The 72089-nt window shown below is 35.3% G+C and overlaps 3 protein-coding genes across 6 annotated transcripts in view; 1 reads left to right on the plus strand and 2 right to left on the minus strand.

Moving 5' to 3' along the window:
• Window positions 1-15120: 15120 nt before the first annotated feature.
• LOC141616774 (uncharacterized) lies at window positions 15121-42672 on the plus strand. Of its 4 annotated transcripts, none has more exons than XM_074433908.1 (26): window positions 15121-15458; window positions 15711-15823; window positions 16248-16374; window positions 16496-16594; window positions 16677-16745; window positions 17304-17438; window positions 17531-17599; window positions 18487-18542; window positions 26861-27020; window positions 27825-27989; window positions 29740-29824; window positions 29911-30144; window positions 30640-30734; window positions 30818-30860; window positions 32828-32985; window positions 33687-33797; window positions 35456-35524; window positions 35638-35781; window positions 36085-36159; window positions 36238-36414; window positions 36710-36795; window positions 38335-38389; window positions 39544-39669; window positions 39789-39902; window positions 40906-41022; window positions 42229-42672. In XM_074433908.1, exons 1-26 carry the CDS (start codon window positions 15342-15344, stop codon window positions 42292-42294), a joined length of 2865 nt encoding a protein of 954 aa, XP_074290009.1. In that variant the 5' UTR covers window positions 15121-15341; the 3' UTR covers window positions 42295-42672. The 4 variants fall into 4 exon arrangements, with proteins under 4 accessions (XP_074290009.1, XP_074290012.1, XP_074290011.1 ...); XM_074433911.1 differs by having other exon boundaries at window positions 15126-15458; window positions 17324-17438; XM_074433910.1 differs by having other exon boundaries at window positions 15161-15458; window positions 16253-16374; window positions 17324-17438.
• Window positions 42673-45759: 3087 nt separating this feature from the next.
• Window positions 45760-51858, minus strand: LOC141620115 (uncharacterized). The gene is made up of 3 exons (XM_074437068.1): window positions 50599-51858; window positions 50278-50460; window positions 45760-46515 (listed from the first exon to the last, which is right to left on the minus strand). The coding sequence occupies exons 1-3, from the start codon at window positions 51856-51858 to the stop codon at window positions 45760-45762; spliced, it is 2199 nt and encodes a 732-aa protein (XP_074293169.1).
• An 18772-nt stretch (window positions 51859-70630) lies between these two features.
• Window positions 70631-72089, minus strand: part of LOC141620117 (uncharacterized) — a 1479-nt gene continuing 20 nt past the window's right edge. Inside the window, exon 1 of the mRNA XM_074437069.1 lies at window positions 70631-72089. This exon is cut by the window's right edge and continues 20 nt beyond it. Within this exon, the coding sequence (XP_074293170.1) occupies window positions 70631-72089 (1459 nt within the window).

The following is a 72089-nucleotide window of genomic DNA, read 5'->3' on the forward strand; positions in this document are numbered from 1 at the left end:
TTGTATTGGATGAGATATGGTTTCTTGCTTGGGGACATGCAAGAGTTTAGCTTGGGGGAGTTTGATAAGTCCATTTTATATACACTTTAACCCCATATTTTAGCTCTATTTTACATGCTAATTTGCACTAATCTTAGTGTTATTGAGCTAATATTGCATTCTAGTTGTATTTTCATGGTTTGTCATATTTTGTAGGTATTTGAGCTTTTAGGAGCATAATTCTACATATTTTGCAAATACTAGAAGCAAGGCTAAATAGAAGAGCATGATGGACCAACTAAGAGATGTTGCATGGATTTTTATGGTAAAAGTTATGGATTAAAATGAAGAAATGAGCCCAAGTATAAAATCAAGTGTTAAAGCCCAAGTAGAGAAGATGAGAGAATGCCTTGGATGCTCATCTTAGGATGCTCTTTGGATGCTAATTGTGCAATTAACCGGGTGTTTAAGAAGGAGTTAATGGCCAACATGGGATTCTCTAGGCAATTATTCAAGCAATTAAGAGAAAATATTTGGGATTGACCCCTTGTATTGACTCTAAGTTTCACCCCTCATTTCCTATACAAAGGGTGTAGACTTCAACACTTCCTACACACCTTTACACACCATTCCATATACATTTTTTACATAATTTTCTCTCTAAGTCTTAGGTTAGTTTAGTCTTTAGTTTAGTTTAGTTTAGTTTAGATTAGAATTACTTTTAGTTTTATGTTACAAACATTTTACCTTAAGCATTTCAATATAATTTCCATTCAAGTTTATTTACAATTTACATTTCAAGTATTGTTCTTCCAAGTTCCATTCCCATTTCCATTGCAAGGTAATCCTATTCATATTTTTATTATGTTCGTCATTTCATTTGTCATTAGTTTAGTTTGCATTTACATTATGTTAGAGTAGTTTCATTTGTCTAAGGAGCAAGGGGGGTCATGCATGTTTAAGTAATATGTAAATGTCAAAATGAGGATAAGTTAATATTGTCTAATTGTTTCTATCATATGTTTGCGCCACAATGTTTAATCTTTGGTTATTGGCCGTAATCGTAGATTAAGTTTGTTAATTCATTCTATAAGTCGAGAGGCACGGAATCGGATTAGACTAAGCATGTGTAGTAGGACGGCCTAGTCATAAACGAGAGTTTCTCTAGGACCCAGTCTATGGTTGACACTAATATCGTAAAGTGGGTGTCTTTAAGCCTAAAAATTTATCATAAAATCAACTTCCTAACTTGACATGAGCATTTACATAATTAGCATGTGTGACCTGACCTCCCTAGACATTTTCTTTATTATTTTTTTTATCATTACATCAAACCAAACCAATCAATCAACCGTTAACCTACCGAGATAAAAGTTCAATCCATAACAACTAATTAACAACTCCCGTCTCTCTGTGGTTCGACCCCTACGTACTACATTCATTTGTTTTGCTAGGGTATAAATATTATCTTTGCATAGGTGTGCGATAGCCTATCAGAGTACTTTATGAGTATTGGGCGTTGAACTTCGAGACGCAGTTCTCTTTTAGGTGGAGTGAATATAACAATTGGGAATCTAAATAAAGAAAACGAGCGTAGTATGTATATAAGTAGCGTATGAGTAAACATATGAGTATAAGAGAGGGTATACAATAAAGGAAAGTGTGAGCTTGGTGAGAGAGATGAGAATCATATTGGCATAATGGGAGTAACGATGACGCTAAGAACCTCGAGAGAGTACTTGAGAATCGGTGATGAGATTTCAGAGAGTACTTGGAAAGGAGAGAGAGTGAGGTGAACTTCGGGGACGAAGTTCATTTTAAGGGGGGAAGACTGTAATACCCCGTAGTTTCTAAGGCTGACACTGTTGGAATATATGTCCTCCGACAATAATGCGATCACAATTGTCGATCATATTGATCACATGTTTAAATCTCATTTTAAGAATACGTAAGGGATGATTCATTTTATAGTCAACTGATCAACATTAATCGGTAACGATTGGCTTGCTAGAGTTTGACGTTACTGTCGTGGGACGGTGGTGGTCAGTTGATCCCTTAAGGTCACACCTAAAGGATGATGCCCTTATCTATAAAGTTGTTTAATTGTATGACGATGCAAGTTGATCAATTCCTTAAAATTGAACAATTCGATTTGTGAGAGAGAATAATTATCTTATTGTAATGGGATTAAATAAGATTTATTTTAATAATAAAATGCTTTGTTACTAAAATTGTTTATTGTTTGAGAAACAATAGAGATAAGAATGAATGGTCAATTATAATTACAAGATGTTGTGAATTATAATTGCATGACCCATTTTATTTATGTGATCAAGTATCACTAGTCAATTTACTGGATGTAATTTAATTAATTCATGAAATGATATTTATGTGATAAATATGCATTAAATTAATTAATAACGTGTATCATACTACATGTGACATATTGTGTGACAATTGACAAATTGACAAAATAAAATGGTGGTCCATATTATGAGTAAACCGAAATGGAGGAAGAGTTAGTGGGTTGTGGTTATTTTATTTTATGTGATAAAATAAAACAATGATGCCTATACTTAATAGCCTTACACACCTACTCACTTGAGAAGAACAAAAGTAAAAAGAAAAAGACCATGCATTGGTCTTAAGACCTCCCTCCAGTTTTGTGGAATATAGGAGAGAATTTTATTCTCTTCAATTAAACATATATTCACACACATGCAAAAAGTCTCTCTCTCTCTCTCTCTCTCTCTCTCTCTCTCTCTCACATGTTCATCTTTTTCCTTCATCAAAACATGAGATTTTTGATTGAAATTGTTCATAGAGATTACTAAAATTATTAATGTAATATATGAGTGTTAGTAATCATTTTTAAGGTAAACTACTAAACTAATATCTAGCTAATATTATTTAGTGGGGATAAGGGATAATCTTGGGTGCAATCAAGAGGAGAATCTCTACTTTGGGATTTTGGAGGATCATCCTTACATTCATTATAACTCAAGAACTAACAAGTAGGAGATCTTGTTGGTGCCCAATATGACCGAAAATTTGTTGGTGAGAAAACGATTTTCTCATCTTTTGTTATTAAGTTTGCATGCATAAGATTTAATTAATTTTATGACTAAATTAATTTTGAAACATATATGAATATGTTGTATAATGAGATATAGATTTCCAACAAGCGGTATCATGAGCCTTGGTTGTTTGCATGCAAATCGGTTATAGTTTTTCCGAGTTATACGATTAACATATAAAACTTGTAAATTTGTGTTATTATGATATATCACAAAATAAATTATGGATGTTAAAGTTTCTGATCCTAACATGTATTTAGGATATTTTGGTTAATTTATGGATTTTTATTATTCATCTTATATAATAATGGCATTAAAAATATGATTTTATGATTAAAATGTCATTTTCGGACTAAAATTAGCTAAACTTCGAATTTTCCAGTGGTTTTTGGATATGTTTTCACATATATTATTTTTAGATGACCTGTAAATTTTCATAATTTTTGGAGTTTTTATGCTCGAAATATGGATTTTTCATGATAAAAATTGAATTTAAATGAAAAATAGGTTAATATGAGATAAATTTCGAATCTGGTCATATAAATTTAGTATGTTGTCACATGCAATTTTACAAGATGTGTGTAAAATAATAGGCTATAATGAAGTCTTCATGCATGATTTATGAATTTTTGATGAAAAATAGCATAAATAGTGACTTAATTAGTGAATAATTGCTAAAACATACTTCATGACTAAGAAAAAACGTCACATGTTGCATTTTATTATCTTTTTCAGATCTAAAATTGAAAAGTTGATAAATATAATTTTTCTCATGTTTTTATGATTATATTTGATAAATCCGATAAACCGCAACATTATTTTTCCCGATAAATTTCGAAATTTTAACCTAAGTTTTTGAACATTATGAGTGTCATGGCATTTTTACAGAATGTTCATGAATTTAAAATTTCAAATTTTGAATTTATTTGAATTTTTTGTGATTTATTTGAAGTTTATAGCATTTTATTGTAATTTTGAGTCCACTAATGAACAATTTTAAGAAATATAAGTTAATTATAGTCAAATAGTTAGTGAAGACTAATTTTGAGTCCTAATTTGGTTAGGGTAATTAACTTGTGCATAAATATGATTTTATGTAATTTATTGTGATTTTAAAAGGTTGAATCACGCAAATCCGTAAAAACCGTTTAATATACGATATTGGCTCCTTATAGGCGATTTAGAATAAAATTGGGCATGTTCATACATATTATAATGCTGCATTTTATTTATGATTGTCATAATTTTATTTTATGTAATTTTTGAATTATGTAATTTTACTTAGTATGGCCTTAGTTTTTAATTGGTATTACCCGAAATGTATGGGAATATCGATTCGGTTGTAATTTATTGTGATCTCGTATCACCGTTTTGTAATTTAATAGATTTATTTTATTTTAATTACAAATGTATAATAGGAAATTATGTAATTTGTTATGTAATTTATTTATTCCGGAGTTCCTTGAAGACGGTGTCACTGAAGAAGGCGATACATAAAGACGGTGTTACCTCGAGATGCGTGCTATAACCGAAGTTCAAGGGACCAATGGAGTTGGTTTCCGAATATGTAATAGTTAATTAGATTTTCTATTTTATGAAGGCCATACTAGGATTTATTTTATGCTTTGCATTTTATTTATATGTCGTATGCATCGCTAAATCGCCATAACTAAAACATGCATTGTCATTTTAATCGAGTTTATCGACCGTGTCAATTGAAATTATCGTAGTTCACCGCTTTAGTTCACTTAAAACGTGATAGATAATAAATTGACATGACCTCTCGCTAAAAATAAACAATTGAGACATAGCCTTACCAAAAAGTAGAAACCATGAAAACCTATTTCGCGAGGGAGTGCACTCGGCCATCCCGGGGTACAAACCTTGTTACGTAGGGGAAGTGGGTGATAAATGTCTATCCACCGAATTCGTGTTGATGAGGGTTTCATCGGCTATCCCGTGCCCAAGTTGATGTGAATTTGGATCATGGACACATTTATTTGAAATTTGGATTGAGCTCAACGGAAGTATTCGTGACCATAGTCGCATGTGTTCCGGGCTATAGATAAATATTAGAGTAATTTTATCGACTGAGAATTCTAAAATTAGAATCGATTAAAGAGTTAGTCCACCGAGTTATATTGATAAGGGTTTCATCGGCTATCCCGTGCCCAAGTTAATATGAATTTGGATCTCGGAATCATTTATCATAGTTGGGTAGAGGTCACTATGTAAATGTTTTACTTGTTATTTACAAGTATTATTATAACGATGAATGTTTTGTTTTCACTATTCCGTTATCATATTGTTCTATTTGTTTACCACAATTCATATACGATATCATTTCGATTTTAATTCAAATCTTCATTAAAACATCGTAACTAAAGACAAATATGAATTTTCTTCTAAAACCTCATATGAACCATTGTTAAGGATCTCTTGTGAAGAGTATAGATAAAAGTTATTCATTATCAAACAGGTTTTTTATTCTTGACTAACACATCTACTTACAATGGATTGTTTTTCATATACTTAATTAAATTAAGTGCCTGAAGCGATAAATTGTTTTGGTAATTAGATTTGTCAGAATTCGTAATTGACCAAAATAACGCAACCACTTCAATGAAAGTTTTAAGACTAAAATGATTGAATTGAAGAGTAGTCTTCATAAGATTCAACTTTGCTTCTCTAAGTAAAGATTCTTTGAAATGAGTGGGAGCATTCTCTTAAACCGTTAAGAAAAGGACGAGGTTCAAGAAGTAAAGATTATAATGGAATTGATACAAGGTAATGTTAAAAGTAAAGTTATTGAGAATAGCGATACTAAACCTATCAATCCCGACCGATAAAGTTTCCATTGTCTTAAATGTTGGACACTAGAAAGGAAACTACCCCAAATTATTGAAGAATCAACAAGTTAGTTGTGGGACATCTAATGGGATCTTCTTCTTTAAATGTTTATTTGATTAACATAAATTTTGCTAGTACTACTTCGTCAATATTAGAAACCAGTGGAGGTTTTCATCATTGTATTCGATACATAAGATGATTATAATATGACGACTATCATCAAATAATATCGAGAGATAGAGTCATTGTGTAATCAATCTAGTTTTGGGTTTATAGTTGTACTTAATTATGACTATTAAGTCCATAAACTCTAAATAAGAATATAAACTTGTTAAGATACAAAAGAGGTTTCACTTTTGTGACCCTATACACCATGATTTGATGGCTAGCCCATTATCAAGGTAATTATATTCTAAACCAAACTAGAATGATATATTATGAAGATGATGCAAGACTCAAATTGGTAACCCAAGATTAAACCTTAGATTCTGGAATGATGAACGCAAAGAGTTATCGAATACTCTTGAAACCATTAGACCTTATGGTATATGCGTATCTTGTATTCAAAGCAAGATGTCTCGTGCCTTTTTTGGTTGAAAGAGAGATCGAGGTTATAAATCATTGATCCAGAATAGGTTGATCATTTTCTTTTACCAACGATTTAAGTTGACGCTAATGTGTTCGCTTAATAAGGTAAATAGAGAAATCTTTGAAGAAGTTCAAAGAGTTCAAAGAATCACGATCTAGTCGTGATGGGATTATCAAAGTGAAGACTTTGATATAAGCCAAATGAAATGTGATATAGTATCACAAGTTAATCTCTCTTAACACACATTATGGAACAATGAGTGGTTGGATAAAGAATTCAAACTCCATTCGATATGGTTTGAACTTCAATCAAGTTACTTTGAGTTACTTGGTCCTTTTGGGGATTTTATCATTTTGTCTAAATTATTTTTCCACTAAATCTAAAACGAATCATATGAGATATGAAATGGTAGGGTACCATGTTTGTAAGCTTACACAAGAAACAAATGCTCATTTTTCCCTTTCAATTATCACGAGTACAACGAGTTTGTGGCTCGTGAAGCTGTCTTCCTAAAATACAAGTTTATTTCTAGAAGACAGAGTGGGAGAAAATATTCAAGAGCCACAAATTGTATTATGACAAAGAATGTTATGTCGCAAGATTCTTTGAATGTTATGTCGCAAGAAACCGGTCTTTCTTGGCTACATGAGACGTTTTGTGTAAAACGTTGTTTCTTCAAAACCTAGGAGGTTAAAGTCGTCACTTGTTGAAGATGATGAATTCATGTTACTTTTAATAAAGTAAAGAGCTTACAACTTACAATGAAATTGTTGATTCAAGTTGATTACTTCTGGAAAGTAATGAACATATGACTTACATGAGAGTGTTTAAGTCACAACTCAATACAAGACTTAGAGCCATGAAAATCCGAAATAAAGGCTTGATTAGTGACAAAGGGTTTTGCACTAATAAAGAGAGATTTCAAAGCTTGATTGGTTGCAAAGGGTTTTGCACTAGTTGAAATGCTTAAGTCTATTTGGATTTTCTTAGGAACTGTGTTTCATTATGAGATATATATAGCAAGTGAATCTAAAACCCACTTCTTCAATTAGAAGGAATGTATTCAATACATGTCTTGAGTTTTATAGATTCTTGCAATCCTAAGATAATGTGAAACTTAAGAGAGGGTCTTAAGTAGGACATCAATAAGTTGGAATCAATGTTTTGATCATGTTATAAAACTTTTCTCGATAAGTCGAGAAGTTGTGTTTATACATGGAGTTTAGTGGGAGTTACGGAAATTTTAATTAGTCTTATATGTGGATGACATATTGATCATTGAGAATGATTTAAGACTTTTGGAGTAATTTAATACATCTTTAATATCCGGATTTATGGAGATAAATCTACATGATATTAGCGTCAAATAAGAAGTCTTATATTGATAAGATTCATGACTAGTTCAATCGAATTGAACATATTTGATTGATTCCATTTGCTTCCGCTGCCGAATCAATTAAATAGGAAATGATGTATAACGCTTCATATACTTTGAGTATGATGAATTGTTTCAAATCGAATTTAAGTAATAGTTACCAAGTAAGCCATAAAGATTACCCTTAAGTGCTTGCAGAAGCATTAAGGATGTAATGCAAAGTGTTTTTGATGCAATTTTGTGTAAGGGTGTTACACAAGTGACAATTGACAATTGAGATTGTGCATGGTTTCCGACAAAACCATAATCAAAACACATTAGGATGGTTAAGATACCATTATGGCTATGTTATTTAAGAAATAGATTTTCTAGAATCGTTCTAGGCAATAAAGAATAATGAGAAATATTTACAACGGAAATTGAGTACACTTGCAATCATGAGATGTGCAAGAAGGATGAGTCCCGCACACTGTGAAAACAGTGGGAGCTATTCTAAGGCTAGAGGGCCTATGTCTTGATTGGATCTCGACACGTACTCAGAAAGTTTTGTAATGCAAATGTATACATTACAAAGGAAAACGAGTATGTAGTTAGGTTGAGTAAGGTACAAGAAGTTGATAAAACCTACTAACCAAAGCCTTCTCATAGGCTAAACACGATGAGTCATGTCATTTCAATTGAATTAAAATGAACAACTACATACAAGATCAAATTAGATTATAGAATATGAAATAGTAATCAGGCATTGACTATTCATATGTGATAATCGCATTTGTCGTTCGAGTTTTTACTTTAAAAACTCTTTTCTTATACTTTGTTACATCCAAACGGGTTGTAGAGACAATATTGAACCCCGTTAAAGTGAACCCGGATTAACATTGTATTTGCCCATAGTCACTTGTATGAGGTGACGTCTCGAAGTGACTAGAGTGTGATGCGATTGATGGCAAGTTCAAGTGCCATAGAGTCATGTGAGATGACTAGTCGATCACATAGGCGGATATTAGGAACACTTTGTCGGGCGCAAAGTGACCGCTTATAGAGTTCGGCAAATTTATATAGCCTGGTCGTGGCGAGAGCTACTATAGTATTCTAATGAGTCGATTCTTTTGACTAAAGACTGTTCGCTTAAGGTGGCACAGTTTCAGATTAACTTTGATTTGTGTTACTACGACCTTCGTAAATGGGGTCAAATGGGCATATTTTGGGTTATCATGTCTGTGGCTAGTCGAAGGGGATAAGTGCGATAGGAATTGTCCACCCCTTTGTCAGGGTTAAAACAATATCTCAGGGCCACTCGAGGATTAATGAACTAGAAATGCGTGGCCACGCTCGGAAGACATCTATGGTGGATAAATTCCGGTCAATCAGTTATTCTCCAGATCGAGGAAACCACTCTCGATATGATCACTTGCAAGTACGACCCGAAAGACACCTTGCATTGAGTGGGAGATAGTAATAGGACAAGAGAATTGGTGACGCACACTTGTCGAGGACAAGTGGGAGATTGTTGGAATATGTGTCCTCCGACAATAATGCGATCACAATTGTCGATCATATTGATCACATGTTTAAATCTCATTTTAAGAATACGTAAGGGATGATTCATTTTATAGTCAACTGATCAACATTAATCGGTAACGATTGGCTTGCTAGAGTTTGACGTTCATCGTCGTGGGACGGTGGTGGTCAGTTGATCCCTTAAGGTCACACCTAAAGGATGATGCCCTTATCTATAAAGTTGTTTAATTGTATGACGATGCAAGTTGATCAATTCCTTAAAATTGAACAATACGATTTGTGAGAGAGAATAATTATCTTATTGTAATGGGATTAAATAAGATTTATTTTAATAATAAAATGCTTTGTTACTAAAATTGTTTATTATTTGAGAAACAATAGAGATAAGAATGAATGGTCAATTATAATTACAAGATGTTGTGAATTATAATTGCATGACCCATTTTATTTATGTGATCAAGTATCACTAGTCAATTTACTGGATGTAATTTAATTAATTCATGAAATGATATTTATGTGATAAATATGCATTAAATTAATTAATAACGTGTATCATACTACATGTGACATATTGTGTGACAATTGACAAATTGACAAAATAAAATGGTGGTCCATATTATGAGTAAACCGAAATGGAGGAGGAGTTAGTGGGTTGTGGTTATTTTATTTTATGAGATAAAATAAAACAATGATGCCTATACCTAATAGCCTTACACACCTACTCACTTAAGAAGAACAAAAGTAAAAAGAAAAAGACCATGCATTGGTCTTAAGACCTCCCTCCACTGGTTTTGTGGAATATAGGAGAGAATTTTATTCTCTTCAATTAAACATATATTCACACACATGCAAAAAGTCTCTCTCTCTCTCTCTCTCTCTCTCACATGTTCATCTTTTTCCTTCATCAAAACATGAGATTTTTGATTGAAATTGTTCATAGAGATTACTAAAATTATTAATATAATATATGAGTATTAGTAATCATTTTCAAGGTAAACTACTAAACTCATATCTAGCTAATATTATTTAGTGGGGATAAGGGATAATCTTGGGTGCAATCAAGAGGAGAATCTCTACTTTGGGATTTCGGAGGATCATCCTTACATTCATTATAACTCAAGAACTAACAAGTAGGAGATCTTGTTGGTGCCCAATATGACTGAAAATTTGTTGGTGAGAAAACGATTTTCTCATCTTTTGTTATTAAGTTTGCATGCATAAGATTTAATTAATTTTATGACTAAATTAATTTTGAAACATATATGAATATGTTGTATAATGAGATATAGATTTCCAACAGACACTCAGTCTTGTAGACGAAGTACTCGGCCGAGTGGAGCTCACTCGACCGAGTGAGGGACCGAGTAACACCTGCTCAATTATGAAAGTTTTTTATGTTGGGTCACTCGACCGAGTGGCTGGTTCACTCAACCGAGTGAACCGAGCACTCGACCGAGTGCCCTGTCATTGTCCATGTTTACGCGTGTAAGCTTGTGGTGAACCTTATCTCTTTTAAACCACTCTTTTTAATATTTGCTTACTCTTATTTCACTCCTACCTTATCCTCAAACTCTCTCAAACACCCACAACTCTGTAGAAACTTCCCATGAACACTAACTAGAAGACCAAGCCTGAATTTTGGAAGGATTATTCACCAAGTTTGATTCTTTCTCATTCCTTTCTACTAGTAAGTTGATACTCATCCTTTTTCCTTCATTTTTATGTTGACCCAAAACCCACTCTCTAGAACTTCCCATGAACACTAACTAGAAGACCAAGCCTATATTTGGAAGGATTATTCACCAAGTTTGATTCTTTTTCATTCCTTTCTACTAGTAAGTTGATACTCATCCTTTTTCCTTTCATTTTCATGTTGACCCAAACCCTAGAACTTGGGGGTTTTTCATGGGTAATGTTAATTAGTGTTTTAATTAGTATTATGAGTAACTAAAGGGTAATAATAAGGGGTTTTTGTGGTACATAAAGGTATATGATGTATTGTGATAGTTATTATGTAATTTATGTAGGATAAGACGGTCTTATGAGACGGATCCTTGGTGGTTTCAAGTAGCTTTTGGTATATTAACTCGACCCGCTACCGTCGTAACACAACCCCAATAAGATGGGATGTGTACCTTTGACCCATTACTTGTCCTCACTTAAGCCTAAAAGCACAAGGCCTTGTTACTAAGTGGTGGGTGGAAACCCTTATAAACATATCACAATCCTCATATTTTCCCGATGTGGGACAACTCAATCTCATAACCTCATGGGTGTTACATTTGGAGTGTAATACACGTCCTTTTAGAGATCCGTTGACCGTTGTTGATTGACCTTAGACACCTATCTAGACCTTCGGAAACCTTACGAGCCAACCTTGTGACGTTATAACCCTTTGAGTTCTGGTAACTCGATCTAACGGAGGCTACTCGATCGAGTAGCTTAGTCACTCGATCGAGTAAGTTGCTTACTCGGTCGAGTAACGGGAGTTCAGTGGGAAAATATAAATCGTGGTATCGTGAAACCCAAATCATTTCTTTACCTCTTTTCCTAAACCTAGATACCGTCATATCCTTTCACCTTCACCATGATTCATCTTGTTGGAGCCTTTGAGAGTGGATACACCTTGGGGATGGGAAGCTTGAGTTAGGTATCGGTCTTGTCGCCTGAATGCTATGTATAGGTATGTTGTCATCATCATCATCATCATCGTCGTCTTCCTTGGTTTCATTGTGATTATGGTAGTAGTAATCGATGGTTATACTGTCGTTATAGGTAGTTATGGTGGTTGTTTGTTGTCTTATGGTCGTGTGCGGAATCACTGCGGTTTACTAGAGGTAGGTTTTCCTACTCAGTATCGTTGGTTGTTTAGTGTGTCGATTGTATTGTATAATTGGTTTTGGTATCGTTGTTGGTAGTGTGGATTGGTTGTAGCTGGTCATTGTTGTTTGTTTGTCTCTGGTTCGCGAGGTGCGCCCTCGGTTGAGTGGAGTCACTTGCGCGAGTGGCTTCACGCCCTTGATTCGCCCTCTGTGGAACCCACCATAGGAGGGGATGTGCACATTAAGGAACATGGATTATCGCTCGGATTAGATGAGTGGGGATTAGGTAGGTACGGCTGCGGTCCCCCATTGGCGGCGTGGATTACTGGTTGCGATTGGTAATCTGGCAGGACTGGACCTTCGGGCAGTCAGAGGTTTGTGTGGTGATTGGATAAAGGAATGTGTGTATGTTTGTTAAGTCTGGTTTTGTATGTCCCTTCAGTTACTGACCTTGTGTGGTGTTGTTGTGTTTTCTTCTTGTGTTGTGTCTATCGTGATCCACTATGGTGAGCAGTTGGTCTTAGCAGGTTGATATCTGGATCATAGATGGGTGCTTGGAGGGACGAGTCTACGACGAGTCATGGCAGAGATAGTATCACATAGTTGATAGATGTCACGAGTTGTACCTTTCACTTTGTTTAATAACTCGTAATTTAATATAATTGTTCTATTATCGACATTTGATTATTACTGTTCCTCGAGCAACCGTGATGGTAACGTTCTTATCTGCTAGGGAAGGTCTTGTTAAGGCTCCTTGGTAGATGGGGGTGTTACATGGAGTATGCTAAAAGGTAGGTTAATCCTACTCGGTTTCAATAAGTATAAATGGTTACATTTGTCATTATTGTATTGTCGTTGCATTATAACATGATTTTGTGGATTATGAGTGTTGGCTTCATAATGTTGTTTGGTGTTCATATATTGTGACATGGTATTGAGTAGTAGTTTTGGTCTCATATGAACATTGTAGTTGCACGATAACATGATAGTTTGCATTCGTTGTTAGACTCATAATATGTGGAAGTTGCATCTTGGCATGATAATGAGGTAAGACGGCTTGAAGCGTCGGTATGGTTATGAGTACATGTATTCGGGTCATGTTGATGAACCGTGTTAATGTGAAAAAGTCACACTTTATATTCATTGTGATGCATATTATGATATATGTGGTTGTTGGTGGAATTGTGGTGGTGATACTTGTTGTTGAGGAGACGTAAGGCGGTTGGGAGACCGTCTTACGTTTGAGTCGCCTCTTGGAGCTTCCCACTCCAAGAGGGATGTGCACATTAATGACTTGAGTACGGAGGGACTCGTGTGGTTGAGGCACGACGTCTGGCAGGGGATCCGGTTGGCTTCCGGACTCGGTACCACGGCCGTGTCCCGAGTACCTATTTGTGAGGTGTGGTGTCGTGGGCGTGTCCTTGACACCGGTGGTCGTGGGTACGTCTGAGCGTGCCCCAGCACCGGCGTGGTGATTGTATAATAGTGTCTTATTCACATCATTGACATGTTGCATACTTATATATATTTTGTCGTGTCTTATGTTAATTTTTTGAAACTGACGTGTTTGGGTTGTGTGTAAATTGTCACCCATTTTCGGGGTGGGCTGTGTCGATCATATGATATTTCCGATCATATGGGGAGCAGTTTGAGTACAGATTTTGCTTGTTGACGTGATCGGGGTTCGGGTCGCGCTTTGGACTTAAAGTCGAGCACATGGATAGTTGTTAGATGACATAAATGGTAGTCAAGTTGTATAGTTCACATTTTATTCATTTATTCATTCTATTGTTATGTAATTCACTAAACCTATCATTTATATTAAATGTTTTTTAATTGTAACTCCAATTAACTGCCTCGGGAGATGGTAACATCCTTCCATTACCCTGGCCGGGTAAGAAGGGGGGTTACAATAGTGTTGTTAATTTTATTATGGATTCTTGAATCTCTATGGTAATAGGTGGTGTTGTGGCTAGTTTGTTCGGTGGTTGGTAAATGTGAGTATTTGAGAGATTTATTGGATTAAAATAAGATGGAAAATGAGCGGGTACAAATGATAATTGTATAATGGCCATACATGTCCAAAATTGAGTAAATCATATTTATGAAAGTGCATAACCTTAAATATCATGTCTCTAATCAAATAAGCGACAATTTCCAAAGATTAAAGTACAAATGGATTCACTATAAATACTTTACTCATCACCAATCAAAATGTAATGAAAAATGCTACAAACCTTTTCTCGAGAGTAAGACTACCCAAGCATTTTTAGAGAGATAATTGAGACCCTAGCATCAAACAGGGTCTCAGCCTTACTCACATGTAGCCCTACTTACTTAGACATCGAATATGGACCCCTCAGGACGCCGTGAGTTCCTGTTTGTAAGAAACATTCTGAGGAAGGCAGCTAGCAACCCGAGACATTTTCCGAAAGGAATGCGTTGACGGAGTAACATTGACTTAATTGGTTTTGACCGAAATGCTTACTAGTATCATATAGATAATACATGTTAATAATTAAAATTAAACAAAAATAAACATAAACATTTTAAACACATGTTAATCCAACCTAAAACTTGTAGAAACCCAACCTATACAAACCCGAAATAAACTTGACTCGTATTTGCTCGAATCCAAAGTGACCGAACCTATAACCTATCCACCTGATCCATTTGACGGGTCACGCACGAGTAAAAAAACCTACATGACTTAATCCCAAAATGACTTGGGGTCGGCTGACATGAATCGTCCTTTAGAACTGTCCATGGGTGAACGCACACCTCAAAATACGAATAGAAAAGGGAAAATGAAAAACAAAAGGAAGAGCGAAAATGTAATGCAAAGAAAAAACCATCCAAAATATCTCAAACCGATTCAAATTGACCCGACCTGAACCCATCCGACCCGTAGTAGTTTAGCAAGTTTGCCCAAAGCAAAAGCTTGCTTGAGACAAGCACTAACCACCCGTGACGACCTCATCGCACCAGTCACCAGAAGGTGGCAACCCAAATCTATCTATCTCCCCTGAGTCCTGACGTGGGAGAAAAGTTAACACCATTTCTGGACGAAAATCGAATCAAAGTTTGAAGAACAAAAACAAGGCAGAGAAGGAAGGCAAGGAAAAGCTATGGATGATGAAGTGTTGCAGCGAGTTTTACAAGGTGGCAGAAACTATATCCAACAACCCTCTACTTCTTCTTCTTCCTCCTCCTCTTCAATTCTCCAGTCTCTCCCTCTTCATGTGGTATTCCCTTCTTCTTAATCCTCTACTTTCGCTGCTTAATTAGGTTTTCGATCATTACTTTTTGATTATTATTCGGTACGCAAAGAAATGACTGAGATACCTAAATAAGGAAAATGTAAAGAATTGACGGAGACGGTGGGAATAGTAGAATTAGAATTAGTAGGAAGAGTAGGAAGAGTTTGCTGTTTGATTCGCCAACTCCTGAAATTTGGGGTCTATGCTTTTCTGATTCGCCAACTCCTGAAATTTCAGTCATTTGATCATGGATGTTATTTGTTGATTAAATCAATTCAAGAGCTTCGCGAGAAGAGAAAGGGAGTTGTGACTGTCGGCATTGGTGGCCCTAGTGGCTCTGGCAAATCGAGGTATGCAGTATGCACATTTAGGTTGTTATGAGATTTTCAATATGTTATTACAGTCGACGCATCTAATATGAAAGCAACGAAAATGAAAGGCGTTTTCAAATATGTCAATTTTCGATACGTGTTGTTGAAATTTACTCCCCCTGTCCCGGTCAATTGTTGTACTTTGATTTTGGCACCAAGACCAAGGAAAGAGGAGGGGGCCAATTATAAGATGACAAGTGGATCAAATTGAGTGTGAAGGTTCAAATTGCTCATCAAATGCAATTCTAAAATAGAAAGGACAACAATGAACTGAGACACCCCAAATGGAATAGGACAACAATTGACCGGGACAGAGAGAGTATTAGGTTTAGTGTGATTTAACCATTTTAAATATGTCTTTAAACTTGTTCCTAATTAATGGATCTCCAATGGTATTTTGAAGCTTAGCAGAGAAGGTTAGCTCTGTTATTGGATGTACTGTTATATCAATGGAAAATTACCGAAATGGAGTTGAAGACTCAAATGTTTTGGATTCTATTGACTTTGAAGCACTAGTGGGAAATCTTGAGGTTTGTTTCTTGTTTATTGTTTTGCTTGAATGTTTCGGTGAAATGACTCTTCTCTGAATTTGTTTCTTGTGAAATGTAACTTATAAGCACTGCTGAACAAGGTTCCTTGTTTTTGAGATAGGACATAATGAAAGGTGAAGACACTACAGTACCAGTTTTTGATTTTCAAGAAAAACGCCGTGTTGGTTACACAATCATAAGGGGCACCACATCAGGAGTGGTTAGTAATCTATATTACTTGTACATATATGATTTGAATCTTGAAGTACATGATTGATTACACATGCGTTTTGTTTTTTTAGGTGATTGTTGATGGTACATATGCCTTGCATGCAAAATTGCGATCATTGCTTGACATTCGGGTTGCAGTGGTAATTGAATTTTCTTCTCGACCTTCTTCCATATCATGTTTTGTTTTCTAAATTTTTCTTTGGCTCATCACAGTTTATTTTATTTTTTTTATTTTTTTGGTGAAGTTGCATCGAGTATAACAGCACGTCCATTCACAAAAATTCAGAGCAACTGGCAATTTTAAAAGCAGAGCAATTGACAGTTTATACTATAGTTACAGAGCTCTCGTACATGCTCTTCACATCATTTTTTGGCCCCGCCTATATATTCACATCTTAAAAAGAGAGTGTAAAACAAAAATGCGTTCACTTGTCAAAACATAACTAGTGAGCTATGACCAATTATCAATGGAGAGTCCACGCGCTTTTGATCAAGTGGAAAGTTACTCTCCATTTTCCTCCACGGAGAGCATAGGAGAAACATGGTAAAAAAAACTCAATATCTTTGCTCTCCGCCAATGGAGAGCACCTTCATAATCTAGCTCTCTGTGTTTCCTAGCTTATCAATTTCTTAGATTCCCTCAGAAGTCAGCATTCTTGACATCTTAAAGGGCCTTTGTACACTCTGATTTTAAACAGGTTGGTGGTGTTCATTTCAGCCTTCTGTCTAAGGTTCAATATGACATTGGAGATTCGTGTTCCCTGGATAACCTTATTGATAGCATATTCCCTCTATTTAGAAAGCATATTGAGCCAGACCTTCATCACGCTCAGGTAAATCTTCTTTTTTGCATTGTATCAATTTATCGTGATCCTATTCTGATACATGTTTCTTTGCAATTTGTTGTTTGGGATGCTTATCGCAGATCAGAATAAACAACAGTTTTGTTTCATCTTTTAGGGAGGCAATCTACAAGCTGAAGTCTAAAAGTGAGGTTTGTATTTCTGTGTTCTTGAGTTTGCTGTACCATGAATATTATGATTGAAGATGTACAACTGGTAGTAACTATGAACATAGAAAAACAGTACTTCTAACAAAAAACGTTAATAAAATTCCTGTGCATATTGATGTTCAAGTTTTCTCCCTTTCTTTCTTTTAGTGTGCTGCACAATTCGTTAAAGCTGTAAGTATGCCGCCTAGGTTTTGGCATTTGACATGTGCTTGGCGTTCCAGAAAGCCTTTTTGTTCTGGTATCTGTTCTTGTTGGAACTCCCTTTATAGTAATAGTACTTGATTATTTCCTTTCTACTGCTGTGAGGAGTGTCTCCATTTTTCTTTTAGTCTTGTTTAGACTAGACTTTACACCTCTTCAACCCGCTCAATTAGTCGAAAGAAGGGAGTGGTCCGAAACACTCGTAAGCTATGTTACTCAGATTTGGTAGAAGTATACTGAGTGTTGGATTCCCTATTTGACAATTTTTTTCACTTTTCTTTGCCTAAAATGAAATGTACAAGCATATAGCTAGGCTTAAAACCAAGTGGGTTTAAAGGCTTGAGAATAGGGCAAATAATGATTTTACTCTAATGCACCAACCATGACATATTTGAATGTCACCCCTGGTCCCTGGAACATCAACTTATCTTATTCTAAGTACCTCAAGTGACTCCACTACATAAAATGTAGCTCCGCTATGTGTCCAAGGGTTATACGCTATGTCCTTCTGTCCAAGATCGGATACAGGTACGCATGGTAACATGAAGAGCCCGAGTAACATAGCTCATAGCATCGGATAGTTCTCTTGAGGTGCTGTAGTATGTCATATTGTCCTTGGTTATCTGAACTTAGTAAGATTATGATTTTAAGTTGTGACTGATCCACAGCCCCCAAATGGACCTCGGTATTACTCGCTGAGTGGAGAGGATGCGCAAAGAGACAAGTGAGTGCTTTGTGCTGATTATACATTTTTCCTCCATCTATGGTTTTGGAATCTTTAATTATACGTTTTTCATCTGTTTATGGTTTTTGGAGTCGTTTTTATTGGCTTTGACTTTCCGTCCACTTTGATCTGGATCATGAGACATTGTACTGATTGTTTATTTGTTGAAACTCGTGCTCTTCAAATGCATGTAAGCTCTGAGGATGCCTTCAGATAAGTTTCACTGCATTTGTGGGTCTTTCCTGATCATTAATAATTGACATCCATGGCCTTTTGTGAACTAGATCTTGATATGCTAATGCATATAATGGACATACTTGTCTAGACTTATGTACAGTTATAATAATTTGGGCGTACGCCGATGCAAGAAGGTAATGATTTTGGGCTCCTTGCCTCTGCTCTTGTTGTTAAAGGTGAATTATTGTTGAGCCAAAAGGAAAAGGAAGTTCAATATTTGATTATGAAGGATAAGATGCTCTCCTGCTTGTACACTGTTTTCGTCCTATGATACTTTCCCGTCTCCTCACTTTCTCTTAATATCCGTCTTTAGTTCTCTCCTGCTTCTTTCTATATCCTCTTATCCCTCAACTCATCAGTCTCTTTATCTTATGTTAGATTCCTTTGATTATATTTTTGCACACTCTCTCTCCTCTCTTTCATTGAATAGATTTCAACTTAGTATAAAAGTGTGCCTCAGGCACACCTAGGCCCAAGGTGCACTGAGGTGCAAGCCAAATCACCCCAGCAGCCTGAAACTTTTCGGTGCAACGGATTAACATCCTTATGTGATGTACGATTGCATATTGTTTTTGAGCAAGTACGACTGCATTTTTGTTCCTTCCTTCCCTAGGTCTGTGTAATTTGGATCTAATTTTGCTTGCAAATATTTTATCTCTTACCTTATCTCTTGATTTTTTGGGAGATGCTCCTTCCATCTCTAAAGATTGCATTTTTGCTTAGGAACTATTTTTAAGAAACAAGGGGTCATATGGACCTCCCAGTCTCCATTGTTCTAGGGTAATTCAAACCATTCTAACCTAACCTAGTAGAGAAATTAATCACACTAGTTTTAAACCCGTGAATTTCACGGGTTGTTTTATATTCAAATGAATAGAACAGCTAATATATGTTACCGCTAAAAAGAGAATTATAATCGCCAAAATAATTCTTATAAATATAAAATGGAACAAATTAGAATGTTTACGTGTATAATCTTAATACCATATGTCCATATGCATCTAAAATTCTAAAAGCAGACCCGTGAAATTCACTGGATTATAATTTAATTTGTTTGTATAGAACATGTTTGTATAAATTTCAAAAATTAGTATGTAATTATCATTTATATAAACAATCATTGGAGATGTAAGAGTTACGAATTAGAGTTGTTGAATATGTGTAATGTAGTAGTACTTTTTATTTAAATTAGATGGATAGTTATAACTTTATGAAAAAACTTTGTATTCAATATTATTTACAATCGCACAATTTATTTTTTTAAATATAATAATTGTCATGAATGGTATGTGTCTATGTTGGACTGCTCATTGCTTTATTATTTCCATTTAAACCTGTCAAAGCTTGACCTGACCCGTAAACCCGACCCGACCCCGTATTTAATGGTCAAGCACGTCAAGGACCCGTAAATTTTGACCCGCGACCCGAAATAAGCCGTTATTTTAGGGTCGAAACCAAACCAGACTCGTTCGATGGGTCAAAGATAGATCCATAATATTATTAAAAACTTGACGTTTTTATATTTTATTTGAAATAATAAAAAAACCTTTTTAATATTTTAAATAAAAAACAAATTTTATATAACTTTTATACTCCATCATTTAATAATAAAATAATTTTATTTTTATAATCATTTAATATAGTTACGACATGTAATTAATATAATTAGGAATATATTATTAATATTAAATGTGTAATTTTAAAAAGTAAGTTTTTCGGCTAAAAAATGGTAAAATAAAATACGTCATTAACTTTTTTTTACCTTTATTCTGACCCTAATCCAACCCGAGATCTAAGACGTATTTGACCCGACCAGTATGACCCGACCCGTTTGACAGGTCTATCGGCTATGGTGGATGTCACATAGGTGGTTTTTTAAGCCATGGATCTGGTGAGGGTGTTTTTTTGGGCCATTCTTTTGCTTAAATATTAGTTCTGTAGGATTTGCTTGGTAGTGTGTAGAAATGTATTTTGTATTGGCACGTATTTATATGTTTTTCTAGTGAATTTTTTTACCATAATATTAGAGATGATAATATAAGAATAGGAAGGAATACGAATGTAAAATTGTACATTTTTATTTTATAAATGGTAGAGATAATACATGAATAATATAAATGGAAGATTGTGGTATATGGGAGAATCTTGAATGCAATATATTGATAGTTGAAGTTCGCATAAGTAGGTTATTTAATTGAGAAAATATATAGGAGTAGTATATAACTAGTTTAGCTCCCGTGCAATGTATGCACGGTATATATAGAGTTTTATTTTTTTAGTGTATTATACTTATGAAATATAAATTAGCTAATCTTTTTTTTTTTTTTTTTACGTTTCTCATCGTTATATTTTGATTCGAAAAATCAAAGTCTAAATCGTATTAATCATGAAATGGGTATTTCAATGAAAGTTTTTCCTATTTCGGAGAGATTAATGGTGTTATTTTATAAAATTTTACTGATAATATATTTTTAGCCGTAACTTTTTATCATAGAAAATCAATGAATTTTTTCGTATGATACTTTAAACAAAAAAAAAAAATCCTTTTTATATCCTAAAAAGATTGGAGATAATTTTGTGTAGCATGTAAAATACTAAATGAGATAAATATATAAATCTGAAAGATCATGTGTATTATAGTACACCATATACTTGTAGAATATGCTAAAAATAACTAAACTTTATTTTAGGAAATATGTTTAGGCGGGAAAATTTGGAGTTTCGCCTATTCATTTAGTAAATAGGGGATTACTATTACTTTCCGTTTTTAAGATTTAATGCCTTAATCTATCTATATATATAAAAGAGAGTTTTTTCAAGCGATCTGAGAGCGTCCACATCATCAAAAATCAATTTAGGAAAGTATAATTTTTGATGTAAAAAATAAAGTGAAAAATCTTTTAATTATTATAATATGTATATTTCCTAAATTATATTCAAGTGATATTTCCAATTTTTATATCAAACTTTTACATTTCATTTGGCAAAAAAATATCGTTAAAAAAATTATGAAAATAATATAATTAGCTTTGTGTTAAAAAATGCTATCATTAGAGTATAAATTTCATATTATTTGCACATGTTAAAGATGGTGTACTTCTTAATACGTAAAATTGTATAATTTTTAGTATGTTTTGTCCCACATTGGAAAATAAGTAGGTGCGGTGAATATACTACATATAAATAGTAGAATTGTCCCACATCGAAAGATTAGTATAAGGTGATGTGATCCTATGATTATAAATAGGATGCATATTTGGAACTTATGTATCCACCAAAATTTGTTGAGTCTCATAAATATTGTTTTAAAGAGCTCGTAAGATTTTCTATCGTTATCTACGATATGATATAAAAATAAAGTGGAAATCGTTGAGAATTACTTGGGAAAGAGTTAAGAATATGAACAAGAAAATAAAAAAATAACTAAAAGTTGAACAAGAAAATCAAAAAATAAAAGGTTTTACTAATGGTAGTCTTCTGACACAATACAAAACTAAAGATTTTACTAATGGTTGTCTTACGAGAATGCGTAATAGAGCTTTAATGAGTCGTTATATGTACGATGTAGAGATCCATATTTAATGATCGAGACTAAGTGGTTTTTACCTTCAAAGAAAAATAATATGTATACAATAGTGGTTTTTTAAGAAGAGACGTGTATTTCTTGGTATGTTATATCTTTCACATTGAAAAATAATGTAGGCATTATGAACATACTACGTCTAAATAATTAAATTATGTATCTCACATTGAAATAATAGTATACGGTAGGGTGATTCTATAAATATAAATAGGAGGCATCCTTGAAACTTAGGTATTAATCCAAAATTTTTTTGATATAAAAGATATAGACTTTTTAGTATGTTATATGTCTCACATTGAAAAATAATGTATGTGTTAGTGAATATATAATATATTATGTATAAATAATAGAAAAGTCCCATATATATACATTTTCTATATTATATTAAAGTGATGTTTATTATTTTGATATAAAAACTTTATATTTCATTTGAAAAAAAAAATATCGTATGAAAATTATATAATTAGATTGTGACAAAAAAATGCTATTATTAGAGTGTATATTGTATTGTATTGTATTTTCTCATTATTAAATCGGGTTGATCTCAAAGTAGGTACAAAAAAAATGGTGTACTTAGTAGTTAGTATGTTATTTGTCCTACATTGAAAAGTAACGTAAGTGTGGTGAATATACTATGTATAAATATTAAAATTGTCCCACATCGGAAGATTACCGTAAGGCATGGTGATCTTATGATTATAAATAGAAGTCATAACCCAAAATCTTTTGATTCCCTTAAGTATTGTCAGAGATAACTCTTAAAAGAGTTTATATTCTTTATTTTCTACAATAATGATTTCTAACCTAAGTTAATGTTTGGAAAATCTTTTAGTTATTATAATATATACTATGTATTTCTTATTTTATATTCAAGTGATGTTTCTAATTTTCATATAAAAACTTTTAAATTTCATTTGACAAAATAATGTCGGTAAAGAAATTATGAAAATAATATTATTAGATTCATGGTAAGAAATGCTATCATTAGAGTATATATAGATTTTATATAATTTGCACATATTAAAGATGGTGTATTTCATAGTATGTTATATCTCCCACATTGAAAAATAATATAGGTGTGATAAATATACTACATATAAAAAATAGAATTTTCCCATATCAAAATATAGCATAAGGTGGGTGATTCTATGAGCATCCTTGGAACTTAGGCATCAATCCAAAATCTTTTGAGTCGCTTAAGTATTGTCTTGGAGAGCTCTTAAAAGTTTATATCATTATATTTTCTACCTATAGAATTTATATGTCCCATATTGAAAAATAATGTAGGTGTGGTAAATCCGTAAATATACAATGTTTAAATAATATAATTAGAATTGTGTTAAAAAATATTCTATCATTAGAGTATAGGTTCTTATCATCTGCACATATTTTAATTATGATAAAAAAATAGAAAACAAACGTCAATAGTAGCATGTGTAATCTATCAAAGTTCAAGGTTACCATGAGAAATTTCCAATATTATAATGATATAGTTAATTAAATTTGCATTTAAAAGAGAGATATCCGTACCAATAAAACAATAAAGGGGGTATTATTTTTTAATTGTTGTTTTATTGCCACGCTATCAAACTTAACGTCCATTTAACAGCCTTTACATTAGAGGGTACCATGGGCAAAAAAATGGAACCTCAAGGGTACCATGGGCAGATTTTTAAAAGTAGGGGTAACATGGAAAATCTAACAAAACTAAGGGGTACTACGGGAAATTTCCGTATCTCAATTATTTTAATTTTTTTTTTTTTGAAGAAAAACAACGTACAAATATTAATGGAGAGTACTTGATCATATTATTAAATTTAAATATAATTATTAGATATAATGAGTAGCAATTGTCTGTATTCGGTATTCGAGATCTGGTTGGATGTCGAACTAAGTGCAAAAAAGATGGTGTAATTCTGAGTATGTTATTTGTCCCACATTGAAAAATAATGCATGTTTGATAAATATATATTACGTATAAATATTAGAATTGTCCCATATCAGAAAAAAATCCAATTTTTGTGAATATATTACTTATAAATAGTAGAATTGTCCCACATCGAAAGATTAATATAAGGTAGGGTGATTATATAATTATAAATAAGAGTTAACCCACGTATATATTAATCTTTTTTTTTTTGAAAGAGATATTTTAATAATATGTAAACAAATCATTAGACATATAATGTAAACATTAAACGCTTATAACGTTTTTTTTTTTTGCATTATAAATAAGTTAATTACCCCGTTGCAACGCACGGACATTCAAACTAGTATGTTATAATATGGAGAATTTGCCATGTCACACCGTCTCAAAATATAGGCTGCCATGTGGACAATGAACTTAGAAGATTAATATATATATGATATGATATGATATGATATGATATGATGATATGATATTTTGGGAAAACAAAAATGGCATTACGACCAATCTTTTTGGGATGGAATTATTGTAATCTCTCATAGCTATGAATCTTTTGGGGGTTGAGCTACTGTTATTTCTCATGCTATTTGAGGTTTTATTTCTTTGATGAAATTTAGAATGGTTAAAAATTGGATAAGAATTTCTCCAGCAAGCTTTGTGGTTGATTCTGCTTTTGGGTGTTATGACTGGTTTTGTTATAATAACTAATAAGCGCTCTTTTCGCTTGTGACGCCAACATATATTGCTCAAGTCATCTCAGATGCTTTGGTGTTCATGAGGCGCACCTAAGGGCGGTGAACACCTTTGTAACGTAGATATTCTCTTACTCCCTCAACATCTTTTTGTTCCTCCCATTTACCTTTTGAAGGTCAACATTTTAAAACTTTGACCATTAATAAATATAAAACGTAATATTTCATAACATGATATTTGTATAGTTAGTCTTGTTATAAAAAACTCTCACAAAAAAATCGAAAAAAGTAACATTTAAACGTGTAAAACGATGGTAAAAGACTCAAAGTACCGCCTAGGAGACCGCGTATAAAGTAAATGGGAGGAACAATATGAATTGGAGGGGAGTATTATTTTGTTATTCCTTTATCATACAAATTGCAACATGTAGGAATGGTGGTAGTTGAGCTCTATGTTACTTAGACTCTACACTTTTCGGACCGTACCCTTGTCACACCACAACTTCTTCTGTGAGAGCTAAACAAATGAGGCTTCCATCACATAAGTAGGGAAAGTCTATAAGGAATTTCGTGTTATATTAATTGATTTCAAGCATTATTCGTCAAACTTCTTTCATTATACTTAAAAAATATTGAAATATTTCAAGTTTAAAACTTAGAAGTGTACTTTTGCTTTGAAGACGTGTCCCCGCACCCGTGTCCTCATTTTAGGACAGGGTCCGCGTCTCTAAAAATTCTAGTCAGACCGAGTCCAACACTTGGATATGTACCCGTGTCAGACACCAGTGCCCAAGTCTGAGTAAAGGTTGAGGTAATCTTCGCAGTATCGGGGTGTCGCCGGTGTAATGTCACAAGGTTCTATCCGGCTGTTATTTCAAAAATGTTGCAAAATGCGTCCGTTCTCTACTTCTATTGAAATCTATATTTCAATTGATTTTCTATGTTAGTAGTCTACTTTCATAAGTTTGAGTAGATTTTCTATTTAGTAGTCTACTTTTGTAAGTTTGAGTAGATTTTCTATGGATGTAGTTTACTTTCTCTTTTTAATGACAATGACATGTACACCATCTGCAAATGCGTTCACTTCTAAATTTTTTCTAAAGCAACAGAAATATTATGTATATATTAAGCCTAAAAATATCTGTAAAGTAACAGTGATACTTTGACGGGCTTGTTATTAGAGTATGTTATTTAATGAGAATTAACATAAAGACAGCCTGTAAACTCCTCTGTATAACAGACTAACTTGTTATGTACTGTACGATGGCATTTTTGTTCCTTGCTGCCATAGGTGTCTGTAATTTGGTTCCTTTTGCCTGTAAATATTTTATCTCTTACCTTGTCCAGTGTTTACGTCCTCCGTGTGCCTTGCACCTTTCACCTTGCGTCTGTGTAATTTAAGATTTCCCGAAAGAAATAAGATCTGTTAAAGAAAGGCCTTTCTAGGAGAAATAAGGGAAGATCTTGGGCCTCTGTGCTCTACCCTGTCTGTATTTTCTTCTTTTTTATCAAACTATGATTGCATAATTTGTTGGTCCGTATCTCTAGTTATTCTGTTAGAGACTCCTAGTCCTCTATCCGGTCTATCCACTATCTGCCTACTTTAACATTATCGAAACGAGGGCGTTTGCCAATAACCTTTTTTTGATATGTTTTCTGTATTCTGATCTTGTAATAATTTTCCAGAGCCTTAACATTCTTCTGAATAGAATTTCAAAATTTGAAAAGATCTGTGAAAATATACCTAGCCTGTGGTTATTGGCTATTTGTAATGGATTGTTTCTTACATTGAGTCATCTGGTAGTTTTGTAATTTGTTCATCTAAGTCACTATGTTGCTGTTGTTTATTTGAACTTTTAAATGGTTTGTGTTATTCAAGTTTTATCGAGATGTACCTTCGGCCCCCTTCAGCAAGCGAAGAAGCCCGAATAAATGATTGGATCAAGGTGCGTCAATCTGGGATTCGGTATTACTTGTCACTCGGTGATCAGAGAATAGTTGACAAACATTTTATCATCAGGCCTAAGGCTGAATTTGAGGTAAGACTTGTATATTGTTTAGTTGAACTTGCCAATACTTATCTGTCATAGCAATTTGATCAAATGTCAAGGATTATCTAATATGCTTGGGCACTTTATAGTATAAATAACAATTGTAAGTGGTGTGCAACATGATTGACTCAATTTCTTGTACAAATAGTTCTTAGCCTATGCTTAGTTTTCAAATGATGTTTCTGTCATTACTTTTATTATTTCTCTTTTTCTTGATATCTGAATGAATCTCTGAAAGCTTTAAGTTACTGATCTGCCTTGTTACATGATCTCTTCATCCTTACTCATCACTTAAAGCTACATTACTCCGACACGCTGGATCTCTGGCAGTTGCGTGTTGACTGTTGACGTGGCTTATAGACTGTTACAGCACAGAACACTCATCAGACACACTAGAAAACTACCCGAATTCGATGTGACATGCAAAAGTGTTAGACTTACCTAGTTGCTGCTAGATTCAATGTGTGTGACTTCAAGTAGTGGGACATCCTGACTCTCTTCGACACGACACAAATGGGTGAATTGGAGTGACATACTTCAAGAATCCTGTGAGATAATTTGCATTTGGATGTCTACATGGCATTACCACTTGGAAACTTGGCAAAACCATGATGTACTATACTGCATTGAAAACAAGTCACCACTTCCAACATCCATTGTTACTAATAGCTAATATATTAACAATTTGGACTTGGGAATTTTGAATGCTTTCATTCTGGTATTTTTTAAGCAGAATTTTGTCACGGACAGGAATTTGAGCAGAATTTTCTTCCATTATTAATTTGGTAACAGGTGGGACGGATGACACTTGGTGGTTTACTTGCTCTGGGTTATAATGTTGTGGTCAGTTACAAAAGGGCTTCGGTGACTTTCAGTTTGGGAGAAGTTTCATTGTCTTTTGAAACTATTGATTCTCTAGGTGAAACATTCATGGTGGTAAGGGGCAGTAACCGGAAGGTAAGCAGTATGCTTTTATGAAACAGCTTTTCATATGTATTCCTGATATTGCATTCGCTTACGTCTTTTGACTCTCTGGATGTTCCATGTATCCGTGATTTTGTTTCACACCCAGGGAAAAGCAACTTTCTGTTTTAAACAACTATGTTCACTAAAAAACTCATAGGGAGAATGAGCGGTGCTTTTTTTAACATATTAGATGGCAGTATTCCCAGGGTTCAGGATATCTTCAGCATGCTTCCCGACTGGGGCGGCTCTAAGGAATTACCTTGATTTTTCTAAAGGTGATCAGTAGTGGTATAATTGGTCCTAATAATGTTTTTTGCGCAAGTGCTGTTAGAGGATCACTGTCATGGTCTGCATATTACTATTCGATTTGTATTCCCTTTGTTCCACCCTGTACTATACATTTCACTTTGATGGATTGAATACTAATATACATTTCCAGTTATTTCTATACATTGTGTTTCTTAATAGGGTATGCTTTAAGCAAAGTAACAATTTCCCCCACCACCTCCTTTTTCACCCTAGCAGCCAACCCATCTTACCTCAACCCACACCCATATCCAGACACCCACCTAACCCACAACCAGCCACCATTACCCTCACCACTTCATAACCACCCACACAAACAACCCATAGGCCACAACCATCCACCTTTGAGATCGCACTCCTCAGCTCAGTCACTCCCGGCCCTACCGACAACAGCCAACCTAATCACAACCAGCCACCACATTGTCCTTGATATAGATTTACTCATAAAAACCAGATGACCAAGTGAAAATATATTCAAAACACTACGGAAATGGTCGTAGTTTGTACCAGTGAAACGTCCTTTAACTGCATGCTCAACATTGGGATACCATCAACATGAACCGAGTGTTTCGAATATTGACATTACAATGTGCTGCTCCAATTGGTTGTATACAGTTCTTATAAGTTGATATTTTAAGAGTTCATGTAACAATTATACTCGCCTTTTTCTCTCACCATAACCAGCTCCCAACCACCCCTCCCCTAACCGACACCCATCCACACATGGCAACGCCCACCAAGCTAACCCACAGTCAACCACCTTGACCCGCACCAACCCACAACTAGCCAACAAACCCAACCTGTAACCATCTACCCAAACAACCCATAAGCGCCCACAACCCACCATTCATGACCTCCAGACCTTTCCGGCTCTACCTACAACCGCCCACCTAACAACCAACCACCAACCTAACCCGTAATTAGCCTTTCCCATCATTTCTCATGTCACCCACACCAACATTGCCCCCTTATCTCCAGCCATTTCAGTTTCACTTTCACCCACAGACACGTTAAACCTGCACCTAATAGAGATGGATAAGTATTGGGAAATATCGGTTGAAGGTTGGGGATGAGAGGTGGAAGGTGTGTCGAGAAGGATGCAAATTTTGGTCGTAGGGGAAGTGGGGAGACTGGTAGGTGATGATGGGAGGGCGAGGTTGATTTGCTGTTGTAGTCTAGGTAGCCAATGGTCTGGGCAGGTGGTCGCAGAAGAGTGGGGTTGGTTTAGTATGGTGGGTGAGGGGGTGGATGGGTGGGTTGGGGATGGAAGTTTAAGGATGATTAAAAAATGTCTGTTCCACCTACGCCTTTGTGCCAATAGCAATTGCATATAACTCTGAGCAAGCGAGAATATATATTGTGTATTACCTAAATAATTTCCCAAATAAAAATGACAATGGATTCGATTGAGCAAGCTTTTTTTTGTCCTGTCTAGACTGTTGGCAGTGAAGCATTGAGAATGAAAATCACTGGTCCGTGGATAACAAAATCATACTTAGAGCTAATCCTGGAGCAGAAAGGTTAGTATTAGTCTCTTATATATGCTATATATGTGAAGTTACTAAGCGTCAGAAAAGTTTACAATGTGATATTTTCAACTTCTTAGGAGTACCACGTCTTAACACACCACCGCCAATAGCAGCCACCACAACTCCTCATAATCTGGAAAGGACTGTTTCTGCACCTAAGCCTATCCGCATAACTCCCAACTTCATTAACCGACTTGAAGATCTGCCACAGCCATGGACTCGCTCGCCAACCAAGTCTAAGATGGAACCCGTATTGGCAACGTGGCGTTTCATCTCTTCAGCTCCTTCACGTGCTGAGTCTTCTGTCTTAGGTTTGTGTGCTCAATAGATGGCTTATCCTACGTTATTCCGACTCAGTTGCACGTGTCGTATGCGACATGGTTTTGAGTGTCTGAAACTTCTGTTTTTGTGAATAATTTTTATGTTAATGAACTAAAATGAAGTGTCAGACTGTCTTGTCATGTCGTGTCGGAAGGTCGGAGCATTGTTTTAAATGTCCGTTTAAGACTTATACTCCATATTGGTCGTCGCGGCCTGATCTTGGCCGTTTCGCTATATATGTAGCCAATACCGGGCTGCCAACTCAATATGATGTTGCGGTTACTTCAAAACCTTGATAACTCGGTTGAGTTTGTGTGTTACGGTCGATATTTAAAACTATGGGTTGAGGTGTCGACACGTGAGTCGTGACATATAGCCAAAGTGAAATCTCAAAGTAACATCAGGCCTATAAAGAATTTGATAAGCAAAAGTTTGCAAGTGTTCCTCTTTTAAATGGCTATAGTTCTTTCATGAACCAACTGCAGATCCCTCTTCTTATAGGGACAATATGCAGCTTGCTCCAATGCCTGATTCATATGACTTGGACAGAGGGTTGCTTCTTGCTGTTCAAGCAATACAGGTAGAACCAACTGGAACTCAAGAAGTCTAATTTGCTATCCTTGTTCGCAAAATTGGTTATCCTCTTACCACTGTGATTTTCAGGCTCTATTGGAGCAGAAAGGCCTTCCGATCATAGTTGGCATTGGTAATAACACTTCTCTTGGCTTCTCATCCCTTTTATATGCTGTTCCGTTTTGTGATCTACTACAACTCAAATTTTGCGCCTGGTTAATAATGTAGTAGTGTATTTTTTTCCCGACTTCCTCGTTCACATGGTATGATAAAAGTGACTTGTTCCTCGTCAACCAACGTCAACTTTGTCCGTTAAATTTTCCACATATTTTAGACCTGTAAAATTTGACCCAACCACTAACCTCAATCAGTGCCGTTTTTTTTTTCCAGGGTCAAGACCCATAATATTTTACCCATGACTCACTCGACCTGAACCGAGATGACTCGTTACCCGACCCGATTTGATGGGTCAAAAGATAAGTTTAAGTTTAATGTGAATATGAACATATAAAAAGAAAAAACTGATCTTATATTGGTAACTGTTTCAAGTAGTAGAGTATTAATATTTATATATTATATTTGAATTTTGTCGCACGGCAATTAGGCTTGCCTTACTTTACGGTTCCGAGTGTTGGGCCGTGAAACATTGTCACATTCAAAAGATGAGTGTGGCGGAGATGCGTATGTTGAGGTGGATCTGCGGACATACAAGGAAAGATCGATTAAGGAATGAAGTGATTCGGGAAAAGGTAAAAGTGGCGCCAATAGAGGACAAGATGATGGAAAATCGATTAAGATGGTTTGGGCATGTGAGAAGGAGACCTATGGACGCACCAATTAGGAGGTTAGGAGGCTGGAGACTTGGAGAACAGAAAAGGTCGAGAGTGATAGAGCACGATATGAGATTTCTGGGGCTTGAGGGGAGTATGGTGACGGAGAGGGCACAATGGAGGGAAAGGATACATGTGGATTTTTAGTATTTGATGTTTTTTCTACATATTTAGTGTTTTTATTTAATTTTTAAATTTTTTTTTGTTCTTCTCTCATTTATTACACCTTTTTTACCAACCACTTTCTTATATATTTTACTTGGTTTACTTTTAAGGCATTCCGGATCCTTAGTTCTATTTCGGTTTTCAAACTCTTTTTAATCTTTTCTCTCGATTTAAATTTTAATTTTTATAAAAGAAATCCGGAATTCGATTTTAAAACCCGTAAGTTTATCTTGACTTTGTATTACATTTTCGCTCTCCCTTTTGTTTTCTTTTTTCCCCTTTTCTATTCGCTTTTTGAGGGGTGCGTTCACCCATGGACGGTTCTAAAGGATGATTCATGTCAGCCGACCCCAAATCCTTTTGGGATTAAGGCTCTGATGTTGTTGTTGTTGTATTTGAATTTTGAAATAATAACTGAAAATTATTGATTTTAGCACTTTAAATTACGAAGTTAATTTTAAAAAAATATCAATTTTACACAACTTTTATAGTATCATTTAATTATAAAAATAAAATTATTATTATTATTATATCTTAATTTTTGTGATTGTTTTGATATGAGTTCGGAATATAACTAAAATATTAATATTGAATACGATTTATGTTTAAAAGATTTTCTTTTTCAATTTTAGAATTAGTAAAAAAGAAAGACATTAGAAACTAATTTTGTCCTTTTTTCTAACCCAGTCTCGGCCTGTGACCGGTATAACGCAACCTGTATTTGACCCGAATTATCTTTTTGACTCGTCTGACCCGAATAGTCTTTCCGACCCGCTTGACCCGAATCGTCTTTCCGGGTGAATATTCAATCGCAGCATGGCTTAATGTCTCTGAGATTTACCAAAAGAACTATTTTGATATTTTAATAAAGTTCTAACTAATGTACTTTGAGAAAATGTCAGTTAAAGTCAGTATCGTTTGACCAGTCAAGTTGAATCCGGACAATGGGCAAAGCATAACTTATGTCTTAATGTCGTGTTTTTACTTGGGATATGGGTAACATTTATAATTTCTTTTTCTCACCATTATTTGCCGTTGTTATTCATTCTATGCTTGTTCGTCGACTTAATATTTTTGGGAATAAAGGTCTGTTGTCGTTGCTCAGGTGGTCCAAGTGGATCTGGTAAGACAAGTTTGGCTCATAAAATGGCGAATATCATTGGCTGTGAGGTTGTTTCTCTTGAGAGCTACTATAAGTCGGAGCACGTAAAGGAATTCAAACACGACGACTTCAACTCACTTGATCTTTCTCTGCTTTCTAAGGTAAAGTTTATATTGGTATTCCCTTACAGCGTGAACACTGAACAGTTCCCATGAGTTTTGATATCAATAACAATGCTAGCATAATGACTGTAAAGAGTCTCTGGAGTACAGACCAGATGGGGTAGAAGGGTTTCGGGGGAGAATTCACAAATGGAAAGGTGAGATTTAAAATTTTCTATGTATGTGAGAACAGAAAGGTCCTCCCAAAATAGTAGAATTCGAGTAAAAAGATTTAATAATTATTATCCAGTGTATAATGGTGGGCTCAAGCTACTCGTGTCGCCCATTTGGTTTTAGGATGGAATGTTGCAATGAACAGGCCTAGCATCGGCGTGGTTGTTAGTTGTTGATCTGTTTCTGGCGTTTGTTTTTATTGATCCGTTGATATAATCGTCCATTTGGAAGATCATGTTGCTGTGTCAACCATTAATACATTGATATTGTAGCGCAAGAAAATCCTCTTTGTTTTCTGAATTGTTCCAGTCGGTGTATTCTTGAAATTTTGAAGGTGTATTTTGATTGGGTTGTCTCTTTATGCTGTGGAGTTTCATGCTGCAACATCTGTGAATGTTTGTAGGCTAGGAGCTGAATGATCAATATGTGGCAACTGTTGAGTATTGACTTAAATTGTAGAAGGACAATCTTCAGACTTCAGCCTTAATGATGACTTTCTTCCCTGACCTGCTATGTTATTTTTGCAGAATATTAGTGATATAAGGAAGAACAGCAGAACTGAAATACCGATATTTGACTTGGAGACAGGTTCTCGGAGTGGCTATAAGCTTCTAGAAGTTTCAGAAGATTGTGGAGTGGTAAGCTGGAATGTTTGTATCTCTGATTCCACTTCAATTGAGCAATTTATTATTTTATTCTCAAGTGCATGAAAGGAAATGAAATATGAAACACTTGTAAGATGACACTTATTAAGGTTTTTTATTTATTTATTTTTATTTTATCTGCTCATGTCAGCACCCTCAAGAGCTTTGTGGCTGATTGATTATTGTCATTTCTGCTGTTTCCATTATTGATTGTAGAGAGGCCATATGAGAAATACTTATGGTATCAGAGTTAAGGCTATTTAACTTAACGCTGACATCTGGCTCCATACACAATCTTGTTATGTTGTACTCCCCCCATCTCTAAAATACCTTCCATTTTTACTATTTGGTTGTTTCTAAAATACCTTCCAATATCCCACTTGCATTTCATCTCACCCACACAATTACCCCACTTGAGTCACTTGCATCATCATATGTGGTCCTTGTTTATATTTATACTTTTTTAAATCGTGCAATTTCCGTATTTTGGAAGGTATTTGTGAAGCGAAGGGAGTATAAAAGTTCACTTGGAAGTTGTGTTTTGTTAAGAGATGTTTGAAGTCTAAAGACCTTTCTATTTCAAAAATGTATTTCATTTTCTGCTCCCATCTCATCAACATCACCATGGGTTTTTGTTGTTGGGGGTGTGTGTGTGTGTGTGTGTGTGTGTGTGTGTTGTTGGTCCTCTCTACAAATTAACCTCCAGTTCTCTTTTTCTCATATCACCCAGAGCATGACTAACCAACCATTTTTCTCTGTCCATCACGTCCCATATTTCACTGCTTTTGCTTTATCACCACAGTGCCCAACAGCAACCAGCAAACATCACCGACAATATCAACCCTCGTATTTATTTCTCCTCTCCCCAGCAAATATCTTGGTTTTTAAAGTCAGATGACAATTGCGACATTTGAGTGTAAAAATGGTCAAAAATCATATTGGATGCTTCACGTTGCCATCTCATCCTCTACTTTTGTCACACAAGACTCTCTTTATGTTTTTTCATGGAGAAGTGTAGGAGTGGCAAGTGTGGGATAGGTTTTCCATACCCATATTCTTGAGTGTCGTGTCTAACAGGTGTATGACCCCAAACTCGAGTCATCGAGTTAACACAACTTGTTCGTGGTTGACAGAGAATTTTTTAAATTTTATGAAATAGATGTTAACCACTTTTAAGAGATTAGTTGAACTATTTCTTTCATTAATTCTTCAAGTATAATACGACTACAAAGTTTTTCCCCACATGATTGGGGGTCAGCTAACATGAATCATCAATTGAAACCGTTTACAATGGTAATAAAATGGAAAAGGAATGGAAAACATGATTTAAAAAAAGCCAGACTAATGAAATAAATAAATTATCGATAAATAAGTTATACAAATTGTGATAGATGTTTTCATTGATTAAAGTATAAATCAAACTAATTGGTGTAAATAGAAATACATTCAAAACCAATAGAAAATGTAATTCAATATATATTGGGAAGAAAATATTAAGTTCAGCAAATTTTTCAGATAGTTGAGCATGTGTTTCTTTGGCCGGAATGCTGAATTACCTTGATTCATGATTTATGTGTTATTGGACCTTTCATTGGGAATTGCTTCTTTACTGACTGTGAGACTCATGAGCTTTCTAAAACTCTAATTTTCAGGTTATTTTTGAAGGGGTTTACGCTATACATCCTGATATTAGGAGGTCATTGGACTTGTGGGTAGCTGTTGTAAGAGCCTTCCCTATGTTTTGAGTTTGTCTATCCTCTGATCATGTAGAGACTTCTATATTTTATGTTGATTGATTTATACAGCATGCTAAGGGAGTTTATTTATCAACCAGGTCGGAGGTGTTCACTCACACTTGATTTCAAGAGTTCAGAGGGACAAGAATAAAGCTGGATGTGTTATGTCTCAGAATGAAATTATGATGGCAGTATTTCCAATGTTTCAGCAGCATATTGAACCACATCTGGTTCATGCTCATGTTAGTATCTTCGTTAACGTGTCAAATGATAAATACTTTGTATGTAATTAAATAATAGTGTGTTATGCATGTAGTTAACACTTAACATGCATATTGACCTCGTATTTGCCACGTTAAAATCACATTTTGTATATGGGAGTCACAATATTGGTACTACTGTACTTGATGTTATCATTGTTTGGATGCCTCAATAATGTCCACTGGTAGTTCTTATGTGTAGTTTACCATTTTCCCTTCTGCATGTACTGCAGCTTAAATTGATGACTTTTCCAAAATGTTAAACAACTTTTGCTTGTACTGCAGCTTAAAATCCGCAATGATTTCGATCCGGTTCTCTCCCCTGAAAGCTCATTGTTTGTCTTGAAAAGCAACAAGGAAGTGAGTTCACTCGATGCTTTGTTCATGCATTTACAAATATTTGATGCGTTCTGACATACTTTTTCTTCTGATAAATAGGTGAGCTATCAAGAGATCTTGAAAATTCTGGACTCTGCTAAGTTTTGCAGTTCTGTACAAAATTTTATCGACATGTATCTCAGGCTTCCTGGAATGCCTTCTAATGGACCATTGACAGAAAGTGACTGTATACGTGTTAGAATATGCGAGGGAAGATTTGCGTTGCTAATACGGGAGGTTTGATTTTGGCCTTCTATATAATTGACTGGTGTGGTTAATTGTTCTCATTTGACTTCAGTGCTCAATCAATGTCAACATCGACCATTAATTTCTTCAAAGATATTGTATCAATACCGTCATGTCTGACTTATGAAAACAACTATTTTCATAGTAACATTATTAAAAATATCGTCAACTAGAGAATATTATGAGAAGATATTGGTTGAAGTTGACCATAAAAGTTGGGATAGAGGGAGTAGTTCCTATTTTCGAATCTAAATTTTTATCTGCTTTGTGGTTGCCTATTCTTCAGCCAATACGAGAAGGGAACTTTGTTATCCAACCGAAAGTCGATTTTGACATCAGCATTAGCACAGTGGCTGGCCTTCTTAACCTTGGGTATGACTACTGTTCTGAAAGATAATTCCATCACTTTGTATTTAGTAAGATACTTTGATTTGATGCGGCTTAGTGTCTTCTGTTAGAACATGAACACCAAGAGATTTGGACGAACCTTCCGGAGTTTTGATATTTCCATCTGAAAGGTTTATAATTTAGATATATCATAATGGCCTTATCTCAAAGGTCTTTTGTCGTTAGTGATCCATTCGATAGCTTCCGTGTTACCACTCCAAAGATTGATAAAGACTTGCTACGTATAGCCCACCAAAGTCTGGTAGTAGAAAAAAGGTTTCTGCTTAGGTTGACAGTATTGTCTCCTGAATTACAGCGGGGATATATTTTCCTGTGGTTTTCTATGTGTAGTGGCTAAATAATTCCATGGTGTCTGGTTTAACGGTAGCATATAATTCCCTGGCTGCTCATGTTGGGATGCCTTTTTTTTGGGCATTGATGAGTTATGGTTATACTACATGCGACAAGTTGTAATATCAATTTAATTTAGGCCTCATTATACCGATGGTATTGGCGTGATAACCATATGATGAAATAAGGTCAATCCTTCACTGGTTTTGCCAATCTTATAACCACACGGTATTAGAAAGTACTTAAAAGTTAATATAGCATTTTTGTATCATGTTCCCTTTGTTTTAAATGTACTCACCTACCAAGATGATGCTTTGCCATTCAATTGAACAAAACGTTGTATATATTTTGAACAATAATATGAAATAATTCCCGTTAATTCATATTGAAAAATACTACTGGAAGATGATGTTTATATATTTTCTACCCCCATATTGTGTGAGATATTGATGGCCAAAGAGAATTCCTCAGAATGTTGGAACATCAAATTAGAATAATGTCGCGAGCGCTAGATTGGAACTGTTACCCTAATTTCAGAAGCACATGGTTCCCAACCACATTGACTTGGGTATCCTAGTCTTCAGTAAAATAAAGAAGTATTTTCAGAGGTGCTCTATGTGCAACAAGTTCAATCGCTCGTGTCTCCCATATCTCGTGTTACTTCTGATTTCAAACTGATTTCAAAAAACATATCTCTACCGTTAAGTGTGGGTTCCTTCCTATTAATCAATGAATCCATAATTTAGTTTGTATTCATGGGTGTATAATACAATGGTAGTCATTCGGTCATGTTTGACAATATGGGGGCAATTGGCCATTAGGGGGTGCTTCTATATACCTTTCTGGACTCTAGAATCGTTTGTTTGTGAAAAAACATTACTCTAGTGCCTTAGGGTCTCCTATAAATGGTAGGGTAGGGGGGAGGACGGATGTATGCAGTCTTACACTTGTGTTAACCGCACAGAGGCTGTCCGCGGATGAACCGTAATGAAAGTTGCATCAAGAATTCAATGACGCTACTTCACAATACAAAAAGCAAAGCCAATTTTGCGAACCATTTTGCTTTATTCCGTCATAGTTAGTCTTTGGCTTCATTTAAACTGGAAATTTAAGAATCGTATGTTTGTATAAGTTATATGAGTTAATTATGTATTTTCTCCTGTCGTGTTCCAGGTATCAAGCTGTAGCTTACATTGAAGCATCGGCAATGATTTACCAAGATGGAAAGGTCATCACCATTATATATTCCCTTTGCCCTATTTTCTTCCCATATTCCTTTTTGGGAAGTTTACTTTCTCATTGTTTTATTAATTTCCTTCATGGACCGCGCTGTATTCCCCCTTCCGGCCTCCATTCTTCCCTCATGGACCACCCTAAACCAGCATCCTTCTCACCTTCTCGTTTCAGACCCCTTTCCCTTTCCCTACTTCCTCTATCTCTATGATCGCTTATCCGCTTACGCATGATAAGAATTATTGGTTCGGGCCTTGATCTCAGAATTGATTTTCACAGCCTTATCAGTGTTATCACGGTAGTTATGCGGTTGCTGTAATTTTAGTACCCCTTTTATAACTTGGTTTCAGTTTGTTGTTGCTGCCCATATTTAATACTGTTGGAATATAAGAAACGACCCACATGTGAAGTCCCACATTGATGGTGGAGCAGAGAGTTGCTTACTTTATAACTTGTAGGGGTTCTCCTCCTATCGCCGATTGGTTCTAGGAGAGATGGAGTTCCCTTGGGCTTGTGAAGTGAGCAACCTCTCTCCTTTTGGGTATGGCTTGTGAAGTGAGCAAACTTTTGAATTCTAACATGGGTCCGGGTTCACCTAGGTTCCCATAAATCTAACTGACCCTCAGTAGTGCCACTGCAGGAAGGCCCTGTCTTTAGATGATTCCGAATCTTTGTTCCCACTCCAGTGCACCACTGTACCCCCACGGTGCCGTCCTGGGTCTGTTAAGTGGGCTTCACATGTGAGGAGGAGTCTTGGAATAAAAGAAACGACCCACATGTGAAGTCCCATATTGATGGTGAAGTAGAGAGTTGCTTAGTTTATAAGGTCTAGGGTTCTTCTATTGCCAATGTTTTAGGAAAGATGGGAGTTCATGAAGTGAGCAACCTGTCTCCTCTTGGGTATGGCCAGGCCCCTTTTGGAATTCTAACAAATACTATTGGGGTGAGGTATTCTGTCATGTTCTAATTGGTCAGGTCTAGTATGCCTCCGCAAATTTATATCCTACTTGTTTCGGTAGCTGAATTTATATCCTATTAGTTTAATACTTATGGGTGGAATATGCCTCAGCAAATTTATATCCTACTTGTTTGAATAGCTGAATTTCGTTTGCAATTTGTTTGAGATGGCTTTCTGCATGTCCTTTTCAGATTCTTGTTGAAGTTGATAATTTGCAAGATGTTTCTAGTCCTTACATACAAATTAAAGGGGTTGATAAGGAAGCTGTGGCAGCAGCTGGATCGATATTAGGACTTGATGATTCGTACACCACAAAGGTTTCAACCTTCTACTTAAAGCTCCTTATGTGCTCTTTGCTACGAGAATGATTAATTTCAGTTAAACATTGGCTGATGATGCTGGCTTAATGAGGAACTAATTTGTAATACTCATCCAGAGTTACTTGCAAATAATTTTGGAAAGCCTGCCAGCGCTAGAAGTTAACTCCAGTGGAGTTTACACTCAGCAAGCTGCAAGATTACAGGAGCTTGTGGACTTTATTCAGTCTCAGGTATTGGCTTCTTAGTAACCTTACAAGCCTGCTTCATACGGAGTACTAATTAGATCAAATTTTGATGCACTTCTATGGTTGTATTATTTGTATATTACTGGAATACTGGTATCCCTTGTGCTCTAGCTGTGAATGTAGTGTCTTTAAATGTTCCTAGCTCCATTTTTTTTGTCTCTACTCCAGTCTATGATACGTTTCATTGTATTTGTTAAGTGACTCTTACATGAGTTTGCCAAAGTCGAATTTGTAAAACCTTGGATAACAAAATTGAATTAGCTCAAAGCCGAGGGCATTTTAGTCTAATTTTTGAGTGTGTGTGTGTGTATATGTGTTGAAAGTTTTCAGAGTTCTTTTTTATTACTTATTCTACCTAGCTTTGAATCTTGTAAATATGTTAAAATGTCCTACAGCTCTCTATTGTTGTTTTTGGCAACTGAATTTTGGACCTAGAAGTATTTTTACTTCCTACATTCCATTTATATTGGACCCATGAGGGTTTTTAAACCAAGGTGCAACCTCAGGTTGCAACCCTTTTATTCACGAGGTTAGGCCATGACCGCCAATATCATGACTGTGACCGTGACCGAGATTTAATACTAAGTTCCCCATAATCTTTTGGTCCATCCCACAATAACTTGCCCTTTCTATATCTTGTAAAATGAAAAATGAACATATACTATCCCTAGTCAAGTACTTGCAATATATATACAATAGCAATAGCAATGTGATAACTCTAGTTCTCTACATGTAAATTTTACAAGTGAAGGGGTAATAATGGCATTATATTGCTAAATTTTAGTTATGACCTGTAGTCAATGTAGGAGAATTAAGTTATAAATGATGGGATTGTGTCTCATTTATATAAATGATACCACTTGTTAGATAATAGGCTTGATTGATTATTTAAAACAAGCACCTAATTTTGATGGTAAATAAACTGGTGTTCGCTTGCTAAGTGCTGATATCTATTATTCTTTCTTTTCAAATATTTGTGAAATTGAAGGGAAGTAGTTCGTCGTCAGAGTCCTCTATTGGAAGGGAAATGACACCAATTGACAGTGCAATTGAAGACCTACAAAACAGAATTAAGAGGCTTGAGAGATGGCAAACTATTAACACTGTAAGTCTTTGCTACCTTCACATCTGTCAGCTGATACTCCCTCTGGCCTCTCAACAGCATACATATTCCATATTGGTCCATCTCTGTTTAAGACATGTTCTATGTGGTGGAGAATTAATATGGTGCTCTGGCTAGTAGTCTGGGACAAAGAGAGTAATCTTTTGTAAAATTGTCATTTTAGGTGCACTAGGTTTGCCATAATTCCCATATGGCTGCCGAAGAACTTTGGGTACCTCAGATTTGAGCGTAGTTTCACTCTTGGTTTCCAATGTTGGTTGGGTAGTTTCACTTCGGGCATCAAAAGTTTGGTCTAGTACCAATTTGGTTGGTGCCTAAAGTTTGAACATGGCTTTAATTATGGTACGTTAAATAAAATAATGTGTTTTTTTATAAAAAAAATTACTAATTAAAACATAACATTTATATAGCTGAAAATACTAGTTTATGGAGGGAGTAGTTTGGTTTACGCAAATTCTTAAGAGAGACGGTCTGTGTTTGTTTATTGCAAAATCGTTTTTTTACATACCAATATTAATTGTAATTTACTTTCTTTTAAAAACAAAAGAACATTCCTTATTTTTTTTTGTAAGAAAATTTGCTCTAGGATGGGATGAAGTTCAATAGACTAAGAAAAAAAAGGAAAAATCACGAATAATTATTAAAATATTGAAATCAATGATATTCATTTTTATTCCAAGAAAAACACAGTCTATAATGAATTAATATGTTAAGAAAATACAATAAAATTAAAGAATACTTTTTTAGAAACAAAATAAGGATTTCGGAGTATTTGCTAAAAATCCTACTGTACTACTCCCTTTGTCCTAGTGAATAGTTTACACTTGCTTTATTTTGTGAGGGGAAATAAAACAAGTGTAAACTATTGACTGGGACAGAGGGAGTATATGTAGATATATCACTTGGATAAAAACATTATTTTAGCTAGAGGTACCCAAAATAGAATTAGATCAAAACCTTAGGCACCCAACTTGGATTAGATCAAATCTTATGCACCGTAAGTGAAACTACCCTAACCTTGGGCACCTAAAGCGAAACCATGCTCAAACTTGACATGACTATATTGAAATTAGCCAAACCTCAGGCACCCATATGGAATTATGTCAAACCTCAAATACCGAAAATAAATTTTTTCTTAATATTTCTGGTAAACTAGACAAACTTTTCACGAGTCTGTTTTTATGCTAGGTTCTATGGACATTCTTGATGTCAGCTCTCATTGGTTACTCACTTTATCAAAGACGCCGTCATTAGTTGCTTGTTGTACACAAAACTCAAGACAAAGGCGTTGCACATAACTCCTGATTTGCAGCAGGTCTCCGGCTGTTCCTTGACACCATTGCCCCCCTTTGGCACAAGGCAACATTTGCAGCAACATGGCCTCAGGAGTCCAGATTTCTTCTACGTATCTGACAAAATTTCATCAAAAAAGAAAAGTAGAGTTGAAACTTTGATTTTTGTATGCTAAAGCTGTCGGCATTTACGGCAGGTTAGCTAATGGCTGTTTTCATTTTATAAAAAGAAAAAAGAAATCTGGCTGTACCAAGGGCTGTATGATTCTCATTGCCAATTATCCGTGGCAACACTAATTCTGATCAATGCAAATGTCCTATACACCTTGTCCTTGCGTTATTCTGCTTTGTATCTTTAGGAATTAGGATCATGTCACTGTACAATGTTGTAACACTTGCAGTACAAATTATAAACCTTCCAGAATATTGGGACTATTTTCCAACGTTCCCAAAGTTGTTCAACTAACCCCTTTTTTTGGCGAGATTTTATATAGGCCAAGAAAGGCAAGTGTTGAAAAAAAGTAACATCCTAAGAAACATACAAGTACCACACTCTGTAAGAAAACAAACAACTGCAGTCTGCAGTGCATCCTTATTACTAAAACAATGGTTCGAACAAACTCCCTACTTCTTAAGTATTCCTCATGTTCGGTTTCTTGCAATAACAATGTAGTATTAGCATATGATTCAGATGTACAGTATGCAAGGCTGATTGCAACATTAGGAGTGAAAAAAAAAAAAAAAAAAAACCTATGCTTCTACAGAATATGCTTGCTTAACTAAGGAGAAGCCTTGGAGCTTAAGATCAATATAACGTTAACTGAGGAAATCGAATAGTATCGTAATACAACTCCTTCAGTGTGGAACATGAAAGTCTTGAATGCGCATCTGCGAAGTAGGAAATCGAATTGAATCTTCCGAAGAGCTTTCAGCTTTCATGAAGATGTCATCTAATTGAAGCTTGGTGGAAATGTATGAAGAAGGGCAGATTATGCCATGAGTCACCGCGTCTAGAACAAACTAATAATCGGCCTCAATGTGCTTAGTCCTTTCATGCAATCTCGGGTTCTGAGCTAGGTGTAAAGTAGACTGATGGATGATTGTCTTAATACAAATGCATATTAAAGATATTACATATTCTATGCTCCTTTTTCTCATTGTTATAGGATCCATATTCTACTTTAGTTTATTTTCCAAGTTTCATAGTTTTTGTATTGAATATGGAATTGATATGAAATTCTTGTGTCTTTCCATATCTCTACTTATGAATACATTGCTTATGCCTCAATAATAATTAGAATTATTAATTCAATTCTTCTTTACTTTATTTCTTATACGGTAGCAGACAATACAAAAATCATCTCTTCTTTCTCGTCTCTCTAATGGCCGGTCTTGCTCATTCAATTCCCAATGCATCCGAGCCAAACCAGCCCAATGCACCCAACTTACATCATCAACTTATGGCTCGTGGTCAACTCGAGTTGAAGATTTACTTCTTGGGTACGATCTGTTCCGGTTCACTGATGGCACACATCCCGCCCCATCTAAAACAATTATCAATGCTGATAAAACCGAAGCTTCCGCGACCTGGTTTCGCCAAGATTGACTTGTCAAAGGTGCTCTTATGGGCACGGGTCACATCGGCATTACTCCTTTCCTTCTTGGCGCCACCACGTTCCGTGAGGTTTGGACGAAGCTTGCTTCTACTTACGCTAATCCATCTCACAGTCGTCTCCTTCAAATAAAAAAAACCGTATTAAATCTATTTGTGAGATCCTGAATTTTTTTTTTTTAATAAAATACTCTTCCATTCATGATAAATTGTATATTATTGGGAAGTTTTGTATTGCATAACTTAATGATGAATGACGTACAAAAGGCGTGCATATATACAACACCAAAAGATATCAGAAACATATCTTCTCCTATTTACAATCCTATAATAAGGGTAACTAAATAATATCCTACCTAATAATAAGAGGATTACAAGGGATATGATATAATATGGAGATAGGGAAGATACTTGCTATTCTAACACACCCCCCTCAAGTTGGACGGCTCGGAATTCCGATCCCCAACTTGAACTGCAAGTACGCGAATGCCTCACCTCCAAGTGCTTTGGTAAAGAGGTCCGCGATTTGTTCTTTGCTTCGAATATGCCCTGGAACGATGTTGTGGTTGAGTATATGACTTCGTATAAAATGGCAATCTATTTCTATGTGTTTCGTCCGATCATGAAAAACCGGATTTTTCGCAATGTGAATAGCTGCTTGATTATCGCAAAACATTTTCATGGGGCTTTTGTGGTTAATACCGAGTGACCCAAGGAAGGATTTTAACCAAAGTAATTCACTAGTTAAGGCTGCCATTGCTCTATACTCCGCCTCCGCCGACGATGTTGACACGGTATTCTGTTTCTTTGCTCTCCAGGAAATGGGAATTGTGCCCAAAGCCACGAAATAACCTGATATAGATCGCCTGCTCAACGGACACCTTCCCCAATCCGAGTCACAATATCCATATAATTGTAAATCCGAGTTTTTCTTCATAATAATGCCCTTACCCGGATTGCCTTTGACATATCGAGCAACCCTTAACGCAGCTTCAAGGTGCTCCTTTCGTGGTTCATGGACGAACCGTGACAGGACATGGACTGCATATACCAAGTCTGACCTTGTGATGGTTAGATAAACAAGTCGTCCCACTATCCGTCTATACTTCATAGGGTCTTTGAGAACATAACCTGTAGCCAAACCCAATTGATGGTTTTGTTGTATTGGCGTATCGACTGGTTTTGCCCGCTCCATACCTGCTTCCTTAACAATCTCCATGGCGTACTTACGTTGACTAAGAAATAAACCTTGAGGTCCGGTTGCTACTTCAATCCCGAGGAAATACTTTAAACGGCCTAAATCTTTTATGCCGAATTTCTTGTCTAAAAAAGCCTTTAAACGGGTGCAAGCTTCAACTTCGCTACTAACTATTATCATGTCGTCAACATATATTAGTACGCCAATGAACAATTCGTCCTTCTTGTAAGTGAACAACGAATAATCTGCCAAGGATTGAACGAAGCCATAAGAAGTCAAAGAATCAGTGAGTTTTGAGAACCAATTCCTCGAAGCTTGTTTAAGTCCGTATAAGGATTTCATTAGTTTACAGACTTTATTTTCTCCCTTCGCATCAAAACCTTGTGGCAGCTTCATGTAAACTTCTTCGTCTAGGTCTCCGTGAAGGAAGGCATTATTTACGTCAAGTTGTTCGATTATCCATTGCTTTGTGACGGCAACGGCGAGTAAACAACGGACGCTAGTCATCTTGGCCACAGGAGCATATGTTTCGTGGTAGTCTACCCCCTCCGTTTGAGTAAATCCTTGGGCTACCAACCTTGCTTTATACCGTTCTATCGTTCCGTCTGCCTTATGCTTCACCTTATAGACCCATTTACAACCAATGGGCCGCTTTCCCGAGGCAAGTCAACTATCTTCCATGTGCCATTGATTTCAAGAGCTTTAATCTCCTCTGCCATAGCCTTTTTCCAGACGTCTTTCATTGCTGCTTCGTGGTAATTTTTCGGTTCTTGAACCGCATCGATCACTGCCAAAAAACTTTTGTACGAAGAAGAAAAACAACTAGTGTTGACATAATTAGCTAAAGGGTAGCGAGTACCTGCCTTTGAGGAGCTTGATGTAGACGGATGAGCATTGTGTTCGGGGTTTATAATTCGAGTTGACTTACAAACGTAGTCCTTCTTCCAATAAGGTTCGATTTTATTCCGAGCACCACGCCCAAGTTCCTGCTCCACATTCGCAGCTTCACCATCTTCACTATTCTGACCCGAGTTCATTGTGTCAACATTAGGAGTATTGTCGACATTGTCAGGAGTATTTTTGGTGATGAGTGGCTCTTCTTCCCTGCTATTTTCGGTATTTTGCCTTTCACTCTCATCATTGCTCATAAATAATTCATCCGTGACCACTGCTTGTGTCTCAATATCTATATTCTCCTTTTGGTCAGTATTTTTGTCTTTAAATGGGAAGGTATTCTCATAAAAAATAACATCTCGTGACTCGAAAAATTTACCAGGCTTAGGATCATACAATTTCCAGCCCTTTTTGCTTTTCGGATAACCAATAAAAACGCAGGGTACCCCTCTCTCATTGAATTTATCCTTCGATCTATCCTTATTATGCGCATAACACAGACAACCGAACACTCGAATATTTGTGAAATTTGGTTTGTTGCCATAGAGTAATTCGAAAGGTGTCAAACCATTTAAAACGTGTGTTGGTGTTCGATTAATTAAATACGCTGCTGTTAAGACGCACTCCCCCCAAAAATTTAAAGGTAACCCGGCTTGAAAACGGAGGGCACGTGCTTTCTCAAGTATGTGCCTATGCTTCCGCTCTACTCGACCATTTTGTTGAAGGGTATCTGTAACAGTACGGACTTCCTTAGGGGCCTACTCGACCGAGTAGAGCCTACTCGGTCGAGTAGTGCTCTTTGTGTGAGTTATTTCGGTTCTGCCGAGGAACACTCGGCCGAGTATAGTGAATACTCGACCGAGTGTAGGCCACTCGGCCGAGTGTCGTCACACTCGACCGAGTGTCCGGTTTGGCGAAGTTATATTTCGACGGTTTGATTAAGGAATGATTAGGGTATTTTATAATTCCGCGTCAGTTTCTAATATCACTTTTCACAGCGTTAACATTGCTACGTACCCTAATCCTACCCAAATCATTCCCTAATCATCCCTTTGAGCATTTCGTAGCATCTTTGTGTCGATAATTTGCGGTGATTCTTGCGTCAAGGTTCTTGTTGCACTGTTGGTAAGTACATCTTTGTATTTATTGCATCGTTTCGGGTTGCTATACATTTATATGGAAGGGGATGTTGGGAATTGTTCAAAGTGTAATTGTGTTGTATGATCTTTGTATAGGAGAAGACTTCGTAGAGGAGCCTTTTTGATTGTCCGTGTTGCTTATCTTTGTGATTGCTAAGGTAGGGTTTCCCTACTCAGTTGCTGTGCTTTACATGACATATTATTGTATTTATCGTTGTCTATTGATCATCGTAATATGGAGATTGTTGTGACAATGTTGGTGTGAGGGGATTGAGATGACAGTAATGTCATGTGATTGTGATTGGTGGAGTCACTTGCGGGAGTGGCTTCACACCCTAGTTCGCCCTCCGTGGAACCCGCCACGGGAGGGGATGTGCACATTAAGGGACAGGGATTATTGTCGCTCGTTGAGGAGCTGGACTAGGTGGGATCGGTGCGGTCACCCTTCGGCGGCGAGGATTACCTGTTGCGATGGGTAATCTGGCAGGGCTACACACTTTAGTGTGTAGTCGGTTACTATGTGAGACAGGGTGATTGGGAGTTGACGATGATCGGACGAGTATTGTATTTGTTTGTCTTGTTGTTGCATAATACTGACCCCGTTGTTGTTTGTGTAATCTGCGGTGATCCATTCGGGGATGGTGAGCAGGCTTGACAGGTTTTGCTAGTGAGAGCTTGGGGATTTCATTGGGAGAATTGCCACCACGAGTCATAGCATCACTGTCTGAGTCTTAGCGAGTTTTCTTTTATTATTAAGACTTTGAAGTTGTATTTCTTTAGACAGTATATGGTTTTGGATATTGTAAACTTTGCATTTTACATTACTTTAATAAATGTGCTCAGTTCAGACGCTTTTGATATGTACTAACCTCGGGCAACCGAGATGGTAACAGTCTTTCATACTTGGGTGGTCCTGGTAAGGTACCTTGGTATGAGGGGGTGTTACAAAGTGCCGAGATTCCAAAAGAGATTCTTGATCGCAAGGTTCGTAAAACCCGGACGGGTGAGACGGTCTTACTCAAAGTTCTGTGGTCTAACCATAACGTGGAGGAAGCCACATGGGAAGCTGAGGAAGCTATGCGAGACCGCTTCCCTAACCTTTTTGATCAGGTACGTTTGGTTACGGGGACGTAACCGTTGTCTTTTAAGGGGGTAGGAGATGGTCGCGATAGTGTTTTGTGCCTTCCTTACTTTGGTTGTTTCGTGTCGGGAGATGTGTTTGGGGTAATTTGTAGTGATGCTTGTGTAGTTCCTTGGAATTGTCTCATGTGTTGGTTAGAGTCTTGTGTCGTGGTGTTGTGTTTGTGTATAGTTGAGTGTGAACTTCGGGACGAAGTTCTTTTTAGGGGGAAAGATTGTAACAGTACGGACTTCCTTAGGGGCCTACTCGACCGAGTAGAGCCTACTCGGTCGAGTAGTGCTCTTTGTGTGAGTTATTTCGGTTCTGCCGAGGAACACTCGGCCGAGTATAGTGAATACTCGACCGAGTGTAGGCCACTCGGCCGAGTGTCGTCACACTCGACCGAGTGTCCGGTTTGGCGAAGTTATATTTCGACGGTTTGATTAAGGAATGATTAGGGTATTTTATAATTCCGCGTCGGTTTCTAATATCACTTTTCATAAGCGTTAACATTGCTACGTACCCTAATCCTACCCAAATCATTCCCTAATCATCCCTTTGAGCATTTCGTAGCATCTTTGTGTCGATAATTTGCGGTGATTCTTGCGTCAAGGTTCTTGTTGCACTGTTGGTAAGTACATCTTTGTATTTATTGCATCGTTTCGGGTTGCTATACATTTATATGGAAGGGGATGTTGGGAATTGTTCAAAGTGTAATTGTGTTGTATGATCTTTGTATAGGAGAAGACTTCGTAGAGGAGCCTTTTTGATTGTCCGTGTTGCTTATCTCTTTGTGATTGCTAAGGTAGGGTTTCCCTACTCGATTCTTTGTGCTTTACATGACATATTATTGTATTTATCGTTGTCTATTGATCATCGTAATATGGAGATTGTTGTGACAATGTTGGTGTGAGGGGATTGAGATGACGGTAATGTCATGTGATTGTGATTGGTGGAGTCACTTGCGGGAGTGGCTTCACACCCTAGTTCGCCCTCCGTGGAACCCGCCACGGGAGGGGATGTGCACATTAAGGGACAGGGATTATTGTCGCTCGTTGAGGAGCTGGACTAGGTGGGATCGGCTGCGGTCACCCACTGGCGGCGAGGATTACCTGTTGCGATGGGTAATCTGGCAGGGCTACACACTTTAGTGTGTAGTCGGTTACTATGTGAGACAGGGTGATTGGGAGTTGACGATGATCGGACGAGTATTGTATTTGTTTGTCTTGTTGTTGCATAATACTGACCCCGTTGTTGTTTGTGTAATCTGCGGTGATCCATTCGGGGATGGTGAGCAGGCTTGACAGGTTTTGCTAGTGAGAGCTTGGGGATTTCATTGGGAGAATTGCCACCACGAGTCATAGCATCACTGTCTGAGTCTTAGCGAGTTTTCTTTTATTATTAAGACTTTGAAGTTGTATTTCTTTAGACAGTATATGGTTTTGGATATTGTAAACTTTGCATTTTACATTACTTTAATAAATGTGCTCAGTTCAGACGCTTTTGATATGTACTAACCTCGGGCAACCGAGATGGTAACAGTCTTTCATACTTGGGTGGTCCTGGTAAGGTACCTTGGTATGAGGGGGTGTTACAGTATCAACATTACTAGATCGACAAATGATCCCATGTTCTCCATAATATTCTTTCATTTGGTCCGAGAAAAATTCCGTCCCATTGTCGGTTTGAATTACCTTGACCCTTTTCCCAAATTGGTTGTGGGTCATATTACAAAAATATTGTAACAGGTTCCCTACCTCACGTCTATCCTTCATGAGGAACACCCAAATACTTCGGCTATGGTCGTCAACAATACTTAAAAAATAATGTGCTCCCGACAAATTACCCGTTCGGTAAGGTCCCCATATGTCACAATGTATTAAAGCAAACAAAACATCCCTTCTTTTATTATTAAGCTGAAAAATAGAGCGTGTTTGTTTTGCGCGACAACAAGAATCACAATGAGAATCGGGATTTAAAACCAAATCTTTACCAATTAAAGAAGAAAACCGAGATAAAATATTATTAGAGGGATGTCCGAGCCGTTGATGCCAAAGCGTTCCATCACTATCGACTTTTGTCCTTGCTGCTTTGTGATTGGCCTCGAGAAAATAAATCCCTTCTTTATGCTCACCCCGTCCAATCTGCATCCTCGTAGACGGGTCCTGCACAACACAATAGTCACGATAGAAAGTCAATACACAGTTATTTTCTTCTATCAACTGCCGAATTGAAATCAAGTCACAGGTTAATTTTGGTACGTATAATACGTCCTTCAAAATGAAATTTTCATTTAAAATTACACGTCCATGTTCACGCGCAACAATATGCGATCCATCAGGCAAACCAACTCGAGATGGCTCTCCTGTCCATGTATCATGAAGAAGGTTGCGTCGTCCAGTCATATGGTGCGAAGCACCGCTATCAAGTAACCAATTTCCAATGATAATTTTATTCTCCATACCTGAAGACTTGGAACTACCTTCAGATTTAGCATTTAGGAAAGCACGCAATTGCTGCAGTTCGGTTGACGTCAAGGCTTCGGTGGACTGTGCTTCTTCATTAGCAGTGGCTGCATTGGCAGTCTCGAAATTGTTAGAGTAACCTCGACCTCCTCTGCCATAGCCTCTTCCGCCTCCTCGACGCCCACGACCCCGTCCTCGTGACGGGTACCCGTGTTTCTCCCAACAATTTTCTTTAGTGTGATACCACTTTTTGCAATGAGTACATCTCACAGGTCTATCGGCTTGGTCAGATGATGGCGTGTTGCTGCTTCCTCTGCCTCCTGAATTCACCTGGACTGCCATAGCCGCTTCACTGTGTTCTTCTTTTCCTCGTGTAAGAGCCGAATGCCTTTCTTCTCTCAAGACAATTGCATATGCCCGACTTAACGAGGTAATTTTGTCTTCCATTAATAAATTCGTTCGAACATTTTGATAAATAGGCGAGTCCAAGCCCAGGAGAAATTGGTGAACTCGCTCTTCCTCTTTTTCTTTTGCCAAAGCTGCTGCTGCTCCGCATGTGCAAGGGGGAACAGTACTGTGATTGGCTAACTCGTCCCATATGGTCTTGAGACGGGTATAGTACTCAACCACAGATTGTTTGCCAAGACGACAATCATGTAAATCACTTTTAAGTTGGTGCACCCTAGGAGCGTTACCAACCGAGTAACGTTCCCGTAATTCGTCCCAGATTTCTTTCACCTCGGAATTGAAAGAAATACTAGAATGCAGTTTCGGATCGATAACGCCGCGAAGCCATGCCCTGATCATGGCCTGACACTGACGCCACGCTACCGCCTCCATGTCGTTTGCTGCACTCGAACCAGTGGAAGGTTTTGTGACAGATCCGTCAATAAACCCAAGTTTATTTTTCGCATCCAGACCGTTGCAGACGGCATCGGCCCAAATGGCGTAATTGTTACCAACGAACTCGGTGTGTGTTAATTTGAGACTTGGGCTATCGGAAGGGTGAAGATATAATGGAGAAGAAGGCAAGATTGACATGTTTTTCTTGTCGCCTCCTCCTTTGCCATTACCTCCATCTCCATTTCCGTTCGTCATTGATGAAAAAAAAAGGATCGAATTAGGTCTCTGATGCCATGATAAATTGTATATTATTGGGAAGTTTTGTATTGCATAACTTAATGATGAATGACGTACAAAAGGCTTGCATATATACAACACCAAAAGATATCAGAAACATATCTTCTCCTATTTACAATCCTATAATAAGGGTAACTAAATAATATCCTACCTAATAATAAGAGGATTACAAGGGATATGATATAATATGGAGATATGGAAGATACTTGCTATTCTAACAATTCAACTCCAAATACAACATTTCTTTTTATGACACTATTCATAAATAAAGAGAATCTTTAGGATTCCTTGTGGTCTATATGAAAAAACATGGTCTATAAGAAATAACATGGTCATGTGAGATCTTATTACAATAAGAACACAAGATATTTTTATATTTCTTCATGATGTAAAACTAAAGATATTTACGTTATAAATCGTGCATTGGCAAACGCGTAAAAGAGAAATGTTGTGTTTGTAGTTGAACAGAGGGTGTAATAGGTATGAGGAGTCGCCGGTAAGTTTATAAAAAACATACAAAAAGACAGTTTTGTCCAAAATTTTGCAACAAGTGCACTCGAGCAGCAGTAAATAAAAGCGCAACAAGTAAAATATGATTGCGACAAGAGCAATAATGAAGGAAGGTGGGGCAGGACGGAGTGATAGCACGCGGAATTGTTCATATTATGTAGTTTGGTTTTGTGGTTTGATGAATAATTTTTTTATTTTATGTATGTGCTTGGTAAATTTGACATGATTAGGCACCATTTTGTGTTCATGTTGTTGAACATTAGCTTTGGCAAGTCAGTGACTTAATATGAGTCTAATTTTCACATATGTTTGTGTATAATAATGTTATCATCTTAGTCTAATTTGTAACCATTTTATGTAAAGTTTATTACAATATGTAATCATATTAGCTAGAATGTAAACATATTAATCAGAGTATGTAACCATTTTACGATATATGTTTTAATGTTTTAATTAGATTTGATTAAATGATAACATATAAGAATACAAATGGAAACATGTGCGTATGTATACAAAATGTTACTAACTTAGTCATGATATGTAATCATTTCATATATGAATACAAATGGTGACATGAGAGTATGCGTTTAAAATGATACCATCTCAGTTAGAAGATGTAACCATTTTACAAAATGTTTTACAATATGTTATAATATTAGTCCTAATTTTACCATATTAATGAAGGAATGTAACCATTGTACAATATGTTTGATTAGAATTAAAAGAATCTTAAAATGTTAACATGTAAGAATACAAATGGTGACATGGGAGTATGTTAGTTAGAATATATAAACATAATACATTATCTTTGATTGATTTGAATCTGGGCATTTGATTTAACACCCAAGTACAACCAACACTACAACACGTGAGATTGAAAAAGTGTGCTACGATCCCAAGTACCGTCAATGTTATATCCACTATGACTTGTGTTTGATTTTTGAGGACTTTATTTTGGACATGTCCTTTTGGGTGGCATAGTCCCTAAAAAATCTTCACACAATTTGCCAATGTGCTACCTATTTCAGAATGGTAACATATTCGAAAGGATGTGTGAACATTATAAACATATATATTGTCATTGGTTAACAACTTCAAAATGGTAACAGATTGTACACTTTTGAACATTACCTAACACATACAATGACATATCTAATTCATTTTTTAATGGTAACATATTGAAAAAAGATATGAACATAATTTGTAAAATACGCTAGCATAAGTAATACACAAAGAATAACAACTTGTTTACATATTTATCCATTATGTTACCAATTTAAATATGGTAATAGTTTGTACAAAAATGATAACATGTACAATGTCATAGGTAATATACTAAATTAAATGGTAACATATTTAAAATAAGTGTGCAAAACACGAAACACAAGTCATAATTTTACATACAACTTAATTAACAACTGTTTTAATACAACTATCAAGCATGTCCTAACTAAAGTGCCCCAAAACACCAAACTACTGTTTCTTGGCACAACCTCCACCTTTTGCAACATCACCCACGGTCTTCTAACCTCTCCTGACTGTCATGCGTCTGTAGTGTTGGTTGTACTTGAGATCCTCACTGGCAGGTTCAAGTTCAGCTGTGGACTCATTTGCACAGAAAATATCGAAATATACATTCTTGTTACCACGCAAGAGAACAATGTTCCCATAATATTACTGAAAGAAATGGTCACAAACAGTTGATAATTAATTACATTTTATAGTACCCACAACTTTACTAAACAGTTCACCATGTTCACAGTTTAACTTTATATGTCACTATCCTCAGTAATATGTTCATTAATAATAATCAATAAAACTAAGTTATATTCCACAAATAGTAACGAATATAATATTTGTAACAAAATATGGAACCATCTCAATTTAGCAACATTTTCCACGAACATGGTCACAAAATAATATATACTTCACAAATACACTTCCCAAGTATAAATTGTCACCACATCGATATAATATGTTACTATATATGCATAAGTAAAAAACACTCGCAATAAATAGTTTAATTCTATATGTTACCATTCTCAGTTATACGTTCATTAATAATGATCAATTAAACTAAGTTATATTTACAAGTAGTAACAAAGTGTCCAAATTTATAAACATAATGAACCATATTAAACTAAGTTGAATGTAATAGGATATGGAACAAACCAAAATTAAAACACTAAAAAATCCGTAAAAATGAAAAAACCAATATTAAAACACCAAAAGATTAACAAAAATTAAAACAAATCCTATTATAGCTCCTATGCACATTCAAGCAAAAATTTCAACTATAATAAAAAAAATGAACAACAAACCTTAAAATAGCTCCAAAACAACAACATATAAGCTAAAATCAAAAGTTGAATTTTGAATTGAAAATACCTTTGTTGGACTCAACACTCGCATGCATCGTTTTTCTATTATTATTATTATTCGTATGTGATTCCTTCTTTGTTACGGTTTTTCTTGCAATAGTTATAACTATAGTGAGATTAATCTTTTTTTTTTTTTCGTGAAATTGCAAGGAAGAAGATGAAAATATGGTGGTGAATGATTTAATTTTATGAATTTTGGGGGTTTCAAAATGAGAAGGAAAGGAGTGTAATTTGAAGTTGAAAATATATTTTGGGAATTTTGGTGTTTCAAGGTGCATAGGGAGTGAAATATAATGGAATAGTTTAATTATAATTTTTGATATTAAATATTGGGAAGGTACAAGTACTACACTCAAGTGAGTCAGCCGCCTACTTTTTTTCTCTTGTCTGCCACTTGCACCTCTAACCCGGTTCATTTGCATATAATATGGTATGTATTCGACCCGTCGCAAGTTTGCGACGGGTACCGCCGTCACAAATGAGAATTTGTGAAAAATTGTAGCTTGGGAAATTCAATCTATAGGCTTTGTTTGTGTTGCACCGTGCTTATCTACTGTATGAATCTAACCATTAGCTTATCCACTTGCCGGCATGATAATAAATACTCCCTCCAATTTCATTTAGGGACGTGCTTTTTCACATACGAATTTTACTCTTTTACATACGTTTTTTACGACTTTACCCCTGTCATTTTTTTCAACTCTCTCATCCAATTGATTTTGGGTAATTTTTCCAACCTTTTCCCTTCACCACCGACGGTAGTCCCTCCGGCAAACATGTCTCTTCTCCGACGAAACTACCCCAATAAGCACCATTTAAAAATAAAAAAAAAACATCCCAAAACTACTCCATCCACTGCCACCATTTTCTCGGTCGAACACCACCAGCCCCCCACCACCAGCCATCCACCCTTCACCATATTTTCGAACGACCAAGGCTAGCCACGCCGTACATCACCGACACCAACCCACAACCCCCGCACTTTTCCTCACAAACCACCGCACAACGATATAGCAGCCAACCATATTCCAGCCGCCACCAATAGCGCCACCATGAACCGTGCACCACCCTCAAACTCTCGCTACCCTCACCACCGTCCTCCTAAATCCACCGTTCGCTAGCCTCACCGCCGTCGCCTTCAGCCAAACAAAACCAAATTTCTATTTTTAATAAACAAAAAACCTTGATAAATTAAATAAAACCCAACAAATTATATTCATAATTGAGAAACAAGTACATTATATCGTTAATTGATGAAGAATTAGAATCCAATGATCTTTGAAGTAATTAAATTTGATTTTAGGAAGAAAGGTTAATACGAGGAGTTCTCTGATTGAGTTTTGTTTTGGCAAAAGGGTATTATTCGGAAAGTTAATGAAAAAGTGTATGTGAAAGAGTAAAGTTCGTATGTGAAAAAAGTAATTCCGTTTCATTTATTGTTCCCCTTTCTTTTTGACATAAGAAATAAGGGAATTAATTTGGACCACACAATACACATGACCCCACATCAAATTAATTTTGGACCATACAAAGTTGTCCAAAAAAGGAAAGAGGGAACAATAAGGAAAATGGATGGAAAAGGAAAGAGGAACAATAAATGAAATTAGAGGGAGTAGTAATAAAGGAATCTATTCACAATTGTGTTTCGTTGTTAGACAAGGCTAGACTCCTCGCAGGGAAAGTAGTACATACTAGTTTGGATGCCCGTGCGTTGCAACGGGGTAATTAACTCAGTAACAAAAAAATGATTATAAGGTCTTAATATTTACATCTTATGTCTACTCATTTATTCAGATATTATGATCAAAAGTCAAAACATCTTATTTAAGAGACACAAAAGATGTTGGGTTGATACCTATATTCCAAGGATACCTCGTATTTATAACCATAAGACCACCACGTCTTATGTTAATCTTTTGATGTGGGACAATTCTATTATTTTATATAATCCTACATTATTTTTCAATGTGGGATATATAACATACTAAGAAGTACACAATTTTATATATGTACAAATTATATGAAATATATACGCAAATAATAGCATTTTTTTACCACGAATCAAATTATGTTATTTTCATAATTTTCTTAACGATATTTTTTTGCCAAATGAAATGTAAAAGTTTTTATATAAAATTTAGAAACATCACTTGAATATAATATAGGAAATAAATATTATAATAATTAAAAGATTCTCCACTTTATTTTTTACATCAAAAAATATTATTTACGATAATTTCCTAAATTAATTTTTAGGATCAACCCACCTTATGATAATTTTCTGATGTGGGACAATTCAACTATTTATATGTAGTATATTTACCACACCTACATTATTTTTCAATGTGGGACAATAACACACGAAAAAGTACACCATCTTTTTTGCACCTATTTCGATATCCAACTCGATTTAATAATGAAAAAAATACTATACTATCTATTTATATTCGTACGTTTTATTCCATTTTTTGTCATAATTAAAATATGTACAAATGATATGATTTAAATTACATTTTTTTCTTAACACGGCTTTTAAGATGTAATTGAGGGAGCAATAAAATGTATAAACAAATGCAAAATATTTTCGTTTTTCTGGTGCGATTTTGATTAATGGTTATAGATTATGATGTGTTTTAGTTACTTGAATGTAATGAGGCATAATAATTATCTATATTTGAAAGTTAAAAAGATTTAATACTACTATTTATCAAAGTAAAAAAGCTCATTATTGATTTGTTTGTGGATTCAAGATCTTTTTATGCAACACTTGATTGTATAATAATTCATAAATTTTCTATTTTAGTGCAGAGATTATCATTATATATGACACATTAATAACCAATTTATGTATATTTAGCACCCATTTTAATTTTTAATTATGATTCTGTCTTAAATATAGTTATTATACTATCGATTATCTTAAAATAAACATTATAATATCACTAATATAGTAATATATAATCGCTTTTATAAATATCTATGTGATTAATATTTGTATGGTGTTGTAACAAAGGTTTGCCTATAATACAAACTCTTATAAAAACTCTCTAAGATAATATTTAAGCGATTCAAAAGATTTTGAGTTGATACCCCTATGTTTCAAATATGACTCCTATTTATAATCATGTGATACCTCACCTCATGATAATCTTCTAATGTGGGACAATTCAACTATTTATATGGTATATTTACCACACCTACATTATTTTTCAATGTGGGACAAACAATATACTTAGAAATACACCATTTTTTTGGCACCTAATTCGACATCTAACCCAATTTAATAATAATAAGCAAATACTATACTATTTATTAATATTTGTATAGTACATTTTTTTAACTTCTTATCATAATTAAATGTGCAAATAATATGATACTATATTCTAATGCTAGCATTTATTTTATGTTACTTTTTTGTTAAATGAGATGTATAAGTTTTTATATAAAACTTATAAATATCACTTGGACATAATTAAAAAATATATATATCATACCGTTGAGATAATGATATAAACCCTTAAGAGCTCTCCAACATAATGCTTAAGAGACTCAGAAGGTTTTGGGTTGGTATTTAGGTTCTAAGGATGCCTTTTATTTATAATCATATGATCACCCACCTTATGCTAAACTTTCGATGTGGGACAATTGTGACATCCCGCGATAACGCGAAAATATAACTAATAAAATGCGAAATTTTATGGAATTTTTGAAACTTTTAAAATATGAAGGTGCGGGTTCACCAAGATCTAAAACATAAATAAAGAGTGCGGAAATAAAGATTTTAAATTATACAAACGTGATAGTCGCGGTGAGGGAAAATATATCACTCGAATGACAATACAATAAGAGGTAGGTCTAAACAATCCTAATAAACCAACTATTGGGCCGAAGTGCTCGCTAGCTCACACATGTCTTCACCCCATGAATGCATCACTAATACCTGTCATTCATGTAAACATGAACGCCACAGTCAGTGGGGAGTAACTCAAGGTTCTCCCAGCCACAAAATGTCGAAACGAACATAACAAAGAACTAAAACAGGTAAGACTCTTACAAAAATATGGATATCAAGTTTATGTTTAAACATGGTGATTAAATGAGATGGAACAAGATAGATCAATATTAACATGATATCGGTTAAACTATTCATGTGAGACAATTAAATAATATGAAAGACAAGAAAACAGATACGGCCACTTAGCCACGAGCACGTATTTCAAGGAGATATGACCAAAGTAACCATCTAAATAATGCAAGACACTGATTACTCTTAGACTATAATTTCCCCGGGTAGGACTACGATAATAATACGGTCCTAGTCTAAATCTGCAGATTCTCGGGTGTACATCCCGATTCGACGTGCGCCAGCACAGCACGCACCCAAGACTCGACTACTAAGGAGACCGAGTACCCCAATCGCCAGAACAACACGAAAGTGGCGGAAAGACTAAAATAAGACTCACTTGCCAGAACAGCACAAGTGGCCAAAAGTCGTACTTGCCAGAACAGCACAAGTAGGCCAAAACCGTACTTGCCAGAACAGCACAAGTAGGTCAAACCCGTGCTTGCCAGAACAGCACAAGCAGGGCAAAAAGTATGTCAAGCACATACGATGGTAATATGGCATTTCTACAAGTATACGACTCTTACAAGTAATTATTTATAATAACCTTTTCATGCATATGGGACGGGATTATTAATGTCACACTCATACTTATGGCTTGCATCTCACCATAAGTACGGATGGGAACATCAGTCCCGACGATCATATCGCAACTAGAGGGCCTATGGCTCACCCCTAGTATCCGATAGGACCGAGACTCTCATAATAGAACAATTCGAGACGTTATTAAGAATATGACTCTTCACAAATAACCATTTAACAATAAATATCTCATACTTGTCTTATGCAAATAAACATCTCATTTTATAATTGATCATGCCGGTTAAATAAAATAAATAAAATATAACAAGTGGTAATGGATAGTTTACATCATGCAAAATTTACGGGTTAAAATGGAAACCCACACAAGTGCCTTCTTCATGGGCCTACTACAAAACATGAGGTTGGTCCAAATCATTTTACCATATAAGTCCAACAAAAGAAATATAGTGAGCCTAATAATTGGATGATAGTGAGCCCAAGGATTTAAAGGTAGTGAACCCAACAATTAAAATCAATTGAGCCCAACAAGCAAAGACAAACGAGTCCAACCAAATAAACTTGTAAAAGAACGATATTTAGCGAATCACGCTATTTAAAACACGAGACGGAAATATAAATAATAAAAACAAACCAAACTAGCGCCAACAAGCCGTTAATACGATTCAAGGGACAACTTGGGTAACCCTTAAACACGACTCAAAGACCCTTTTGGACAGTACCCAAACACGACTCAAAGGTGTCATTTGTACAGCCCTATATACGACTCACAACTAGCCATGACCAACCTGCAAAACGGGCTGTGGACAACCCTTGCCTCTACCCAAAACCGAACACGAAAACAGACCACAAACACCATCAAAATAGGTCGTTGAAACAGCCGCGTGCAGCACCTAAAAACGCTACATTCCGTCCCAAAACAGTCTGTTTCTGCCCCAACCCGAGTCAAAACAATCCCAGTTCCTACCCATAAAATTATGTCACACCAGTCCATCTCTATCCTAGAACGAAGTCGTAACAGCCCAACCTCGGTCCTCACACCCCCGTCCCGAACAGACTCAGAAATGCGTATAACCCGTCTCCAACCTCGACATATACTTGTCTCAAAACCTGCACATGAAACCCATCCCACCAATAGCATTTTACTGTCCTAAAACCAACATCAAACGGTCCCAAAACCAGCACATTTAGTTACACAACAGTCGCATAAAACCGTCCCCAAAAAGACAGAGCACGACACGGCTCGAGTTACTCCAGCCACGCGCATAAAACAGTCCTAGGTTGGGCTAAACTAAGACAGCATTTGAAGCGGGTTTAAGACGGATGTTCACAAGTATAAAGTAAGCTCAAGAGGGGCCCTAGAGACCACACACACCGAGTATAAGACCATTTTCCAGTCCTAAATCTCACGATTTTGGGCAGCAACAACGAGTCACAATTCGACACTAGTGAGAACACGATTTAAGACGGAATTTAACGCAATAAATTCAAGCATACAAGTAAGAAAATCAAAAAGACTCAAGCTTTAAAATGTAAGAGCATGAAAACGATGGGTAAGACGAAATCTCGACATTTTGTCGAGTAACCTATCACCGTTACCTGTTTTTGATCTCTTAAAGTCCAAGGAACCGTCCAAGGGTGACCTTAAACCCAAAAATGAAAGAAAGTAGACCGAAATCCGAATCCCTTGTAAGACGGTCGTTCTGAAATAGGACGAAAGGTTGGCCCTTTCTTACATACAGAGAAGGAGAGTGAGATGAGGAAGCTATTGGTGTAAAATTTATCGAATTTGGTTGAGAATGGAGGCGGGATCTGAGGTTGGAGGTGACGAAAAAGGAGGTGTGTTGCTCGTTTTGTTTTGTTGTTCAATGTTGCTGTTGCTGGGTTCATTTCGCAGTGAAGAAGGAAGAAAAGGGGAAAAGACGAGTAAGGGGAAAAGGAAATGCAGGGGTCGCGGGACGCGTCAATTACAAAACAACAATAATATATAATAATAAAGAGATATTTTCAAAAGTAGAGTGTAGGATGTTAGGTGGGTGTGATGAGTTGTCCATATTGGATAGGTCGAGAAAGGTTAGACTCACAAGTGGAAATGTGACGGTCTATAGCTAGACGGAAATTAAGGCAGAGATTATTATTATTACCGCTTCTATTATTATCCGACCAAAAATACGTATATAAATATGTTATTACATAAATCATGCCTTAAAGATATAATTTAATCGTACGTATTTTTATATAAACGAGCTTTTATATAATACGTTTATAAAAATCGTGTTTGACATAAAATTCATTAAATTGAATAATTCAAAATTATAAAATAAAGTAACCAAACGGTTTAATAAATTTTAAATATCAAAATGGGGAAATTCGCGGGTGTTACAACAATTCTATTATTTATACGTAATATATTCACCACACCAACATATATTTCAATGTGGGACAAATAACATACTTAGAAATACACCATCTTTTTTGCACATAATTCGACATCTAACCCGGGTTAATAATAATGAGCAAATACTATACTCCCTCGATTCAAGACCAAATACAACATTTCTTTTTTTACACTATTCATGAACGAATAGAATCTTTACGATTCCTTGCAATATGTAAGACAAAATATGGTCATGTGGGATCTTATTTGATTCATCTATAAAGTACAATGAAAATATCAAATTTTTAAATTTTTTATAATGTAAACTTAAAGATATTTACGTTGTAATTTGTTTCTTGGCAAGTGTGTAAATGAAAATATTGTATTTGGTCTTGAATGGAGGGAGTACTATTTATTAATACTCTTACGTTTGTTTTAAATTTTTTTATCATAATTAAAAATATATGCAAATAATATGGTATATTCTAATGCTAGCATTTCTTTTACCAAGAATTTATTATAATATAATTTTCATAATTTTTTTTATAATACTTTTGGCAAATGAGATGAATAAGTTTTTATATAAAGATTATAAACATCTTTTGAATATAATACGTAATATAGAATATATATATCATACTGTGAAGATAATGATATAAACTCTTAAGAGCTCTCAAAAACAATACTTAAGAGACTCAAAAGGTTTTTGGTTGGTATATAGGTTCCAATGATGATTCCTATTTATAATCATAGGATCACCCACCTTATGTTAATCTTTCGATGTGAGACAATTTTATAATCTATATGTATTATAATCATCACACTAACATTGTTTTTCAATGTGAGACATATAACATATTAAGAAATACATCATCTTTAATATGTGCAAGTCATATGAAATTTATACTCTAATAAAAGCATTTTTTACCACGAATCTAGTTATATTATCTTCATAATTTTTATAACGACATTTTTTTCCAAATGAAATGTCAAAATTTTTATATAAAAATTAGAAACTTCTCATAAATATAAAATAAGAAATATAGATATTATAATAATTAAAAGATTCTTCACTTTATTTTTTATGTGGAAAATATTATTTATGAAACTTTCCTAAATTAATTTTTGATGATGTGGACGCTCTAGAATCGCTCGAAAAAACTCTTATATATATATATATATATATATATATATATATATATATGTATATATATATATATATATATATATATATATATATATATATATATAGAGAGAGAGAGAGAGAGAGAGAGAGAGAGAGAGAGAGAGAGAGAGAGAGAGAGAGAGAGAGAGAGAGAGAGAGAGAGAGAGAGAGAGAGAGAGAGAGAGAGAAGGGTTCTCATAAGGCCCTTACATCTTATGAGTCCCTAAGTCCTTATAAGGACCTTAGGATGGAAGGAATGGAGGGATGAGATTACATCTCATTCAAGGGTCACAAATGAACCTCCCTAATCCCCCTCCCTAATTCTGTATAACTCCTCCTAATTTTGTATAACTCTTCCACCATTCAAATCTCCCTACCAACTTCCTCATTATTCATTCTTTCACACTTCTCTCATACACTCATTCTCTCTCATCTTTCTCTCATTCTCTCAAAAAAAAAAAAAAAACCAAATCAACAAAAAAAAAACCAACAAAAAAAAACCAAAAAAAAAAAAAACAATAACAACTTCATCGACAACACCACCATAACAAACCACCCTTCCACCACCATTCACCACCACCATACCGTCCTCACCACCACGATCCTACTGCCGTCCATGCCACAAGCTACCACCGTCCTCCACAACACCACCAAAACCAAAGTCGGCCAGCCCCTACTCCATCGACATCAACCACCACAACACCACCCAACCAACACGACCTCATTCTCCCTTCTTCAGCCGCCCCTCTTCCTTCCTCCTCGACACAGCCACGCCACCACCGCCTCATGCCGCCCTCCTTCCTCCCCCATCACCACCGAACCCACCACGAGCAACACCGAGCCGCATCCACCACTCATGTCTCCATTCACCACGAGCAGCACCGAGCCGCACCAATCTGCTAATTTTTTTGTTTACTTTCTTTTTTTATGATTTGTTTTGTTTTGTTTACAAAACCGGCATCATGTTGTTATTGTTTATGCGTTTCTTTATGGGTTTCAAAATTATTGTTGTTTCTACATTATTGTTGTTCTTGTTTTGTTTATTTATTTATTTATTGTTTTCAAAATTTGTTTATTTGTTTTGTGTTGGGGTGAGTGTGGACTACCTTGTTTTTTTCGTTTTCAGATCTACTTCCTTTTTTTTTTTTTTTTTTTTTTTTTTTTTTTTCGTTTTGATTTTTTTAGATTTGTTGATTTTTATTTTTCAGATTTGTTGGTTTTTGTTTTTTTATTTATTTGGTTTTTATTTTTACATTTTTTCTTGTACTTAAATCTGAGTATTTTTTTGTTACTTAATTTTTGTTATTGTTATATTTACTTAATTTTTGTTATTGTTATTTGTTTTTTTTTTTATATTTTCAGATTTACTTAAAAAGTATGGGTCTTTCTTTTGTGTTTGTTGTCTATTTTTTGTTTTTGTTTTTTCAGCTTTACTTTGGTTATTTACTTACGACTCTATATAACTTTAGTTATACTATTTACGACTAAAGTTATACACTTAAAACATTAAAGTTATACTATTTACGACTAAAGTTATACACTTAAAACATTAAAGTTATACTATTTACGACTAAAGTTATGTCCTTTAAACATTAAAGTTATACTATTTACGACAAAAGTTATATTCTTCAAAAATTAAAGTCAGATTTGTTTTATTATTTATGGGTGAATTTTTCTTAATAGATAACATTTTTGATTTTTTCGGTCTAATTTGTTTTTTTTATTGTTACATAATTTTTTTGTTTTTAGATATTGTTACATTTTTATTATTGTTATTTGGCCTAAAGTTATACAATTTTCGACTAAAGTTATACAAATTTGGACTAAAATTATACAAAAAATGACTGAAGTTATACTATGCAACTTCACTGACAAATTTGTGTAAGTTATACAATTTGGGACTAAAGTTATACAAATTTGTACTAAAGTTATACAAAAAATGATTGAAGTTATACTATTATGGACTTTAATCTCATCTTCTTATTGTGTTGGTTTCAAATCTGAATTTATATTTCTAAAGTTATACAATTTTGGACTAAAGTTATACAAATTTGGACTAAAGTTATACAAAAACTGACTGAAGTTATACAAAAAATGATGTTGATTGGACTATATGACTAAAACTTACACAAATTTGTCAGTGAAGTTATACGATTTTGGACTAAAGTTATACGATTTTGGACTAAAGTTATACGAGTTTGTTGGACAAAAAATTTCTAATTACTTGTATTTGTGTGTTTGTGTGTCGGTGTTGTTAGACAAATAAGGACAAAAGTTATACAAAAAATGGACTAAAGTTATACAAAAATGGACTAAAGTTATACAAAAATGGACTAAAGTTATACAAAAATGGACTAAAGTTATACAAATAAGGACTAAAGTTATACAAATAAGGACTAAAGTTATACAAAAATGGACTAAAGTTATACAAAAATTGACTAAAGTTGTACAAATATGGACTAAAGTTATACAAAAATGAACTAAAGTTATACAAACAGTACTTATGTAAATTCAAATTTATAGTGTTGGTTTTATTTGTCAACAAAGAGAAATGAAAAAACAAAAGTTATACTTTCATTGAAATTACACACATTCCTACTGTAGTTATACATTCATTGAGTAGAAGTTACTCATATCGTTACTAGAGTTATACATTTACTGAGTATAAGTTATACATTTACTGATTGGAGTTATACGTTTAGTCCATTTTTGTATAACTTTAGTCCATTTTTGTATAACTTTAGTCCATTTTTGTATAACTTTAGTCCATTTTTGTATAACTTTAGTCCACCAAACTACCACCACAAAACGAGATAATAAAGTTATTTTTTCAAAATATTAAAATTAACTTATTATATGAGATTTATTTTACCCAAAATCTTAAAAAAAAAAATGTAAAAAAAGCGAGAATTGAGAAAATAGATAAAAAGACAAGAATAAACAAAATAAAAGACAACAAAAATAACGAATGAAAAAAACACAACAAAAATAACGAATGAAAAAAACAACTCAAAACATAAAAAATAACACCAAAACGAAAAAAAAAGGTTCCGGCGGCGGTGGTTGTGAGACGGTGGGTCGTGGCGGTGGGTGGTGTCGGGTGGGGTGGTGGTGTAGAGGAAGAGAACTTTTTTATTTGTTTGGATTTTTGATTTTTTGGGTTTTTGATTTTTTGGAGTGTTTTGGGTTTTATTTATTTATTTGGATTTTTGGGTTTTTTATTTATTTGGATTTTTTGGGTTTTATTTATTTATTTGTTTTTTTTTTGAGAGTTTGAGAGAAGAGAGAAGTGAAATGTGTAAGATGAAAGAGAAATGGATGAGTGGAAAACAAATATATAGTAAATTAGTGATTAATTAGAGTGGATTAGTGAAGGAGGAGAGAGATAGTGAGATTAGTTATTAAACACACTTTTTTGGGGTTGATCTTGGCCATCCATTTTCACCATTCAATGGCCTTTAATAGAACTTATGGACTCAATACATATATATGGCCTTAATTGATCTCTTTATATATATATATATATATATATATATATATATATATATATATATAGAGAGAGAGAGAGAGAGAGAGAGAGAGAAGGGTTCTTATAAGGCCACTACATCTAATAAGTCCATAAGTCCTTATAAGGGCCTTTGGATGGAAGGGATGGAGGGATGAGATTACATCTCATTCAAGGGTCACAAATGAACCTCCCTAATCTCTCTCCCTAATTGTGTATAACTCCACCTAATTTTGTACAACTCTTCCACCATTCTAATCTCCCAACTCACTTCCTCATTATTCATTCATTCACACTTCTCTCATACACTCATTCTCTCTCATCTTTCTCTCATTCTCTCAAAAAAAAAAAAAAAACCAAATCAACAAAAAAAACCAACAAAAAAAAACCAAACAAAAAAAAAACAACCACAACCGACAGCCCTCCTTTCACCATTCCCACAACCACCCACACGCGGCCCACCACGAACCACCCACCATTCACCTCATCAACACCACCACCAGACCCACCACACGACCACCACCACGCGACCTTCCCGTGCCCAGATCTAACACCAACACCACCCCTTGCGCGACCACGACTCACCCACCACCACCCGACACGGATCTACTCCCCTTCCTCGCACGACCATACGGGCGCCACCACCATCTAACCTGTCCCACACCTCATACACCACCGACGATGCTATTGCTTCCGTCCTCGACGCCATTTCAGACCGCCACCACCGCAAGAAAACCCAACTAAATATCGTTTTAATTCTTGTAGATCTAGCACATTAGATCTGTAAAATTGAAAAGATTACTGTTATTTGTGCAAAGATGGTGGTCATCTCATTGAATGTGATCCCAAGTTACAATCTTTTTCCTTTACTCATTTCTATTTACATGCGTCATTCATTTAAATTGCTTTTCTGCCGTTTTTTTTGTTCCCAATTTTTTATCTGCATGATAGATTCTCTTTCTCTTTTCCTTAATTTTTTATTCATTGGTTTTGATGATTGACGTAATAAATGTGAAATGTAGGTGAGCTGTTTTAAATGAGCTTTGATTCAATTGTTTGTTTGATCTCGACTTTTCGTGTGGGTCTCTTCTTCTCTAATTTTTTATTCATTGGTTGATCAAGTATTAATTTAATGCAGCATCTTTATGATTTAAAATCTTATTGTTATTGTTAAATCTTATTTATTGTTATTATTGTATTATGATTTATTTGGTTTTATAAAAGTTATCGACTAAAGTTATACACTTAAAACATTAAAGTTATACACTTAAAACATTAAAGTTATACAATTTACGACTAAAGTTATACCCTTTAAACATTAAAGTTATACTATTTTTTGTTATTTGGTTTTTTCTTTGATTTACGATTTTTTTTTGTTATTATGGATTAATGTAGTATTGTTTAGTTTGTTTCTTCTTCTCATTTGTTTTTATTTTTCAGATTTAAAATTTAAACTTATATGTGCAACTTCAGTGGTCATTGTGTACAACTTCAATGCCCTTATGTACAACTTCAGTGATCATTGCTATTTTGGTTTTTTTGGACTAAAGTTATACATCTTGTCTATTAAAGTTATACGCACGATATATAAATTTGTCAAATTTAAATATTTAAATGTTTAGATCTGACGTTTTTTATTTCAATTATTGTTATTGTATTGTATTTCATTGTTATTTGGTTTTTTTAGTTATTTGTTTTTTTTCTTAGACGGGTTTTTTTTGTTAGATTGGCGGGTTTTTTTATTTTAGATCTAGTATTGGCGAGATTTGGTTTTTATTTTTTCAGTTTTGTTGATTTTTTACTTTTGGACTAAAGTTATACAATTTTTGGACTAAAGTTATACAATTTTGGACTAAAGTTATACATTTGGACAAAAGTTATAAGTTTGTTGGATTAAAGTTGGATTTTGGACTAAAGTTATACATATGAAGGACTAAAGTTATACAAATAAGGATTAGAGTTATACAAAAATTGACTAAAGTTATACAAATATGGACTAAAGTTATACAAAAATGGACAAAAGTTATACAAAAATGGACTAAAGTCATACAAAAATGGGCTAAAGTTATACAAAAAATTGGACTAAAGTTATACAAAAATGAACCAAAGTTATACAAAAATGGACCAAAGTTATACAAAAATAGACCAGAGTTATACAAAAATGTACCAAAGTTATACAAAAAATGGACTAAAGTTATACAAAAAATTGGACTAAAGTTATACAAAAATTGGACTAAAGTTATACAAAAATGAACCAAAGTTATACAAAAATGAACCAAAGTTATACAAAAATGGACTAAAGTTAGTCCATATTTGTATAACTTTGGTGCATTTTTGTATAACTTTAGTCCATATTTGTATAACTTTGGTTCATTTTTGTATAACTTTGGTTCATTTTCGTATAACTTTAGTCCAATTTTTTGTATAACTTTAGTCCAATTTTTGTACTCCCTCCAATTCGCTATAATGTTCCCTATTCCCAAAACGGATTATTCAGGTAATGTTCCCCTTTCCTTTTTTAGTAACATTTTCACCTACACAATTACCATTCTATCCTTACTTAATTTGTGTTTTTACATTTTGTACCCCTACTTTATTTCCTAACCCAAATACTAATTAACTTAATTAACCCAACCCAAATACTAACCCAATTATTAACCCAGCCCATTTAACCCGTAATCCTAATTAACCAAACCCTAATTAACCCCTCCCGCCATATTTAACCCCTTAATCAGCCAAACCCTATTTGTCACTCTCTCTCTCTCTTCCGCCATTGTTCCTCACTTTCTCTCTGTAGATCTCTCTTATTTTCCGTCCAAATCTTCCTTTGTTTCACATATAATCCCTTTCCTCATCTCTGATCTTCACTTTCGCACTCTCCTTTCTATCATTCAATCATTATGTCGATGGATTTTTACTTCAATCGCCAGAAATTCGATAAGTTTATCAATTTTTTTCCAGATTTGAGTTATCTTGACTCGGATCTTGAAGATGGCCCTTGTTTGTTTAACAACTCTGTTGTTTTGGTTGGGTTTGATGAAGATTGCGAGGGGGTGAAAAGAAATGATGTAGGTGAGAAAGTTGTTACTGATTCTGGTGATGGTATCATTGATTTGGGGAAAAATGATGATTATCAGAAGGCTAGGGAAGAGACGGCGGAGTTTATTAGGGTTGATGTAGAAAGATTGATGAAAAAGATGGTTGAGAGACGTGAAAGCCCAAAATACCGTCGTTTGATGCTGACTCAAATGGCGAAAATTGATCCCATGTTTGCCATTGAAGATGAAGATGCCGATGAAGGTCTAATGGGAGATGAAGTTACTGGTGATGTCATGCATGAAGATTTTGAGGATGTTGGTGGTTACAGTCAGCCCATAGTTGACTCCTTTGATGTTGTTCCTGACAGTTATGGGGAACTTGATACATTCGTCCCTGATTCTCAGTATTGCTCTTTGTTTGTTCCTGATTTGGAAGAAAAACACGATGGGAGGTCTAATTCTTCTCCTAATTTATTGTTTTTTTTTTAATACGGTTTGAAGGACTGATGATGTAAAAGTTGCTGTTTATGGGTTTTTATTCTCCTTTTGTTCAGTTTATTTATGCTCAATGATTTCATTTGAGAGCATAGTTACACAATTCATGCATTACGCCACCACTGGTAATCGTGATGCAGGCTATGTATGGATTGTGTTGTTGGTTATCTTAACTTGAAACTCAATTTGGTTGAAGTCTTACTACAATAGCACAATTGCCATTTAACTAGTTCAGTTTACATTAATTGCCTAAAAGACAATATAAACTTGTGCAAAGTTCAAAAGAGTACATAAATTGCATGTGTGCCTTCTATGTTTTTACTGCATTCATTTTGTTGTCTACTCTACATGCTGATTTATCTTCAAAAACTTGTCTGTTACTCTATGATGCTTGTACTCTGGTTGCATTCGTCTGGTTGTCTTCAAAAACTTGTCTGTTACTGATTTATCTTCACTGACACATTCATGCTTCTACTATATCTGAATGCATATATCTGGTCGTCTTCAAAAACTTGTTTGCTTCTACTACGTCTGAATACATACATATGGTTGTCTTCAAAAACTTGCCTGTTACTGATTTATCTTCCCTGACACATTCATGCTTCTACTATATCTGCAACCTGAACTGCATTAGTAACTGCACTGTCTTCAGTAATGTTACCAACAACTTCATGTTCACCTGTTGGATCATTACTGCAACCTGCAACATCTGTTAGTTCTACACTATTTTCTGCACTATTTTCTCCACTACTAAATGACTCTACCAGTTCAGTAATTCTACTTCCATGACCAAGATTTGTTACATATCTAATGCAATCTTTCACCAATTCTGTATTAGCATCTAGATACTCAGGTAATAAACTTTGTGATGCTAATTTTGATTTGTGCATATGAGGTATAGGATAGTCAATCCCACCTTTGAGTTGCATAATCTCTAACATACATGCCTGTAAAGTAATGAACACATAGTTAAGCTTGATCACTTCCAACTCTTCATAAGCTTTCATAACATTGTCAAGAAGTTCTTGTAGTGTGTTTGATTTTTCCTTTTGTTGAAGAGATTGAATGGCTCTAAAAAACCCCAAATCAAGAACATTTAAATCTGGAGAATTTGGAGGTTGATAACTAAATTGAATGTTCCACTCATCTTCATTAGCATGCTTTCTGAAATCTGCATCCACATTATTTATATGGGGTCTTGCATTATCCTGTTGTATCAGAATATTCTTACTGTAGTTTGCAGGCCATTTAGCCTTAATGGCAGGCAAAACATTAGAAATCAACATTTCTTTGGTGACTTGCTTAGTAATTGACTCTATGTTCTTTGTTTCTAGTGTGCTTGCACTTCTATTTTTTGATTTTCTCTTAGCTGGTACCTCCATTACAAATGGCCATATACCAATTTTCCCATCACAAATTACTTCTTTATTTGGACCATATTTAGGTCTTGATACGGCACACATGAACATAACCTTAGTTATGAATCTTTTAGATTGCACACATCTAAAAGGTCTTCTTTCTTTTTTTCCTACATAAAACCTTTGACTTGGTTTTGTAATAAAAAACCATTTTTCATCTATGTGAATCACATTGCTTTGATCCTTGAAAATAAAACGTTTGGTATTTTTATCATATTGAAGGTGTGAAAGACAATAAATTAATCGTTCAAGTTTGTTCTTATCTGTCAGAAGTGGCTTGGTTGCATTTGTATGTGAATCCAACAGATCTGCCTTCACCCATCTGCATACTGTTGATTGACTAACACCCATCCCTTTACTAACTTCATATTGTGTTGTCCTCTTTGCAAGTTCCAAACTCTCTAGTTTAGAAGTGTCAAACTCCTTTCTTTTTGGCATCTTTCTACCTTTGAGTCTCTTTGTTGACATTGATTCCCGGCTGCTGACATGTTGAACTTTAACTTTATTCCAAATTTTGGTTATTGTTTTGCTGCATACACCAAATTGTGCTGCAATTTCTGCCATTGCTCCATGCTTTACTTTTCCATCAATGGTTTTCTCTAGTAGAAGATCACTGATTCTCCCTCTTTCCAAGTTA

This window comes from Silene latifolia, chromosome X (assembly GCF_048544455.1).
Source record: "Silene latifolia isolate original U9 population chromosome X, ASM4854445v1, whole genome shotgun sequence".
Taxonomy (NCBI): domain Eukaryota; kingdom Viridiplantae; phylum Streptophyta; class Magnoliopsida; order Caryophyllales; family Caryophyllaceae; genus Silene; species Silene latifolia.

What these genes read in the sequence shown, in the direction of transcription:
- LOC141616774 (XM_074433908.1), top strand. Translation starts at nt 15,342, where the DNA reads ATGGATGATGAAGTGTTGCAGCGAGTTTTACAAGGTGGCAGAAACTAT. An exon ending in TGGACTTGTGGGTAGCTGTT is followed by an intron (nt 35,525 to 35,637) that starts GTAAGAGCCTTC and finishes TTTATCAACCAG; the next exon opens with GTCGGAGGTGTTCACTCACA. An exon ending in ATGATTCGTACACCACAAAG is followed by an intron (nt 39,670 to 39,788) that starts GTTTCAACCTTC and finishes ATACTCATCCAG; the next exon opens with AGTTACTTGCAAATAATTTT.
- LOC141620115 (XM_074437068.1), bottom strand. Translation starts at nt 51,858, where the DNA reads ATGACGAACGGAAATGGAGATGGAGGTAATGGCAAAGGAGGAGGCGAC. An exon ending in TTGCGCGTGAACATGGACGT is followed by an intron (nt 50,461 to 50,598) that starts GTAATTTTAAAT and finishes TGTGTTGTGCAG; the next exon opens with GACCCGTCTACGAGGATGCA. An exon ending in CTTTAATTGGTAAAGATTTG is followed by an intron (nt 46,516 to 50,277) that starts GTTTTAAATCCC and finishes GCGCATAATAAG; the next exon opens with GATAGATCGAAGGATAAATT.